The sequence below is a fragment of the Helicoverpa zea genome, chromosome 15, assembly GCF_022581195.2.
Source record: "Helicoverpa zea isolate HzStark_Cry1AcR chromosome 15, ilHelZeax1.1, whole genome shotgun sequence".
NCBI lineage: Eukaryota > Metazoa > Arthropoda > Insecta > Lepidoptera > Noctuidae > Helicoverpa > Helicoverpa zea.
The window spans coordinates 1311810-1381750 of NC_061466.1; the positions used below are offsets into that span (position 1 = coordinate 1311810).

General features: G+C 38.0%; 2 protein-coding genes across 5 annotated transcripts; one reads left to right on the plus strand and one right to left on the minus strand.

Moving 5' to 3' along the window:
* Positions 1-240: 240 nt before the first annotated feature.
* Positions 241-22127, minus strand: LOC124636773 (myotubularin-related protein 10-B). Its single transcript, XM_047172909.1, has 12 exons — positions 21717-22127; positions 21345-21399; positions 12556-12692; positions 11220-11378; positions 5627-6082; positions 5251-5418; positions 3986-4115; positions 3069-3204; positions 2078-2318; positions 1761-1881; positions 1336-1511; positions 241-621 (listed from the first exon to the last, which is right to left on the minus strand). The coding sequence occupies exons 1-12, from the start codon at positions 21771-21773 to the stop codon at positions 397-399; spliced, it is 2061 nt and encodes a 686-aa protein (XP_047028865.1). The 5' UTR covers positions 21774-22127; the 3' UTR covers positions 241-396.
* Positions 22128-22154: 27 nt separating this feature from the next.
* LOC124636774 (E3 ubiquitin-protein ligase RNF126-like) lies at positions 22155-34519 on the plus strand. Of its 4 annotated transcripts, none has more exons than XR_006985152.1 (8): positions 22155-22803; positions 23454-23633; positions 26269-26324; positions 28607-28746; positions 29165-29326; positions 29673-29936; positions 31262-31554; positions 31689-34519. XR_006985152.1 is itself a non-coding variant. In XM_047172910.1 (7 exons), the coding sequence occupies exons 1-7, from the start codon at positions 22720-22722 to the stop codon at positions 31492-31494; spliced, it is 1119 nt and encodes a 372-aa protein (XP_047028866.1). In that variant the 5' UTR covers positions 22155-22719; the 3' UTR covers positions 31495-34519. The 4 variants fall into 4 exon arrangements, 2 of the variants coding, with proteins under 2 accessions (XP_047028866.1, XP_047028868.1); XR_006985153.1 differs by having other exon boundaries at positions 29673-29924; XM_047172910.1 differs by having other exon boundaries at positions 31262-34519.
* The last annotated feature ends 35422 nt before the right edge of the window (positions 34520-69941 follow it).

A 69941-nucleotide genomic window follows, 5' to 3' on the forward strand; every position in this document is an offset into this window, starting at 1 on the left:
TTCGAATCTTCCTGCTTTTATACTGCTAATTCCCGCTAATTATTAAAAGCCTTTATAAGTATCTTAAGGTCACAAACTGCGTAAGTTAAAACTTCAATACCAATCTGCGTTCAACAATCTTAGCAAATTCGGATTTGTCTCACATAGCTTAATCTCATAGTCACCCTATTAGAAAGGGACAGACAGCCTCCGTACTAACTGTTTCACTCGGCTCGTTTTTTGGATAAAGGTGCGCAGTCCTGTTTACTAATATTATGTCTATGCTTGCCACTCACTAAACACGTTTAATTCTAACACAATTTTCAACTGTCACTGTCAACTTTTACATGAAATGTCACTGTCAACTTCTTACATTCCATTTTTTTAAATATGTTTAGTGAATAGGTTGGTAGGTCCTTAGTCGGGGGCGTTAAGTAGTGACTGTGAGTCCAGGAGTTGACTAGCGTCTATAAGGCTGACTTGCATAGCGTCCAGGTTACCTGTGACTATGTCTGACCGGTTCACGCTGAACGGATAGAACCGGGACACCGGCTTTCGCTGGGATTCTGACGACTCCTCGCCGTTGGAGTGCCGACTTGATAAGATGGATAGGGATGTCAGCTTCTCGTTTAGTTGGTGAATCTGTTGAGCAATAGATTTTGATCAATAAATATTTTATAGCGTAACATTAAATTAATAAATTGTTTTAAAAGATTTCCTCATAAAAATAAAAGAATTACAATACGATATTATAATTCAACCATTTAGTGACATAACACGAGGATAATAATATTTATCAGCATAGCAGCTGATTTACCGCTTAATATTTTATAACAAACAGCATTGTGCTATTGACATGTGATACACCAAGACAACATAAGAATAGCAATGTTTATAGTAACAAAATCCAGCCTGTTTTCCTTTAAATCACAATTTATGGTTAGTTGCTTCCAATAATTCTGCTTCTATATATACATTGTTGTAAGTTTATATACTAAACTAGCTTCCGCCCGCGGCTTCGCCCGCGTAGAATTCGGTTATATCGCGTTTCCAAAAGAATTCTTCAAAAGTCCGGGATAAAAACTATCCTATGTTCTTTTTCAAGGTCAACTCTATATCTGTACCAAATTTTATTAAAATCAGTTCAGTGGTTTAGACGTGAAAGTGTAACAGATATACAGACATACAGACAGACAGAGTTACTTTCGCATTTATAATATTAGTAGAGATTCGTAGGGATACTAGGATAACATAACCTTCCTCTATTCATCACACAAACGGGAAAAACATAAATTTTCCCTAAAGTAATGACGTGTGAGATACTAGGCGCTCATAACTCGACCGTGGTGTACTGACCTGCTTCAGCGCGGTGTAGTTGTGCACGTGGTACTGTATGGTGCCCGACTGCGGCGAGTCGAGTGGGGCCAGCCAGCGCTCGTAGCACTGGGACCATAGTTCCATGCCCGCTACTGATGTGCAGGGCTCTAGTCGGTTCAGTTCAGTCGCCGATTTGTTTGGTAGCGAAGATTGTGCTGTGGATTGAATCATATGGAATAAGAATTTACAATCACAGACAAAAGACGGAACTTTTCGAAGCAATTGTTGGGAATAAAAAGGTGAATTCTGAAACAAAAAACTGTCCTTGAGCAAAATTGTATGTTTGTTTACCTAGAAATAAGTAAACATTCGATAAATTCATAAGATGGACAGTAAGCAAAAACCATCACTGAACACTAGGCTCGCATAAACCGCAAGAAATGTTCCCTGTTGAATGTACTCACATAGCCTCTGTGAGGGAGTAGTAGTCGGCTTGGCGCCCATGTACAGCGGGTTGTAGAACAACGCCTTGTCTTGTTCTGAAAACTGCTCGCCCCAGTCCCACACCGGCCGCTGAACGAAGTTCTGAAAAGAGACAAGTTGGCTGTAGTTGTGATAATTTTTTTACATTATCCTTGTTCATTTAAAAAGCTGTCAACGTTAATTTAGTGTGGATACAACTTTAGTAACAACAATGAGAGTTGTTACTAAAGTTGATATATTTGCATATACATATCGATATTTCTTATATGGCAATTTTCAGGTAAAAAATAAAACTTACCTTTGCAACAGCGAGCTCTCTATCCCTCGCACAATTAAACAGGAAGGTATCGAATATATGATTATGTGCACAGTCCCACAGGGTCGTCAGATAGGTCTCCGTGAACTGGAAGTGTGCCGGGAACTGCTGCAGGAGTTGCCACACGCAGTCCAGGTATAAAAGTAACACGGGGGCTGTCTGAGCTGACGTCACCTCTTTGGCTGTGGACTCTTTTGGGTTGCCAGGACGGGGTAGACCGAATCTGTGGAGACGACGAATTAACTGGTAGTTTAACATGGGCTAAGATATACTACATAATTTTCCAGGGTCCAAAACATACCGGGGCTGCTGGGAACAGAGGTGGTTTTAGTCAGTAGGAGGAACTAACGACCGTCAAGTTTTTCGTCTATAATCAAGCGTTTTGTCGTGATAGCATATTAAACACACATATTCGCATTACTTAATAAGGATACTCAATCTTAAAAGGTTAACTTTCTAGAAACTTAGTTTAAAAAATATAGAGTCAATCGTGACTTTATCAATTAGATTTCACAATAAAAATATGATTGGTATAGAAGGAAGGAAATGCCCATTAAATCAAGTTCTACGACAAAATTTCGTTTTGGATGGTTGGTCCCAAACATTTTATTTTCCTCATTTAGGTATCCCGTAATTTAAAAGGATGAGCTGAATAGATACATAAAGTACTAGGAAAACATAAATATAAGGATGCATTGTGCATGCAATACACACTCGACAAACATGTAAATAGAGCACGGTTGTCCTTGGATACCTAATATGAATAGCAACATTGTACAGCAAAAATAAATACGATAAATGGACTAGGAAAACAAAATCAAATAGTGTTGAAGGGACTTATATGGCATATTGTAGCCTACAACAGGCTACAAAATAAATCAATGACCTACTGATGTTTAAAAAAATATATAATTACGCAAGCATGACTTTGAAGGTACTAGGCGCGCATAAATGTAAAGCAGTAGTTACTCACCGATCGCAGAACGGGTGTCCTAACGCGATCCATTCCTTCTGTATGAGTGACTGGAAGCCCGATATTGTTCTGAAGTGTGGGTCGACTAGCAATTGTGTGAGGCATGACACCACTGACGAATAATCTACACCGTCACCTGGAAAAAAACATAAAAAAGTTAGCAAAGTTATGGCAATATTTTAGGATTTTATATTTATGAATATTAATGTGATTTCAAATAACAGATTCTTTGATTGGCTTTAACTACTATTTTTAAGATAAAAGAGTTTGTTTGCTAACCAACTACTAGTCCGACTTGTAACATTATTTCAGTGTAAGATAGCTCATTTATCGGGGCTATATTTAAAAAGAAGAAAGAAAGCTATAAATATTTTAAGGTTTTATGGTTCGCGAAGTTCCCACGAAATGCGTGCTTAATTTTTAGAATTCAGTAAAAAACTATATGACTAATCATACCAATAAATGAATTTGAAGCGTTGACAGAGGATTTCAAAAACCTACCTATAGATTTGTTTACTAGAGATTGCAATGTGACGTCACTTGTATGGAGCATTCCCTATTCTATCCTATTAAGCAAACCAACAGATATCAACCAAAGTTCAAGAAATCTATTTTTATAGATCTAACCTTTTTGTAAGACCAAACCTATCATTGATTTGTTTACTAGAAATTGCAATTTGACGTCACTTGTATACAGCATTCCCCAATTATAGTTATCGGCACGGATAATGAGCTCTCGGCGGAAGAGTGGGGATCGCTTTGCGCACTGGACACTTAAGGCAATAAACCAATAAATCACTTCTGCGCAGGTGAAGGTCAGGGCTCAATATCCTTGCTGATGATTATACTAGTGAGCAAATCAACAGACATGTATGTTACTGAAATCCCCCCATAACAGCACATTTGCGTGAACTAACCTTCTTGTAAGACAACAGTGACGTTGTTAGCGAGATGCGTGGCGGCGTCGTCTGCGAACGCGATGCAGTTGGCCACGTAGCGCAGCCACCGGCTCGCGTCCAGGATCGAGTAGTATTGAGAATCTTGCAACTGTTATACATAAATATAAACTATTTTTATATTGTCATATGAAAATATGTAATATGTATGTTGCATGTATACAATACTATTTATTTGTCTGTTTTTAAATAGAATAAAGAGGTACAAGTGAAACTTTTTGAATTATGGAGAACCGCAGCATACCGCAGTATATTAATTTATACTGTGACCGACATATAGGGTCCATATTGTTTCTAATTCATTGAATATACTAAGCTATGGAATGTTAATAAAGAATTGATTACTCCATTAACAAATACCTGAACATATTTCTAGAATGATGGGACTGTCAAGAATTTTCTTTTATCATAATCATTATCAATAGTTTATTAACTATTTTATAGGGAATTTCTTAACGTAGGAAAAACATCCAAGCTTATTCAGTTAATTTTGTTAATACTGACCCAGTACAGCTGTTAATAAAATGTTCTAATTTATATATAGGTACACTAAATAATCAAGCTGACCTCACTACAAAAAAAAACACTACATTTATGTTATTCAATTAAAATAATTAACAAGTAACTAACTAACCGCATTTATTTATTTTAGAACAACAGCCGTAACAAAGAACTGAATGAAAGATTTCATTCATAACAACAAATTAACAGGAAAACGGTTCTTATCTTGTAACGTGTAAAACCGCAAACTACTTGTGTACTTACTATTCTATTTAAGTAAATAATTTACTTTAGCGGTTTGTCTAGTTTTCAGAAATTAAATGTTTTTGGTATTTCTTAGAAACTTTTATGTTAGACACTTGTTTTATTTAGAAGAATGAAATGACGTGATTTTTTAATGAGCTTTTGGGGTGCTATTTTTGAATTTCTATGTGGTCAAAGAACCCTAATAACTATACAGCAGGGACACTAAACTGGGAGAAGATTGAGGCTAAGTAGGTAAAAGTCGTTGTAAGGTTTTCTCGATGCTTGGAAATGGTCAAGAACGTTAATCTCGGTAGCCTAATAAACGCCAAACGTGTTAAGATTTTGGTAGTTGTAACTGACAGTCAAAGTCTCAGATATACTGACGGGTTGTTACACAATAACTGAATTACAAAGGTTTAGATGCAATATAGACAATCTTTTCCTGACTACATTAATTTACACTGGTAGCCGAAACTTACCCAAAACTGTCCAAGCGTGGTCGGCGTGCATAATTCCACTAGTTTCTTATAAGATGTCTGTAGTGTAGACAGGGGCGGCAGTATGCCTGGTCCCCCGGCGTTCGTGAATGAGTTGCCGCAGAGATACAATACGTGTGGCGGTGTTAGCTTCGGGTGGGAGCGACGCACCTGAGAATTTGGGCACTATGTTAATGGTGTAAGGTTGAGTTTTGATTGGCAATGAGTGGGGTCCGAATTGTTTGCCGTAAAAGTGGAGAAGTGAGGTGGTGTCATCTTTGGATGCTGCTGCTAATTTGGACTTTATAGTTAATGACATAAGATTGAATTTTGATTGGTGCCATTTAAAAAATTAAGGAAAAATTAAATCTTTATGTACCTGTTCCAACAATACGCTTTCCGCCGTCGCCGACTGTTCAGTACTGAGTAACTCTCCACTTCTCAATAACGCCGCCCCTTCAGGCCTCCCCCAAACCCATATAGGCACTCTCCCCGACCTGAAGTGACGCGCCGACTCCATCAAATTATAATCTAACACCGAACTGGGTACTATGAGTGTCTCCCCAGCTGTCAGCATGAAGGCATCTGAGGTCCCATTTATGCAGGTTATCCTCCAATGAGGACATTCACATCGTTCGAGTTCCCTCTTCCAGTCCCCGGGGCGTTGGAACATGTTCATGTCTGAAGGGAGAGTGGGGTAGTACGGTTCTCTGTACTCGAATGCGAAGAGGAGGTCGTGTCGCTTCGGGAAGGCGTGGTGCATGAGCGCGAGGGCGATTTTCCTGCCGTTGTCGATCGGCGAGTTCGCGAAGCTGAATGTTAGCACCTTCATGTTCTGAAATTGAAATGGTTTTCACTTTTAATTGTCACTTGTCTGTCTATATGTCTTTAGGTGTGTAAAGTCTACTATTTAATTGGTCTTATAAGAACAACAAGGTTCAACCCATCGACATATTTTATACAAAGGCAGTACCTATATAGGTGCATAATTTATTTTCATCTTCAGATGAGCAAAATATTATTTCATTTGCAAGAGATTTAAGCCTAATTGTGAGATGAGATTATCAAACATTTATTATATGAAAGATGTTATGCTTCGCTTGTACCTAATTATTATCACGCCAAGATACTCTTAAATAAAGCAAATCAGTTTCATTTGACAGTTTCATTTGGAAGCCGACCCCAACATGATTGGGAAAAAGGCTCGGAGGATGATGAGTTTCATTTGACAGGAAATGATTTCGAACCTAATCTTCAGCTGTTTAAACGGTAAAACTGGGTAACTAACGTTAATCTAATTCAGTATTTATCGAGTAGAGCGAGACAGTGAGTCACGCGCTAATCTGATTAGATAAGTGACCCGAACAGATTGCTAGCATGAACGGAATGCCTCTATCATCTGTGTACACTCCACGTATCGTGTGTAAATACGTAATATTATCATAAATGGCTCTTTGATTCTTTTTTATATGTATTTATTTACCGTGGTTACCGTCTTTTTGGTACACATGCCCTAGATATAAATCGGTACAAACCTAAGTATTTTTATGTGTCTTTGCTTCCCATCAATTATTTTGGATGTAATTTTAATGAAATGCAAGGTGATATATCGAAATGTATTTATAGCACATAAATTAAACACCTTAAACCTTGATAAGCAAGTTAATTATTCAAAGTGGATATCAATGTAATTTACGAATCAATTTTATATACCAAAAGAGATCTCAATGGTTTATCTATGAATGTAATAGAGTGAGTCATTCAAAATACATGTAGGTATGCACCTATTAAAATTTGAAATATGACTCATTCTAATAACATGCAAACATTTGTGAATTATCATTCAAATATTTACAGAAAACTATAGTTTTATTTTATCTCTATAGTTTTATTTTCTTTGAATCGGATTTGAAATTATCTCAGCCAATTAAATATTGTATAAAAATATAATTATTTTCCTACAAATATTATGACTACCAGTTAAATACGCTGTAATGATTTCGCACACAGTTGATAAATACGAATAAACGATAGAATAATCCTTACAATGATAGCCTTGTTTGGTAATATTAATTAATATATCTACATATGGGCGATTCTCTGTAAGCTCGTTCAGCTCCATACAATTTCTGTCCTGGCAATTTTTTTTTAAATTTGACAAAAAACCTAGTCCTATGCCAAAGAAAATTAACTATTCATTTAGTTAGACAAGGAGGCCCACTGAATTTGTACCTATTTTCCGAGTTATTAGCGATTTTCCAAAAAATCATGACAGGGGACTGTTTGAGGCATCAGGGGACTGTTTTGAATGTGAACAGAAACCCACATTTTATGACTTTTCTATGATCAAAAGCCATATATTTTGGGGTTTTATTACCGCAAGCATGACACGACATAGATCTAGATACGTCGCAACATAGATATTCCAGCAACTCCTGGTGATTGTTGTAAGTTAATATGTTAGCAGTATGAAGAGCGCTGAGCTTCATGTCTATGTGGCTGTGAACTATACAAAGACGTGTTTCGCCATTTTGAGCGTTTGGTTTGATAACCCATTTCTTTCAACTGCTTACCAATGACGTCGCCGGCCAAAAAGTCGTGGTAGACCTCGTGGGTAAAGAACCAACTTGTCAATTATGAGGGCGCGGCTTCGATTCCAGGTCAGGCAAGTACCAATGCAACTTTTCTGTATGTACTTTCACCAGAGACTGTGTTTCGGATGGCACGTTAGACTGTAGGTCTCGGCTGTTATTTAACATCCTTGACAGTCGTTACGGGTAGTCAGACGCCAGTAAGTCTAACACCAGTCGAACTAAGGGGTACAGGGTTAGGGCACGCCACCATAGCGGGGACCTCTTTGAGGAGTGGCTCGGGAGGAGTCACGGCACCCTCATTTACCGCATGACGCAGGTCCTCACCGGACACGGTTGTTTTGGGAAGTATCGAATCGGTCGTGAGGTGGCGCCCGGGTGTCACCACTGTGCGGACAGTTTCGAGGACACGGTGGACCTCACAGTCCAGGAGTGCCCTGCATGGGAAGGACACCGCCGGATCCTCGTCGAGGGCGTCCGGCCCTGGTTCAGGCCATGGTCCGGGGCGAGAGGAATGGGATGCCGTCGCCTCCTTCTGCGAAGCAGTCATGCTCGAGAAGTAGGCGGCGGAACGACAGAGTTCGCATCTCTCATCCCGGCTGGACCAGGTAGTCACCACGGGCGCCGGGTTGCGCGAGACGACTCCCGGCCACCGTAGGCGTGGGTCTGTGGGCGATGAGTTCGGATGGTTCATCGTTCCTGCGTCTTTTTAGACAACAGACCCGTGTTGGTGGCGTGCGTAATTCCACGCGCTCCTCAAGTTGATGTCAGCAACCCTAGCTAGGCCCAGCAGGGCATAGGGCCGCTGGGGCTGCGGGGCTGTACGAAAGAGTTACCACGGCCCTGGTACATTAAAGGCCTACGACGGAACACGACGGATTTTTAGTCAGTAAAAGTCTGACACTCCCTCACCGCTTCTGACCCGCAGCGGGCAACGCTAAAAATCATCAAATGACCCCTCATTTGATGATTTTTAGCGTCGTTAAAAAAAGTCGGTTGCACGGGTAACTGAGTTGTGGAGGTCAGATAGGGCAGTCGCTCCTGCCGCGCTGCTTCTCTCTTTTTTTGTAGTAATTCCTCTCGGGATAGCTTCTTCTTTTTAGGGGCCATATCACGTGCGTTCGATCAGCCTGTGTAATATATTTCAAGTTCATAAAGGAAAAAAATAATGCGATGCAATGATAGTTTGATTCTTAAATTATTAAAAGAGACTAGCGAATACATTTACACAAACAATTCATGAAAACTATTAAACCAATACGCAGAATACACAGTCCCCTGTTTTGTTAAACAGTCCCCTGTTGCGTTTTTTGGCAAAGGACTGTTGCCAGAGGACTGTGTATTTCAGTTAGATTTCACAATATTTATGAAACCGATGTCTTATAGTTTTTTAAGAACCTACCGATCAATTAAGGCACAAATAATGTAACAATTAACTATAAATAGAGATAATTTAAGTAATTAAATTACATACAATTATTTACCAGAGGCCTGTGTGAGGTAGCGGCCCAAACGCTTGTTCACCTCACAAATGACGCTCTAACATTAAACAGAATGGCGTATCGTTACCGCATTTGATTAGTTTGCCAACTTCACAACAATTGCATTTCGTTGCACTATAGTTCGGCCATTCAGAGAATGCGTTCCTGACACGTCGCGATTGAACTGACGACGTAACTACATTCATTGATTATTGATATAATAATGTTGTTTTAATGCTCCTCAATAGGCATGATGACAGTAATCAAAAATCATTAAAATAATATATTTATTAAATTAAACTTGAAGCTTGGAATATAAAACGCGCATTGTTTTCTTTATTAATAATGTGATTAATATGTATTTTTACAAAATAAAATTACGAAATAAGGCAATCCGCCATGATATCTTGAACACCAATCAGAGCTCGTGACGTCATCTCTGAAAACAACTCGCGCGAAAGCGCGAGAAAGTCACATTTCGTTATTGTGAACTTCCACTGCGATCTTTGTTTTTAATTAATTAATTGTTTATAACACGAGTTATGGAGCCCGGATTTATCAAGGCAAACAGCGCTAATTTGCCTAGAATTGATATCATAATGCTGGGAAAGTTTTTGGCATCAAATAAAGATTTTTGTTCAGCTGAATTTGGAAATGTTAAAACTTCCATGTAAGTATACTTGTTTAATTAAAAAACAATGAGAGATGAAACCTAACCTCGAAATAGTTATTTACATTATAAACTATGCTAGAATCTAGAGAACTACGTAATAACTTACATCAAAGTGATCTTCACAAAAATAAAGTGGTACCCTGGGCAATATTGCTTTTGAATCTCGCTTTGCAAGTTTAAGCCACTTGTTTCGTATTTTTTTATTGTGAGGAACGTACACAAATAACTTATCAGGAGTTGTTTTAGATGTGTTCTTACACTGGGGGACCCCACAACACCTATGCCCTTTCGAATTCATATTTAATAACACAAAAAACTTAATTATTGCACGAGCGTTGTTTACTTGCGTCTTGTAATTTCAGTCGTGACGTCACAAGTGACGACATGACACTGACAAGCGTTTTCGCGCCGGATTCAAAGTGGACAGAGAAAAATGCAATTATTTGATAAAAAAACTTCGCATTTTCTTAAAATTAATAATTTTTCATATAAAGTAGACGTATACCTACATCATACAAAGGAATTTAAAAATTTGTCATCATGCCTATTGTTAAAACGGTAAACAACCAGCAAAAATATTTTTATCGTAACTGCAACGCAAGTAAATCGCTGTTAGTATCGTTCAATCGCGACGTGTCAGGAACGCATTCTCTGAATGGCCGAACTATAATAAAACGATTGTAAAATATTATAGTTTTTTTTAAATATTGATTTAAATTTTTGGCAGGGGACTGTATTAAAATTCTCAGGACAAAGTTTACAGGAGTTTATTAAAATGAATAAAGTTGTAATGAGTGCTTGTTTTACGAAAATAATATAATTTCATTATTTTTGTTTGTGATATTAACTGCCAAGTGAATGTAGTTTCATCAAGTTTTTCGGAAATCGCATTTCTAGGTGTAAATGCAGTGAAAGGGACAGCCAGGGGACTGTATTTTTCGAGCTTTTAAAACGTATAGAAAAAAAATTAAAGTAATTATGTTTATAAAAACAAAGGGCCCGTGAAGCTTCAGGGTTAAAGTTTCATAAAATGTGATTTTTTAAATAAGAATTAAACTATTTATTGAAAAAATCGGTCCGGACAGCCGATTACGAGCTTACAGAGAATCGCCCATATATTATGTTTATGGAAAGTCCTAACATCCACAATAATATAAACAATGCCTATACAAGCCGGTCAGAAAGTACCAGGCGCCCATGAACGGTAAGAGATGTCACACAACTCACCTTGCATATGACCTGAAGTCCTTTCACCTTGCCAGGCATGTCACCGTACGGCATCAGCCGTCGCCGTCGCTGCGGCCCGCCGTCCGTCAGCCATACGGCACCTACGCCCGTCAACGGCACGTCGAAGGCGCCAAGCAAGAAGTTCCGTTGGCAGTACTCCTGGATAAATGAAAAAGTTAAAATTAGCTCTTCTGTAAATTATAAAAAAAACTTCGGCTTAGACCAGTAGTTGCAGGGGTCCTAGACTGTTTAAGCATGTTGCCGCGACATTGACAAAAATTAACATCATCAGCCTTTTTATCGCCGACACGGCCAAAAAAGCATAGAATGAAATAAAATAAAAAATATGGCTAAAACAGATGCTCTTTCAAAAATAAAATTTCATAATTCTAATTTGGAATTGGTCTTCAATTCGTTTTGAATATGACTAGCTGGTTCTACTGTTATGGTATCTAGGTCATTCTACCCTAAATAATAAACAAACAAATCTGATTCATTTCCTTTCAGTAAGATGACATAACGTATCGGCTTTTGATTGCGCAGAATGCCTAAATTCAAATTTTATCAATTTTGACACCGTTATCAAAGAAATTACGTGTGTAGGATTAAATTGTAATTATCAAGTCAGATAGAAACTGGGAAGTTCAAATACCAAGGCATCATAAAAATTTAGATGTCCTATTAATCGAAGGTTAATTTTAGAAGCAGGTAATAGATTTATATGGTGACTCTGCCTAAAAATCTTCAAATTATATCCTGCCAGTAAAACTGTCGCAACTTTTGCATTTCTTGATATTTTACGGCCTTTAAATTCCCCTTTTTTATACATTCTGGGAAAACCTATTAATCCTTCACAATATAATATAATCTTTTACATAATTAATAATGTACAATATAGGCCTATTAAAGTTATTTCTTTATCCTATTTGCTTGGTTTACCACAAGAATGTTTATTTTTCCATGCAGGGGACGTTTCTTAGGGATTCCCTGGGCGAGTAAGATAAACGTCTTTCATGATGTTTATTTTTCATTCCTGAGACGTGAGTCACGGTTTCAGGGATTTTGTTGCATTTTAGTAAGTTTTCCTTAACCGCTATGAATAACTCAATCATCTAATCTAATTAATACGTTTTTGGCAGAAGGGTAAAACCGCTACCGTTTTATTTTAGGAAAAAATTACTCATCAGATTTCTGTCTTCATTGAGAATAGAACTTTGAATAGAAACAAAGAGATCTTGATTAGTCTTCAAACTTTTGGGGTTCCTGACCAAGTTCCCAAGTACCGAGGCTTATCCTAGGAGCCCCAAATCCCAAATTTCTAATTTGGTATACTCACATCATTGGTTGAGTTCTCCAAGGGCACGAAGGACAGCTTGTAGTTGGTGACGAAGAGCGAGCCGAAGCGGCCGCGGTCCCACTCGCTGAGCGGCGTCAGCAGAACCACGCTGTGTGCCGCGCCTGTCACCAGCTCGCCTGAGAACAAACGATATGGAATTGTTAGCAGAACTTAAGTATACAGTTACACCTCAACTTAGAGAACAGAGAAAACCGAAAGAAATATAATAAGTTCTATTAAATTCAGAAAGAAGGTTTCCTGTTTCTGAGTCTTAGGAGGGACTGAAAAGATCCTCTTTGATGCTAGAATTCTAAGTAATTGGCGGCTTCACTACATATTATATTATAAACATAAATCATATTAATAGCACCTATCGACTTCGTGGAATTTTGAGACATTGACGGTACGTTAATATTTAATCGGTTATATTATTAGTCAATTAGATCATGGACAGCGACCGGATACAAAACATATTCTTGACCCTACTCTGGAATTCGTAGTGACTAAACTGTAATGATGAATGCTGCTCAAGTGACCAAAGATGTAGAACCCATTGTCCAGAAAATTGCTTGCGCCATTTAGACGGACAAGCAGTTAACGAAAAATTGCAAGATGAGTCAAATTGACCTTCAACATTGCTAAGGATATTTGGGATCGTTTTTAGCATCATGTAAAGGTATAGGTATATTTTATTACGGCTGTGGTTAACCACGATTCATTCAAAAATGTATTAACAAGATAGCTTGTGTTTAGAATAGTGACTGTTTTCCTCTCTTGGGGTATGTTTCCCTAGTAAAAAGCCTGTCATTCGGTTGACTGGAACGATAGTTTGAAGGTCAAGGCAATTCAATATCGATAGAAAGGTCAAGCGTTAATTGCTACCCTACGTTATTAAAACATTAAGCTATTATACTAACAATAAACCGGCCAAGTGCGAGTCGGACTCGCGCACCGAGGGTTCCGTACAAATGCTGTATAGATAAAAAGTGAGTTTCGCGCCAACCGTTCAGTTTAGAACAATCGTTATGGTTTTTGGTTAATTTAAACATAGTTATGGTAATTTCGTGAGAGTCAAAATAGTTAATATTTTTTATTTTATAATATAACTAAAATAGTAGGCCAGTACCTTGTAAAAGTTATTTTATTGAAGTTATTTATATACAACATTTTATAGTCATCATTCAGAAATCTGATTGAAAATAACTAATTATGTCTTAAAGGTCATGGGGCATATCTGACCCGCTTTGTAAAAAGTGGCGGACATGAATCAAAGTCGTTTTAAATCGTGGAGAATGGTATGACGTTTCTTTGAATATAAATATTTTATTAAAATTCCATGGAGACGAATGTCCAGGATCGTTTGAAAAATATAAAAGACAAGCAGTTTCAGAGGATTGTACAGGTTGCAATGCTAGTTTTTATTGGTAAAGACATTTCATAAAGAAGGAAGGTGCCAATCCGGATGACCAGGATCTGATGAGGATCTGGAAACCCAGAGAAATCGAGGGCAACTCTTGAATATTGTAGGCACGCATCGAGTCATAACCAGACATGTGAGTGTATTTTTGAGGGTACTGGTAAACTGAAGGTTTGGAGCTGATTTGATTATGGAGACTACAGAGAGTCAAGGGAACTCCCGAACGGTATGTTGCAACTACCACGTGTTTGGGCTTATTTTATTCGTATTGGCGAAGACTTTCCACAAAGATAGGTTTGACTGCCATTGTGGGATCGACAGCTAAGATCAGATATAGTTATGGGAACTCCTTTACAATTTATAACGTAACCTTGTGTTGGAGCTTATTTTATTTTAGGTGATGAGAATTCACTACTAACTTGGGTTAAAGCAGCCATTGCAGGAATGGGATCTTTTATTTTTGAGGGATTAATCACCTAAAGAGCCCCAGTTTCAGGTTTTTTTCCGCCTGGTTTCTAGAGCCTTGACAAAAGTGTAATTCTGTCCCTTTCTTTGTTTTATAAAGTCGGCATTATTTTATTTTGTAGCATTTTACAAACAAATCCAACTTCAAACATATAAAAAAGCAACAAGAAAACAAAAGCAAGAAAGAAATTAAAAAGATGTTAGGTGCATCGGTCTAGAAGTCGGTGTCTAGAGGATGCATCTATATTTATTTGACCACCGAGATCTAGACCGATGCATATAAACAGTTTTCTTGTTGTTTTAGAAGTTGTTTTTTTTTTTGTAAAAAGTTTTTATTTTTATAACTTTTGTGAAAAGTTCTCGTCAATACGACTAATATAAGCCCAAACACGACGTAACTAAAACATACTGTTGAGGAGTTCTCTCGACTTTCTCACGTCTCCATCATCAGGTAAGCTCTAAACCTTCACTGTTTGACAGTATCACCAGACATACATCTGAGAATCAAGTTTTAATCCTATGCATGCCTACAATTTCTGATAGTTGCCCTCGATTTCTCAGGATTTCCATCATCAGATCCTGACCTGATGACAATGGAAATAAACGGCGAGTATACTCTTTCACTACAAAGAAATGATTTCTCAATTCCGTCAAACTTGGTCGTTTAAATTCCCCATTGAAATGAGGAAAATATTTAATGTTTACACCTGATTTTCTCTAGATTCCCATGGTTCACATTGATGCGACTAATGCCATAGTAAATCAGAGCCTTTATCATTATACTGTGCTATATTTCGTTCGTATCCGCCGTGGGTATGGTTTTCATACTAAGGTGCCCAATGACCATTGAATGATTTAAAATTTTTCACAGTTTAGAGGCCATTATATTTAAGAAGTGTTTGATATGAATTTCACTTTTTATTCAAAACGTTAATATCTCTACGCGTTCATGTGAAAAAGGGTAGGTAGTAAGTTTATAATTATTAAAAAAATATTTTATGTCATGTAAGCAAAAATAATATTTTAATATTTTATGTAACTTCAAATTTATCATTTTCGCAATTTTTCCTTTATCTGTACTATATAACGTTGCTTCGTGCCGAATTTTAAGATTCTGAGTTCACGGGAAGTACCTTGTAGGTTTTGATTCCCTAGCGTGTGACGGAAATTCGTCTAAGGTGTCGGTAAAACTGCTGTATCTTTTGATCGCGTTAACTTAGAAGTTTGATTTTTTCATTGCTTAAAGGGACAATAGACCTAGGTATTTGGTATAAATTTCAATTTGGTACCTTTATTCGTTCGTGAGAAATAAGGTATAAGTTTTATAGTAAGTTTCATTTTATAAAAATATTTTTTTTATATTATATAACAAAAAAAATGAGATTTTCGCAATTTTTCCTATATTTGCATTATATAACAATGCTTCATGCCAAATTTCAAGATTCTGAGTTTACGGGAAGTACCCTGTAGGTTTTGATTCCTTTGCGAGTGTCGAGAATTTGTTGAAAATATCGACATAATCGGTTGTATCTTTTGATTGGCTTGGCTTAGAAGCTTGATACTTTCACAGCCTAAAGGGACAATAGACCCGAGTATTTCATGTGAATTTCAGCTTGATACGTCCACGCGTTCTTAAGATAAAGGGTCTTGACAGACAGACAGACAGACAGACAGACAGACAGACAGACAGACAGACAGACGGACAACAAAGTGATCCTATAAGGGTTCCGTTTTTTCCTTTCGAGGTACGGAACCCTAAAAACGGACTTTATTTGGAGTTTTGTGGAATCGATGTTGACCAAAAATTGCATTTCAATAGGATGAAGCATCGAAGCCCAGTGACGTAGGGCCAATGCGGATAAATGCCTGTGACTGAAACAATAATGACGAGATTTCCTTATCACTCTCGCGTATACAGGGAAAAAATCAGATGGACAGTAATTAACAGATCTGTCAGTATAGTCATTAGCCATCTTCCTTCTTTCATCGTGATATACGTAATTGTAAACAGCTATTGAAAGTGAGTCAAAGGGGTTTTTTTCTAGCGTCGAGAGATACGGCTTTTTTGCCACACTGGTCAGCGTCATCGTGCGTATTCCAAGGTGACGCGCTTCGACGTCAGGCTTGCACAAGAATGACCTAATATCTATAGTTATTTTTCCCGATTGCTGTGATGAAGAAAATCTGTATAATAAGCTATTTGCCGGATTTTAGCGGAAGCTTTTGGAATGGACTGCAGTTAAAAAAATAGGTTTATACTTTTAACTAAAGAAATTCATTGACTATGATAATATATGATATGAATCTGCAAAAAGTATTTAATTATTGTCGCATTTTTTTTTTAATAAATGCTTTATCTTAACAAAACGGCAACGACCTAGTCACACAATTACATGAGTCATGCGCTAAATTAATTCATAATTTATAAATATTGTGTTACGTAAACCGTGCTCTGATTACTACTGTTAATTAATAACTCTTATGCACACATGAAATTGTTTTTTTTTTTTTACGAATAACTTGTTTTTCTCGCGGTTTCACTAGAATAGTTATTAGGGGACGGACTCTCGTGGTCCTTGGCAGGTCCTTATATTTTCTTCCGCGAGTTGAAATTGGTTAAATAGGTGCAGCATGCTAACGAGAACAGTATATCCAGTCAGACATTACTATTCATGCGTTACAAACATTATTAGGATTAAAAGCAGTTAAGTACCTATTTCTATTTGCAAGATTGAAGTTTGAAACTTCATGTAAAAAGATGCGAGACAACAAAAATTAAAAGACTGACGGAAACTACTTTCGCACCTCGTTAAAATTGTGCCAGTGCAAGATCTTTATGTATAATCCGTTACTGCAGTGTCATTGTACCCAGTATTCGGATCTGTTTAATCCGTAGCGGAACTAAATCTCCTTGAGAAATTGAATATCGAAACGACGGCAAGTTTCAGTTATACGAAGATGGATTTATCTTTCCTTCCTCCAGTCTAAAACTACACGTATAGCCGGGATGGCGTAATCGACAATGGAAAGAAAGAAAATAAGGAAAGAGACGACAGTAAACAAGCCGTGTTATCTGATAAATATAATTGCAAAAAGATGATTAGAAGAGATCATCTTATAAGCCTGTCGGAGATAAAACGAGTACTAGGCTGGCAAGGAATACAAGAGGTTGATTTAAACAACACGGAAAGTCCTCGCAATATGTACATCTTGACCGTCAAAATGATACAGGTACTAGGCTGTCATGGCAAGTGAAGAGTTCTAGTGTAACGCAAAAGAATTCGGCTATCGGAGCCGAACAAATCTGCGAAAAGTGGCCTTCGCGCTCAACGATCTGGACCATACTTTTTATCGCGATTCGTCGAAGAAAATAAAATAAGTACGGTTTGCGCAATACGCGGTGACCGTGAACGTTGTCTTTGACTCATACGGTACCGTGCAGCGAAAATATTTGCAGTATTGTATGTTTTGGCGGCTTACTTTTTGGTATTCCAAGGAAATTTTAAACGTATCATCGCCATTTTTAGATATTGGGGAGGAATCTTACGTCATAAATTGTTTGCTGGTTTGCGCATTGCCATGCTGGTAGAGACAGTAAAGTAAATACTTGACTTATCATGATGCATTCTAACAGTTTACGTTTGATTCGATTTCTAAAACTTTCGATGGCGTTACTGCACATTACTTTTTACGATTTATTAAGTCGTCAATCAATATGCGTGCATGTATATATAAAAATGAGATATAGAAATGTGCAAAGATAGGTACTGTGTGCCAAACCAACAACTAAGGACAATGGGCGATTCCGGTCCAAATGTCCACCACGAACGAGACCTATATGGCCAGATAGCCCGTTAAATATAGAACATTTTTTGTTATGAAAGTAAAAAAATATATAATGCCAGAAAAAAGTTATAGCAAAATCAAATAAAACATTTTATAGATTTTTTCAATTTCATTTTTTCAATTACTTTTCGTGATGTTCGATTTTCGTACTTTCTGTAACTTCTGATAAAATAGAATTGTTCATTATTAAAGAGAAGACACCACCAGTTACATCGAACTGTCTTAGATCCAGGCACCGCTGAGTATATTCAAGCACTTCTGGCGCCTCAATTGGTTAGTGATTCGTACATCCATCGGGTAAAAAAATATGGGTTGTTTATATGCAAATGTGTCTTACTCATCTTAGTTTTAGATAAAGTGCGGAAATGGAAGTGGAATAAAAAAAAAATAATAATGATAACATACAAAAACTACCGAAAATTAAGAATACATTTTTGGCTATAACTTTTTTTTGGCATTGTTTTTTTTTTACTTTCTTAGTAAAAGTTACTCTAAATTAAGTGGAGTATTTAATTAGATAGGTCTCGTTCGTGGTGGACATTTGGACCAAACTTCATACATTCTTGCCCAATCTCCTTTAGTAAAAGCTAGCTCAAGGTTTATTTAATAAGGATATCGGCCTATTTAGGGTTAAGGACATTGGAGTCGCAAGGACAACAACCACTGTACATGTCACATTGTTTACAAATAAAATGGAAAATGCGAACATTATTACTTATTTTTACACTGTCACAATGATAAATTATTACGATAAGCATACTCGACAAGGTCACATTTATATCGACACACATTTAACTAATTAAGTACTAGGATAGCATAGCAGCTCTATAGCTATTGAATCAAATAATGTATCAAAATGTACCTTTCCTCAGAACACCCATTGCGAATCACAATACACCATCAACTGGTGTATAGGACACCACTTCCTACCATTACCATGCACACTCAAGTTACCAGGCATTTATAAAAGGCGATACAGTTACGCGTACGCAACGCATACATAATGATTATAATTGTAATTTGCATCATGCCTCTACTTGAGTGAAATAAAATTTTAGTTTGTACACACGCTACATTGTTTTGCCCTTGAATAGATACATTATTACAACAACATTGTGTGAGTCACTGACCTCATCAACTTCGTAGATATTATAGCAATTAAATAGTAGGAAAAATATGTTCCAAATTGACCATTCTAAATTATTTGATTAGAGTTTATAAAGATATTTTGAATATTTCCTCCTTAGAATTTTACACAGGATTTTCCAAAACTAAATTATATCCTAGTACTGGTTGACAGTTGGAGCAATAAACACATAGTCGAACAGCACTATCACTTGTGACTAATCAAATTTTTTAAATACTTTGAAATATTTTTGCAGTAAAATACAGACACATCATTGTTTTGTTACAAGTTTAATTCCATAAATGGATGATTATCTGGTTTTCAGGATGCTTGGCTTTTTTCTGTATCAGATTTTTGTTGAGATGCATGTTATAATGAACTAACTACCGTCTGAGGTTTTACCCGTGTTCCAAGATAATAGCTTCCCGTAGCCAGATGGTAACAAAAATCTATGTCCTTTTGCCAGGTCTAAGCTACCTCCAATCAAATTTTCAGCTGAAACTGTTCGCCATTCTTGAGTTACGAGTAGTGTAACTAATATGACTTTCTTTTATAGATTAATGTAACATGATTCATAATAACCGGAATTCCAGAAATACTCATAATAGTAAATACTGCTATATGTAAATGTTTTTTTTTGCTCTTAATGTGACAGATCAAACAACATAAACTGTTGACTTAATTCCTGATCCAGTTTGGAACATTATTTTATACTTTCCTATTTGCAATTTGACTTTTATCAATTTCCAAAAGTTTTATTTCCAAAATTATGTTTATGTATGTATTATCTGACATACAAAAAGCAAAGACTAACTGTTTTAAATACAGTTTTCTCAAAAGTCACTGATGGTTCACATTTAACTTCAGGGGCCTGATTCTCCTAATTTTACTTAAGCGACATACGATTGACGTTCGACTCGATTCGACTGAGATCCGATTCCGACTCGATTACGATTGAAGCGTATGTGGCATTCCGATATTTTTCCTTTTAAATAAACGTTTTTATCCTTTTCTGTCATTCAATAATGAATCATTTTGTCTGCAAATGATTTACGATTGCAAAATGATTGTACAGCAAACTACCGTATTGACCAAAATTACCAAAATAGCAGACCAATCGCACACCAATCAAATGTCAATCGAATACGATTGGTCTTTTATTAGTAGCAGAATGCTCGATATGGTTAAAACTGCTACTGCGATTATATTGCGATTCGATTTCTATTCGATTTTGATATTATTAACTTAAGAGAATCGGGCCCCTGAAAAATGATTTTTATTTACAGTATGGGTGAAAGTTGAGCTTTACATTGATACATTTAAATAAAAATTTATACTTGTTAAGACTTTTAGTAATTAAAGTATGGTGAGATTCAACATGGTAACTCTTCCCAACTCTCTTAGGAGATTTAATCTACACTAATATTATAAAGAGGAAAAAATGTATTTTTATAAATAAATAAATAAATGCTTTATTGATGCAAATCCTTACAAAATGGCCCCTAAACTAGGAATGCCCGTGACTTAGGAGCTAGTGTTCTACTGTCACTTGGACACTATTAAATCCTTACTATGAAATGAGCTGGTTTTTGTTTAATTGTTATAGATAAAATAGAAACTACTGAACCAATTTTAAAAATTCTTTCGCTTTTAAAAAGCTACATTATCTGGCATTAACATGGGCTATATTTTCACAGTACAGGCAGTAGTTCCTACAGGACAGCAGTGAAACCGGCTAGTTCATAGATAAAAAAGATAGAGACAAAACAAATATGTATCTAGTTGTTCCTATTCATTTTGTTCTTATGTATACATCTGTACATGTATTTTAACTTTGAGTTCATATCAAGGCAATTTATATTCAAATGTTACTTACTGAGGTAAATTCTACCTCATTTCTAATTTTTTCTATAATAATAATTTCTGGTTACTTACCATTGAGAAGCTTTGGTTTCACTTCTTGCAGTGAACCATTTTTTTCTCCTTTACTCTGAAACAAAAAACATTAAACTTTGATAACAACATATTGTTGACAATAATTTATTGAACTATATTGTTTATTCAACATTATGTTGTCTGTATACACTTATCTCAGAGTATATGCTGTTGAGTGTGGGAATTAAATTATAGCAAATATCACAGCTTTTTAATCGTTGAAATAATTAAGTATTGTATCAACTGGCAATGCAGGGGACAACTTTCTAACCTCTTTCAAAATAAATAACAACAGCAAAAATATACTGTTACATTCGATACAATTACAAAGGTTAATAAAAGTTAGATAAAAGAAAATCCACCATATCTTACCAGAGGAGTTACATTGATGTAACTCTTGAAGTTTTGAACCAACTTTTTCTCATTCATTGTAATCAAATAATACCAACACTGCGTTGACCCACTTTGATCGATTTCAACTTTGTTTTTTACACAATGTATAAATAGATTTCTATATTAGGCTGAACGGAAGGTGATAATTGATTAAATTAACAGTTATCCACATGATTCTACTTATTTAAAATATTTTTGATAACAATTTATTCGCGCAAACACTGTACTATCTGGAAGCAAACTAAACACTAACACTTAGACGTACACTAGGCAAAACGGTCGGTAGATTTAAACTAAACATAATTAACATTAAAATTAGCACAAGGCGATGTAGAATCCATGATAAATGTTATATTTTTGTAATTTATGAATATGTGACCCACAGCAACACGCAAACGATCAACGACAGATAAACGTTGGTATTGCAAGTGTTAATATTTGTATCCATGTCTTATTTTTTATGCTTGCAGCTTGAAAATTCTACATACCATAGATCATTTATAGCTAAAAAATATTGCAAGATGTGTTGATAGCAACAAACAAACATGAAAACATTATTTTGGTGTTTATAATAGGTAGTTTTTATAATGAAAAAAAAAAAAAATTGGTGTGATTAAATTCGCTTATAGGTGTAAAAACAACGCGCTGAGGATTCAACTCACAAAAAGTTTTGGAATTAATTGAAAATACGTATTTAAAAATAGACACGATATTATATTATTAAAACCTATTATATAACAAATGATTGTTCTTCGCTGTAATTAAAACTATAACCATAGACTTCGACCTTTTGTTTTATAGTCTGTGTCGTTGAATCATCTGTGACTTTATAAAGAAAAAAAAATCCGGACCATAGACTCTGCATGTCTTATAAAAAAATGGCGATTGTTAAATTTTTGTTGAGAGTTTGAAAGCACAATCCTCAAGCACATATTTAAAGTTTAAATATCTGTTGGTGAAACTGTGAACATATATCCTAAAAATGGCTGACGCTTTGGTAGAGCGGAGACCTACCGCTCGGTTTTTCTGCCACAGGTGTAACATTGAATTCGAAGATGTTTTGCAGGTAAAAATCAATAGTTTTGGTTATATTTGACCTTAAATGGACATCCCTCTAGTGTTTTTCGTCTCAATATGATATGTACTTGGATGGTGAACCATTAGAATGCGTTTTAATGCAGTTGTTTAGAAAAGGGCGATATTTCCGTGGCTAATTTCCAATGAGGCTATTGGTGCAGCCGGTCGGTTCACAATACTGCGTGACATTTCTTTGGAAAATTGTTCAGGGGTCGGGATTGACGGAAATTGTCAATTTCACACAGTTACATCATTTGTTATGCATCGTTTTGCATTGTGGACCCTGCCCAGTACCTAAGTATATTTATGTACTCGCCTATGTAAATTTATACAACCCACAATAGCGTGAGGAATGTTATTGATGTCAAAAGGAACTGCTTTAATAAGTTCCAAAACAGAACCACCAAGGATAAGGTGTTACCATAATGCTGAACATAACAATGTATTACTCATCATCCATAATATTTGTGCAATGTTAAATGCAATTTGTTATCTCCACCAACTTTTTCTTTTAGAAACGACAACAGTATTGTATTTATAGTTCTAGTAATTGAGCCAACAAATATGCTTTCTATACAAGACATATCCCTGCAACTAAGAGTTGAACAAAAATAAAAAGTATTTACCATGATATTTCAGGATTACACATGCCCATACTGCGCAAGTGGTTTCATCGAACAGCTTGAGAATGAGACAGAGGGCCTGGCATTGTCCGGAGACGACTTCAGCGATGCAGACATGAGCAATATTGATGATATGAGCAATATCGATGACATGAGCAACCTGGACGACTCAGACGACATTCACCATTTGTCACAAGTATGTTCTTTGATATATAAACTGATACTATAGGTCAATAACCCTTTTATACACCCTTGGTAGATCTACTTAATACTACTAATAATCGTTTAATTAATTAGGCACTAGTACCTGATAAAAGTATATGTGACAGATTGTTTTCAAAATAACTGGCAAAACTGATATGCAAGTATCAGCAACAAGTTTTATCTTGTCTGACTTATAAGTATGAAGAACTAGTACCAAAGTTAACAATATAACAACAAGTTACAATACTACTGAAGAATTGTAACACAATACATACTTTGTAATATGCTATTGTTCTTCTACTATTATTTTTATATTAAATCAGTGAATGACTGATTACTTAAACAAATGTTGGACTGATATCACAGTCTTTAATGACCATTTCAGTACATTATAATAAAATTATAAACCTTTCACATTCTTCTGCATTTGTTATGAAGATCCCTTTACTGTCCTTCAAAGTTGAGTTTTAATTTGTCACGGAGGTTATACAGTATGTCCAATGAAATGTGAACAGCTAACTAGCCATCAGCATGACTCATTTGAAAATGTTTACAATTATTATCTGATACTACTATAATTTGCATGCTTGATAGTCACTTGGTTTCAATGATAATCTGATCAAACTGAAGATAAACTTTCAAAAAAGAAAATAACTTTTGTGATGTCATAACTGGATTTTGTAATAAGTTATTTTCAGAAAATGGCATCTATAATCTGTAATTAACCTGTTTTTTTATGATAATTTGGTGTGACAAATATAACACACTATTACTATGTTTGTTATAAGAGTCGTGGTGGCCTAGTGGGTAAAGGACCAACCTCAAGTACGAGGGCGCGGGTTCGATCCCAGGTCAGGCAAGTACCAATGCAACTTTTCTAAGTTTGTATGTACTTTCTAAGTATATCTTAGACACCATTGGCTGTGTTTCGGATGGCACGTTAAACTGTAGGTCCCGGCTGTCATTGAACATCCTTGGCAGTCGTTACGGGTAGTCAGAAGCCAGTAAGTCTGACACCAGTCTAACCAAGGGGTATCGGGTTGCCCGGGATACTGGGTTGAGGAGGTCAGATAGGCAGTCGCTTCTTGTAAAGCACTGGTACTCAGCTGAATCCGGTTAGACTGGAAGCCGACCCCAACATGATTGGGAAAAGGCTCGGAGGATGATGATTACTATGTTTGTTATACAGTGTTACAAACTGCTTTCTTATTTCTTCTGTACTTAATTTACTACATAATATAACACAAGACTTGCTAGAATTCAGCACGAAATTATCAAATAGCAAATCTGTGTATAAAAAATATAATTCAACATTATGAAATATTTAATTATGTGGACATACATAGATGTTACTAGAACAACAGTGGTATAATGGTACCACATGTGAAGTTGTTAATAAGTATGTCAGGATCCCCCGGGATGTGGTTGTTCTAATTCGCCAACGTTCGTTATCGCGGTCGCGTGAGGCACGGTCGCCACGTGACGTCGGCTCGACGTGTCACCCACCGTATCGTGATAACGTATGTTGTGAACTTTCCACCGTATGATCAACTACGGACCTACGGTACAGCTTCACAAACCCACGTGGCTAACACTGTATTAATAGATTAGATCGATTCGTTAGCCGATGTTTATCTCCGCCTTATTGCCCTCTCGGAAACGCTGATAAGAATTTTAATGTTGTTTTGCATGAAAGTTCTAGACGGTTGTTTACGTTCTGTTATCATTTTAGTTTATTTACATAAAAATATTTTTGCGCATAAGATTTGTTATTTTGACTGAAACTCATTTTTTCTGGAAGCCGACCCCAACATGATTGGGAAAAGGCTCGGAGGATGATGACTGAAACTCATTTTTTACAATGAATTACGGTCTTGTTTCTACGTTAATTGCAATTATTTTTGGTGGATTAGTTGTGGTACTATTGCACAATGATTAGACTAATATGCTGACTGTGGATTACATACTCATACGTAAATGTCACGTCATATGACGTCACTTATAAACTACCTACTCATGCCGAGGATCGCATCAATAGGACCAATTTGTTATTATATGAGAATAGCAGAGAAACAGGGAATTTAAACGGATGAAAAATATACAGGAGCTTAAAATTCTGCGCAGACAGAAAACTGCGCTCTTACTACTCGACATCATATACAGCCACCAGACTTTCACAACTTTATTTTTTACGACAATGTTATAAAATTAATTGAACACGTTGTTAGAATATACCTTCTATGGAACGTAGGCGTATTTTTCCAAAGTGCCCCGTCGTGACATAAGTACTCTCTACTTTATTGGTGTCCTTCAAAAGGTCAAGGTTATAGTGATTACTGGGCTGGCCATGTGTTTGCTTAACATTAGTAAAAGTATTATCTATGTAGGTAGCATTTGTATTTATGTGGTTATTTCCTCTACAATTTATATCAATTATTGTATGCTTTGCATCGAACCTGTACTCGCGTATATTTTACGTCAGCGATTTTTTTTCTGCTGACGTATCGACGAAACAAGTTCACTTTAAATTAATCTAATACGCTTCTTGCAAACTCACATAAATTAACAAAAAAATTATAACTTATGTTGATAACTCTGTCTAAAACCTTGAATTTTTCTGTTTTCAGGGCACCCCTCCAATGTTGAACGATCTAGCATTCCTAATGTCAGGCGGCCGGTTACGGTAAGTTTACTCAACTTGGCAGACAATAATAAATACGTCTCTATTTTTTTACATAGTAACAAATAAATAAAAAGACAGACACACATAGTAGGGCACAAATAGGGAATTACCTACAGAACACTCGCCCTAATTATATAATAGTAGTAGATGTTCGAGCGAGACGTCGGGCTGCGGGTTGTTCGAAAGAGATACCGCGGCCCTGGTACATAAAAGGCCTATGACGGAACAAAACGGTTTTTAGTCAAAAAGAGTCTGACACTCCCTCACCGCTGCTAACCCACAGCGGGAGGGGTCATTTGATGATTTTTGACGTCCTTAATAAAAGAAAAAAAAAAAAAGGCCACCAGTCCCAAGAGTCTAGCCAGCATTAAATAGTATTGAAAACAAATATACAATATTCAATATACAAATAAATAGCAATATCGCACGCAAATTCCATTGAATATCCCAAGGGGTGCATACATTTTGGATTGTGTGTCCAATGACCATAAAATACTAACAAACACGCATGGATACGCACTTTTTCAAAATAATGTTTTTCGACATAACAATGAACAGCAACTGTCCCGGGTCCTACTTTTCGATAAACTCGTTAGGTAGTTTTCGCATTATTTTGGAAGTTCAATGCCATGTGCTTATTCTGATTTTTACTAACGGTGAGTATGTTATAGTTCGGCCATTCAGAGAATGCGTTCCTGACACGTCGCGATTGAACTGACGACGTAACTTTGCAATGGCGTTGCAGTTACGATAAAAATATTTTTGCTGGTTGTTTACCGTTTTAACAATTGAGGAGCATTAAAACAACATTATTATATCAATAATCAATGAATGTTATAATTTTGTGCCAAACTGAGTGTCAAATAACTTGGTAAACAATATTTTTCTAAATCTATACTGCGCTATTACAAGGTTATGTCAGCGGTTTATATTTTGTAGTGCTGTGCTAAAAATAACAGGCAAGTATCGTAATCTGTTCTTATACAGTTATAATATAAAATAATACGTTTTGATTTTCTTTTTAAGAATTGGAAAATAATGGACTATAAGACTTAATTATAACGTTTATGAAATATAAAAATAAAACTATGACCAAACCGCATTTTTATACTTAGATTAAAAATGGTAACCCCAAATGGCGTTATGGGCCGCCATTTTGTGACGCTAAAACAGTCGTCCGTTGTCGTTTCGTGCGCATAGACCACGTTTTTCAAGTGTTTTCGATCTGTTTTTATTTGATTACCCGGCTTTTGTTAGACCGAGATATCAGGATTGATTCTGTTATTGATAATAATATAATTATACATGTAGGCGAAGATGATGATGAAGACACCACCTCCTCAAGCAAATCGGAGTCTGATTAATATTCTGTTCGCACATTCAATTCAATGTACTTGTAACAAAGAATAAATAAAACAATTTTATTATATGAATATTACCTTTTTTTGGTTTCCACTTAAATAACTAAAATATAAAACAAATGATTCCGCCAATTTAAAACGAAAATAATCTTAAAATAATGCGGCGGTTCATTTTGAAGGAACGGTAACGAACTCAGTGTTATGTTGTGCCCATCACTAGTCGTGACTAACTGATAGGTGTCAGGAACGCATTCTCTGAACGGCCGAAGTATAATTAAATTGTTGCAAGAACTCTTTTACTACGAGTCCTAGTTGCACACCAATATATGATGAAATTTTATATTGGTCATCGCCCTTTACATCCGAAAAAACAATGGTTGGCAATTGCAAGATATGTTACCGACAGGTGAACGTGTTTCGAAATCTACTTGAGGATACTATTTGCAATCAAGCGGAATTTAATAAAACAAAGTAAAAACTGTACTGATTAAGTAATTAATAATGTACTGTTTGTTTTTACTGTACGATGTCGAGTCATCGGTATCCATTCCAATTTAAGAAAAGACAAGAGCTTTTGAAAGCTGAACAGAGATTTTGATATACCACTACATATTATAGGAACTTTAACACGTGTTGCGTCAGAATGTCGGTAAAAACCTAGGGATTATTAAGCTTGATAATCCCTAGCTTTTTGTCAACTGTTCCTATTTTGGCGGGCCCACAAGCAAGGGAGCATGTAATGATCCTTGGATTGAGATTCGCTTAATTCCTTACCTGAAAATGATGTAGCCCTTTACTATGATTCTGCGAACGCCATCGCAATTTTGTTTCCAATACTTCTACTTACACAGCCATACAACTAACTTCATACGTGTGAAATGAGTTAGTGAATAACTTCCAATTGCTTTTTTTTACTTGCAGCGGCGCGGGTCGGCGCGAGACGCTGATGGAGCAGCTGGTGTGGATGATCGGCGGCGCGCGGGCGGGCGCGGGCGCCGTGACGGCCGGCGCGCCCTTCGTGCTGGTGGGCGCGCCCGGCGACTACGTGTTTGGCGGTGAAGGTTACAACCTCCTTGTTTTGCTTTTACCTCTTTGGTTGCGCCCTCGCTACGAAGGTTTTAGTTCGGTGGTGTTGCGTGTTCCATTTTCAATTTTATGCCTCTCGTTTTGAATTTTTGAGAAGTGTTGGTGCAGTGGTTTTCGAGACTTTCCCATAAAACTTAAAAAAGAATTTTCTTTATCCTTTGTATTCGTTTTTTTTTGTATCACGAAGGCAAGGTTTTAAAAACTCACCTAGACAAAAGTATTCTCTCTCTCTTGCCCCTGATATGTTCATGAAATTTTGCATTGGTACCTATGTTTTAAATAAGATTTAGTATTGTTTCTAAATTTTTATGTTTTTTTTTTTCATATTGCGTTTTTTTTTACCACACTAACAGTAGTAAGATGTCATAACCCAATGCTTATACCTTCTTCCAGGTCTCGACGCAGTAGTAACACAATTGCTAGGACAGCTAGAAAATGCAGGGCCTCCGCCCCTTCCCCGGGAACAGATAGCAGCCCTGCCTTCAGTTGTCGTCACTGAAGAACAAGTCGCCGCCAACACATCGTGTTCTGTCTGCTGGGAGAACTTTCAGTCTGGTGAGTTACCTCTTGCAGATTATGCTGTCCTGGTAATACAGAAGTGTAATAGGCGTCAGTAGTTCTATAGGATATCTAAAAAAGTGGTATAAATTATGTGTACAAGCACATGGCGAAAAGCAGGGCAAAGCATTTTAGTAGTCCATTAGCGACATTGTCTTCATTGAAATAGAATCCAAAATCGGTTATCACAACTTTCACATGCAGTCACTTTTGTGCTCGTCGTGAGACAGAGAAAAAACTCTTGACGCTCGCCACCAATCTTTATATCTTATGAATGACTAAAATAATATGTATTTTTTATGGATTTTAATTTGAGTTCTCATAATGTTGTTGATGATTCCAGGCGAGTCAGTATCTCGGTTAGAGTGCGACCATATCTTCCACGCGAACTGCATCACACCCTGGCTGCAGCTACACGCCACGTGTCCCATCTGCCGGCGTTCGCTGCTGCCCGAGGAGGCGGCGGACGCGGCCGAGCCCGCGCCCGCGCCGCCGCCCACTGCGGCCACCGACACCAGCGCCAGCACCACCACCACCGGCGCCACCACGCCCTCCACGCAGGCCCCGCCCACCGACACCTCCGCCAGCCAGTACCGTGAGTCCTTATGTAAGACTTACTGCACACTAACATGCTATCCTAGTACCTCTACTAATTACCTTATTGTCTCAATCATCACCCGAGCCTTTTTCCCAACTATGTTGGGGTCGGCTGCCAGTCTAACCGGCAAGCTGAGTACCATTGTTTTTGCCTAATTACCTTGCTTTCATTGAAACTCATTTTAAGCATGTACTTATACCACAATTATGGCTTTTTGTCAGATCAATCGATCTATAGACGATCGATTGATCAATAGTTTCAACCATACCGATGGCGCCAATCAAGCCTTTTCAGGGGCCCGATTCTCCTAATTTTACTTAAGCAACATACGATTCACATTCGACTGCGATCCTATCACGACTGAAATGAAATGAAATCGTTTATTTTGCAAGTTGGACATTACATCACTTTTACACGTCATTTTAAGAACGCTGAGGTCGGCATTTCCTAACTGACTGATCCCAGAGAAGAAACGCCGAAACAAACTCAAGGGTCATAGTCTCTTTTAAAGTCCAAACATGTTTTAAATCAAATAATATTATGTGTGAGTGTCACCATGTACGCGGTCTGGAATGGCCTTTTGAGGAAAGAGCCACATCAGGCTGGAGCTGACCAGTCCCAACAGACGGCACGCATGCATCAGTCGTCGTGTAGCTCAACCATATCTTAGGGAGCTCAACGACCTGTCACACGACGATACCAGATCTGCAGAACATTTGCGTAGGCCATTCAAAAATACTCAAACCCGCCAGACAGTATTTATGTTATAAGAATATATAATGTTGCTCGCATACACGATACTCACATTCACAACAATAATAATAAAAATTAATTTAAAAAAATACAATTATAATTTATAAATGTCAATAAACAATGTCATTAATAAAATTCGATTACGATGGAAGTGTATGTGTGGCATTCCGCTATTTTTTCTTTGAAATGAACGTTTTTATCCTTTTCTGTCATTCAATAATGAATTATTTTGTCTGCAAATGATTTATGATTGTAGAGCAAACTACTGTATAGACCAAAATCACCAAAATAGCAGACCAATCGCAAACCAATCGAATTTCGTTGGAATACGATTGGTCTTATAGTCTTATACTCTATATAATTGCGATCATATTGCGATTCAATTTTGACATTATTAACTTAGGAGAATCGGGCCCCTGGTCGTCAATCGAAGGTATCTGACTGACGATTCAGTTAGTTTTCTGTTAAAAATAATTGCCGCTTTCTCCATTTCGCTAACCTGAGGCTTGATAGAGTTTACCACTGGTTATTTGATTCGTAATAGTTGTATATGGTCGAGACTGACACGTGTTTTGTTGCAGCGTCGCTGACGCAGCTGCTGGTGCGGCGGCTGCCGCGGCGCGGGCTGGCGGGCTGGGCGGGGCTGGCGGAGTCCAGCAGCTCGTCGGGCAGCATGTCCACGGCGTCGTCGGTGACGGCGGGCGGGGTGTGGGCGCCGCCCTCCAACACCAACTCGTCGACGTCGAACTCGTCGTCGTCGCTGAACTCGGCGGAGCGCGAGCGGCAGTACAACATGGACATCGACTTCGACTAGCTCCGCGCCGCTCTGCGCGCCTGGTACTGTGATGTGATCGTGATACGACATTGTTCGATAGTAAGTTGAAGCGTTTATTTTTTTATTTATGTCGAAATTGATGATAATATTTTTCATAGTGTCACATAAATATGATTGTACGAGATCTATGTATAAAATATATAGTTATACCATTAAAAGTTCTTACATTCTAGATAATACATCAGCATATAAAGGATCAGTCGGAGTTGTGTGCCTTTGATTTGTATTGCAGTGTAGTGTAACATTTCCATACGAGAAGACACAGTGGATGTTTTTCGAATGTCACATGCTATCATAAAACAGTCGTATGACAGAGACAATGGGCGGTGTACATTTAAAAATACATATTATGTAACTAAAAGTAAATTATTTTGCTACTGTGAAGTTAATGGATAAGTTATTATTTACAAAATGTTTAGTTTTCATCTGTGTACAAAATTACCTGAGTGAATAATGATGTTGCATGTTTGTTAAACGCAATTTTCTTATTGCATTGATTTTATTCTTTTGTAAATTTTGTAAATAAGCATGTAAGTTTAAGAACTTTGCTATAAGCTGTAGTATATTTAATACTCAGACAAATAGCTGAATATATATTTCGCCAAATGATGTGATTTTAAATTGGGTTAATCGATATAAGGGGATCCTTTTACTACATGTTTCTATAATCATCTAGTAATCCAAATACATTAGACCTTAAAGGGATATTCCATCTATGTTGACAATGCAAGAATCTTTGAATTGATTAAGCACATATTTTTTTGTATATAGTGAATGAGTTCTAAAGAATAATACTTTTATTTTCTGCTTTTGGAAGAAGTGTTTTTTTTTTATAGTGCTGACCTTTTTATATGAGCCGCTTTTAACTGGGGAACATGCTCGCTACTGAGGACTTAGTGAGTGAGTGTGGCAGACGTTAGACGTAGTGTGTGTAGCGTAGCCTACAGTACGCGTGTGTGTGGCGGCCCTAGGCCCGCGTCACACCTAGCGGTTGTGAGAGAATGAGTACATTAAATTATTTTATTATTAAAACTTTATTTTGACTGAGTGCTGTATGTATTCTGTTCTGTTTGCGGTTTGCTCAAGTGTACAATGATAAACAATGGGATTGAAAATGTCATTAAACTACTAACACATAAGATTACGTCCAGTCTGTAAGTAGTGGAGTAGTTGCGAGTTGTAGATGAACACTACTTGTGCTAAGATAAGACGACTCTGCGGAGTGGAAATGTGTGACCTATTGAACATTGAGATGTCGTGTCGATCTTATTTTTGTAATACGCACTAGGCAGGGACAACCCTGGTAGAGATATCGGGGATTTTTATTAATTCTACAATGATACCAGAGTGAGAAGTTTTTATGAAGATATTTTTCAATAGGAATGGCATAGTGGATATACTAGTGTTACTTAATCGAGTTTGTTGAGTATATTTGTAAATAGGCGGGCGCGGGCTCGAGTGCAGCGGGCGAGGGGCCGACGGGCGGCGTGACGTCACACGAGCCCCGCCCGCCTGCTGATGTAAGGCAAACCGAGCAGCTCACAGCGAGACACCAACACTTCTCAAAGCTAACAATACTCGATGTTCCTATCCAACTTAGGTTACTTACTAGTGTCGATTGGACAGATGTGTCACCGGGCCGAGCCGACTGCATTACTGACCCTCTCATACAAATCGGAGACGCGATGAATTTCCCATAATATTAGAATGTATAAAATTATATCTTGCCTAATTACTGTAACACTGTGTAAGGTAGAAATCATTATCATACTTAGGCTCTTGGTGATCCATGTGTCTCAAAATATGCATTTCAAATTTTAGATCCGGGACTATCTGGGTCTTAAAACTGATCTCTTAAGTGTTAATGCTTAAGGTATATAAAATTTGAAATTGTATTTTTGTATAATCTTCACTTAGTCGTAGAATAGGCCTAAAATTCGGATAGGTTTGACACCGAATCTGTGTCCTAAGAACACGAAGTTATAGTTGAAAGGGGCAGTCGCATCGCTTATGAAGTATTTCCACCTGGTTCATATTTATTGGTAGGTAGGTCGGAACACACCAGTTGTAAGCAAATTACGGTTGAAAACAATTAATTTGATATGGAACTTTGTGGTGTGGGCGAGCGTTATCTAGGTCGATGTCAGCAGGTGTTTGTAGTGAAAACACATTAGGATTTCCGATCGTCGATACCGATAGCTGCATTTCTGTACTTCGGACTATCGATTCAAATAAATATTTCATGCAAACCTTTCGAACATAATCAAGGGTCGTATGATTAAAAACATAAATTGTTGCGTACCTTAGCGTCTTAAATAAGTAAATAGATTTTTTGTTAAATTAGTAATCTTATTTTGGGTTTACATACAACTTAACCAGGCTTTCTATTTGTTATGTCACTATTATTAAGTTATTTATCATTGTACACAATATGAATGCCAGAATACATATTTTCATATTTGAAAAATATGGATATAAGTATCTTGAAATATACCTAATATTGTAAATACAATAATTGTCTTTAAAATTCAATAAAAAACAGTATTCCACAGTCACCTGTCTTTTATTAAATATTGTTTATTGGCGTAGAAAACTCCGATGCTTTGTGGAATTTATCGCACGAACATTTTGTTATGAGCACAGAAATGTAAAAAAATCGTGTAGTAAAGTTTTTATTTCTTTGTTACGACTTAGATGCATGAAAAACCTGAAAGGTGTTAAAAAATTGAATGAAGCAAGAAGTTCGTGTGATAAAACCGTAATTTTAATAATTGAATTTTGGAATTTAAACTAATAACTTATTTTTATTCATTTATTAATTTCATAAAACTAAGTAGCGAGTTCGACAAAGTTCTATATCAAATTATCACCATGTTACATTACATTATGTATAAAGGAAGTCTTAGAGGTTTGTAAAACGTTAAATTACCAAGGATATGTAAATGTAAAAAAAAATAACATAAAAATTATATGTAAAGTTTGAAAATAAATGCAAGTATATTGATTTTGGTGTTGTCATTTCCTCATAATTTCGGTGTGTTAGTATATTTTCTGGAAATTCCTGATATGAGGACCGTGTATGAATCCCCCTTAAATTTTAAGTTTTTTTTACATAGAGGCATACACTGAGGCTTGTCTGCCCTAGCTTATAATTATTTAATTCTGATCAACTATCCCTAGATTTTTGCTATAAGAGAATGTAACAGAAAATCTTTGAAATTGAAAATAGTGGACCTTGCTAACTTTTCTTTACGAGTGCTTAACGCTTCCTTACAAAATTGAAAAAGGCTTTTAATAAAAGAAAGACTGCTTAACAGGTACAATAAATTAATTCCTTAATATGAATGATGTAAAAAACCTTTAATATCAAAAATTGATGTGTTTCACGTGTGACGTGGGAGGGGTTATAAGGGAACCGCAGGTAGATTAATTATGAAGTACCAGGCGAGCAGATGCGGCGACACGTGCGCGCGCGTCGGCCACTGGAGCGGATGATTTATTTCTACTGGTGTTCGAACACGGGCATTTTGAGATATGTGAATTTGATTAGGGTGAAGGAGTAAATAAGGCGCTACATTTTTAATGGTTTAGAAATTTTCTTCATTTTCTTTTATGTTTAAATACATTTTAAATTGAAATTAGAACCATACAAACTTCTATATAAAAAGCAGATATAGGTATCAAAGGCAGTTCTCTTTTGGATTGGCCTGCCTAAGTCCTCCCTAGACAATATAATCCAGTCCACTGTTAGACACATGCCCTCTTATAGCACGCCTTATAAATATGCATTAAAATTATTTTTATGACAACATAATATTACAGCTTGTGTTAGCGTGAGCCTAGACAGGTGCAAATGTTTACATGGAACCTTAAGCAACATGAATCTTCTATCTTTATTAGGCATATCAAATTAATGAATTCAAACCTAAACAGCTGGTAACAACCCTTTGGAATTACCGACTAGGTTTAAAAGTAAGTAATTATAACTAATAGGTATATGCACTACTTATTTTAGAAAATAACTTGCGAGTGTGTTTAGCCATATATGATATAGCGTCCTATTGCCGTTTCTAGATAATACCACAGACAACATATAGGTCCGATCTATCACGATGGCTGTCTAAAAATTAAATGTCTTTTCCTAATATTATAATTGATTAAATATTAGGTTCAACCTACATATATCTAGGTAGGTAAGTCGCTCTGGGGCCCGATTCTCCTAAGTTAATAATGTCAAAATCGAGTAGAAATCGAATCGCAATAGCAGTTTTAACCATATCGGGCATTCTGCTACTAATAAAAGACCAATCGCATTCGATTGACATTTGATTGGTGTGCGATTGGTCTGCTATTTTGGTGATTTTGGTCCATACGGTAGTTTGCTGTACAATCATTTTGCAATCGTAAATCATTTGCAGACAAAATGATTCATTATTGAATGACAGAAAAGGATAAAAACGTTTATTTCAAAGAAAAAATAGCGGAATGCCACATACCCTTCAATCGTAATCGAGTCGGGATCGGATCTCAGTCGAATCTAGTCGAACGTGAATCGTATGACGCTTAAGTAAAATTAGGAGAATCGCGGCCCTGGCAAAACGCCTGAACAAAATGTTTGAGCTACACTAGTTACATCAAGGCGCACCTTTTTATCAGAACACGCTATCTTATTATAATGTACAATTTAAAACAAAGCAACTTAAGTGCACTCTATTTCTTGAACAAAACAAACTCTCTCTGAGCTGCGTTTAAAAAAAGTTACGTTGTTAAACATGGCGCCTGCAAGATGTATCAGGTTGGCATTCTTCACTCAACGGGGAGCGCAATAATGGGATTTATTTGTGTAAACATCTTTATAATAGTCTACTGCCATATTTCGTTACAGGAACAAGAGTATTGTTAATAAAAGTAGTCGTAACTTTCATGCTAAGTTTATGTTTAGCTGTCAATGTTAGCAATTTCTAGCTATAGGTCCTACAACGGTACATGAATATGTATTTACGTATCAATTTTTTTAACGTAGGTACTTAAAAGAAAGGAGAAGGGTCTCAATTCTTTGTCTGTTTTTTTTTTCAATTAAAGCAATTGGGTATGGTGTGAATCTATATAATGACAGATATATTAATGACGACTCCTGTCGAACCCTTCAGCGATTAGAAGCGTAACGGTAGCGTAATGTAACAACTGTTATTACGGCTCATTTCACTCTGCTGACAAATGGCATACAGTGAAATGTTACATTTGGGGAAACCACTGAAGCATCAGATAGTATGCCCATACTTTCTAGTTTCAATTCTCTATTTTAATGTACCTGCCTAGTAAGTGTCAGATTGTTTATGTATGTACCTGATAATACTAGAATTATACTGTGCATTAGTCATAATCATCGCATGGTGTCATAAAATGAAACAGCTGTTTCTTATCTTCTAACGTAAAGGAACGTTTAACATGAGTATAAGTTATCACGGCCATAACTTATAACAGCATACACCTATATTTTATCGCTCCTTATTTAATTTAAATCGTCGATCACACGCAAACGCGGCCGACACAAAACGATACAAAACTGATGTGGCGCGGCGAGGTAAACAAAACGAACGCGGGCGCAATGCAATTATTACAAAGGTGCGTGCGCGCAGCTGACACCGCACCTGCCGCCATCTTTAACATTTCTTTAAGTTTTTTTTCGCCATCGGAGTTATTGGCCTATTTTTTATGGCGCAAGCTGTCCCGGCAGCTGACGGCCGCATATGTGTATGTATAAAGGCTTTGTTGCCGTTCACTGGCTCGACGAGGATTCCTTAAGGCGGTATCTAGGATAATAAGGTCGACGCCAGCTGCTCAGATTCAAAGGTTTGAATCTTCGCCAGCTGTGGGTGCCGTCTTCGCGTCACACGTGGATATCTGTTTATCTTTTTTTGGCGCCCTTTGTTATCGTTTATTTGGGTTAGGAAAAAACTTCATTGTTGTAGTGATGGGTTTTTTGGCTTCGACTATGGGAATATGTTATCAAAACGAGATGACATCTATGTGATTGAAATTAGTGCACTACACCATATTATTATTTGAATGATTTAGGTTTCTATTACTTTGTTACTTAGTTTTTGACTAAGATTAGACGTTTCTATTCTTCATGAACTGACATAAGGCGAATTTTGAGATCTGGAATTCTTATGACATCTTTTATGGAATGCCATAAGCTTTTGAGATGAGGCAAAATATGCATGGTGTGCCGTTTCCAGTTTACAGCAAAGAGCAAGACAATAAACAGTAAAAAGGTAGAAAGGCTTTTCTTCACCATAAACACCTTGCGAGTTTTTACCGGCCTTATCCTTAATGCCAACGGATTACTAATACAGAAATTCCTCGAGCTGTGGTCATGATAATTCTAGAAGCAATACGTTCGAATGTGACTCAGTAGGGTCTACGCCCTATGGTCCGCGCAATAAGTCTGACAAGAGTGTTATACATGTTTGCTGAAGTTGCCCAGCCACATTATTATGTGGCTGTTGCACTAACTTTTGTTCGACCACCTGCTGCACTTTGCTGTAATTATCCAAAGAATAAAAGACAATGGAAAGGGGAAAGGTTGCTTTGCACTCCAATTTACAGCGACCTATCATAATTACGTGTGTAGTGTTTAAGAATATGTTTTTTTTGGACTTTCTAATTTTATTTTTTTACTAGCCGTTTTCCCGCGGTTTCACCCGCGTCCCGTGGTAACTACTGCCCGTACCGGCATAAAATATAGCCTATGTTACTCGTAGATAATGTAGCTTTCGGATGGTGAAAGAATTTTCAAAAACTGTCCAGTAGTTTTTGAGCCTATTCATTACAACCAAACAAACAAACAAAGTTTTCCTCTTTATAATATTAGTATAGATTGTTGCGGTTTCTCCAGCAATAACACCGTGCTGATCTGGATGGTGCTGTGTTGAAGACGATAAATAAATTGAGAGTATTTTGTTGCGTTACACGCCTTTTAAATTAAAGTTTTATTAACATAAGTGACATTTATTTAAGTAAGGCACTATCCTAATAACAAAAATTCAGTGACTAAAAAAGTTACGTAGCTAAAAAAACAATGACACAAAAACATTAGAAACAGAATCACATAGAATCTTAATATTTTCCCATAGCTTGCCATATATGAACAGGTCCCCCATGGATCGATGGTGCACACCGTGAGAGGAGCACCCTCGTCGAAACTAGGTCAGGCTCCCCCATGGAAAGCTCCCTCGATACCAGGAGAGTAGTGCCACTGAGGAGATCGATGTTCAATCTGCTAGAAAATGTAAGAATGATATCAAGAACACAAGTTCAAATGCACTTTCGGAAGTAGGTACTTAAGTTGTACCTATGTTTTTGCGTTACAATTATTTTATAAAAAATCTGCTAAGTAGGCGCAATAATTATGTTAATTAAGGTCTATTTTAGGACTGGGCAGGTAGTTCGCACATTTTTTTTGCACACAACCTATATTTAGCAACCATTTTTAAAGCCATTCCAAGTTATTACATATCATTACTCACAATTTGTAAGCTTTATTTTGTGATGTTGAAACACAATAATTCCTGTGCTAAATGACAGTTGTTGAATTGGAAATATGTAGTAGCAATAACTGGTTCGCCTTGGTTTTGTTGCTCTAACTAATCAGTCTCAAGATTATCCTCCTACCCTCTTTTCAATGTTTAATGGATGTCTTCTTCTTGCATACTTCTGTAGGTGAAGTCATTTTTTCCAAAGATACCCACTGACTACTGAGAATCATTGTTGTCAGTCTAATCAAATTAATTCCAACAAAAACAAAAGTTTCCTGATTATCTGTCCGATGCTCTATGAAACCGTATTTGCCTGCAATTTGTTGATTATTTTCCGCAGTATTTGTTCCCCTTTTACATGTTTATTGGTTAGCGTCAGGACCGCCGTCACAATTCTCCGATCCTCTCGAAATACATATAGAGAGTTGCTACCTAATTGCTACCAGCTACCATTAGTTGCTACCAATTGCTACCCTCGTGGTTTTGAAGATATTCAGCATCCAAAGGTGACAGCCATTCTGATATCAGGATGGCTGTCACTTTTCCCAGTGTGAAGAAACGGCGCATAAGTATTGAGTTTTTTTTTCACCCAGAGTTGCTACCTAATTGCTACCCTCCAGAATTAAATTTTGGGCCACAACGATTCCCTGGATAAAAAGATATTTAAAAAATGAGTTTTTACGTCCTGCCAAATTAAATTAGCAAGCAGTCAGTTAATACAAATGAGTACTTTTGACGTAGGCGCTATCTATTACAATCCGACAGCTGATATAAATGCGGCCGAAAAGTGAACTAAAGCAAGCCGCCATCTTTGAACATCATTTTTGATTAGGTGTATTTATAAATGTTACCTGTTGACTGAAATTTCCCGAAATGCATGAAAAAAGTATTTATTATAATTACCTCAGCCTTCGATTGTTAACACGAAATAATTCAAAATTTATTAAATCATGTCAGGGTATGATATACACTCTTTTGCAAAAAAAGCGGGCACCTATGCGAAATCTTAGTTTTAAGGACTTTATGTGTGTTTCAAAGGGTTGTAATGATTGTAGTATGTTTCTAGCATCAAAAAGGTTAGCCAAGCATGCGTGAGAGTGTATTCTAAATTTGAATATTTTAAAATTGCTAAAAAATTTGTAAACCTTGTTTTGGACTAATCGCTTGCAGAATGTTCGTCGGTGTTTTGAATTTTTTTTAGTCCTTAAAACTAAGATTTCGTATGGGCGCTTTTTTTGCAAAAGAGTCTATTTTAAGTCAGTGACTGAAATAAAAATATTTTTTAATAAAATCAATATTGTTTTACTGTGACCAAATCAGTTCATGTTTTACGTAGACTTGGGTATGATTTTTACACGACTGGCCTTACTGGATGTTTTCGTGTTAACAATCGAAGGCTGAGGTAATTATAATAAATACTTTTTTCATGCATTTCGGGAAATTTCATTTAACAGGTAACATTTATAAATACACCTAATCAAAAATGATGTTCAAAGATGGCGGCTTGCTTTAGTTCACTTTTCGGCCGCATTTATATCAGCTGTCGGATTATAATAGATAGCGCCTACGTCAAAAGTACTCATTTGTATTAACTGACAGCTTGCTAATTTAATTTGGCAGGGCGTAAAAACTCATTTTTTAAATATCTTTTTATCCAGGAAATCTTTGTGGCCCAAAATTTAATTCTGGAGGGTAGCAATTAGGTAGCAACTCTGGGTGAAAAAAAACTCAATACTTTTGCGCCGTTTCTTCACACTGGGAAAAGTGACAGCCATCCTGATATCAGAATGGCTGTCACCTTTGGATGCTGAATATCTTCAAAACCACGAGGGTAGCAATTGGTAGCAACTAATGGTAGCTGGTAGCAATTAGGTAGCAACTCTCTATATGTATTTCGAGAGGATCGGAGAATTGTGACGGCGCTCCTGACGCTAACGTTTATTGTTTATCCTATTTAGGTTAATGTCCTCGTTAATATGCGTCAGTTTATCCCTATAATGTCGTAGTGTTGCAGACAATATTGTTTTCTGTTTTCGGCTTTTATCGATTAATAGCGTAATGGGTATTTTATTATACTGTTAATTTGTATATCATTTGATAAGGGAGGGGACGCTTTTACTTTGCTAAATAAGGTAGGGGTACATTTTAGGTTGTACCGTGGTAGCTTGCACGCAATGGCTCGCAATAAGAATGGCAATAAAAAGTACTAAAATACTTGAACAGGTAATTATTATTTATTTGATTTGTGAGGTGTGGATTCAGAAATACCTCGAGGTAATAACTACCTACTATACCCATAAGGCATAGCCATGGGCATAGTGGTCGGTTACGTCGGCTGCTGCTTTTCGCAGGTCCGATTCCGCCTTCCTGTATTCACAACTGAAATTGTTATTAAGGATCTTTAACGAAGAGGCGAACAAACAAATATTAAGTCTTTGTTACTCTTTCACGGTAACAGACATAAACCGATTTTGATGACATTTTGGAAATCTGATAGAACAGTTACCCATACGGTCCAGATATTTATCCGTGTGAAAAAAAATCGGGAAACAGCCTGTTTTAGTACAAAGAGCAGAGTCAGGTAGCAGCTTTCAGAGCATAGTTAGGTATACTATCGGAAGAGACAGGTAGTCCCTAAGTACTGTAGGTGTTTAATTGTATTACTCTCGTTTCATGGTGCCCTGGTCGTACGGGGTCACGGAGGGTTGTATCGGGGTCGAGGACTCCGGTCACACCCCTGCTTTCACCATGGTGTAACGATGGACGGATGTGTGTTATAATGATTTTAGTCCCTGCGGCTTTGGCAGTTTCATGTAGAACAATAGGTTAGCACAATTATGTCGTTGGCAGTGGTGAAGTGTTCGCAATTTTGGTAATTGATATGTGCATATACAAACTTATTACATAGGGTATGTACGGTGGTATACGTTTGTTTGATACTTAGGTAAAGTATTTGATGAACACTTACTAGTTGAACATCATTAGATAGCTTTAACTTCTGTATCAGTTAGTTTGATCTTTATAGGTGCAGAAATAAATGCATTTTATTTATACCAACGTATATTTAAAGATAAAAATACCAAGCAAGACCAAGCAAGCAGTTTCACACGAAGAACTTGCCAGCAAATATACCTGATTCCACACAAAAACTGGACAGAAACAATGCCAAATATTCGTCATGAATGGCGAAGGCTTGAATAAAGGCTTACCCAATTACGATAGAACAGGCCTAAATAACAGTAAACAGAGTATTAATAGTCGGAGAGCGAAGGACAATAATGGCGGCGTAATTAGCGGGGGGTTCAGTGGCCCGGTCGAAATCCTTGGCGGGGCAAACACCCGCCCGGTGCAACTGACGTGCGTCTGCGCCGATACCCAACATGCGAATACTTTTACTTGCCAATTTTATTTACTAGCAGTACTGTGTAGGCTTGTTTGTTGCCTTTTTGGCTGTAAACAATGACGAAAATAGTTTCATACAGACAAGTAGTTTTAGGAATGATTTGTGAGTGAGTAGAATGGCATTTCTTCTGTTTTTAGGTGCTATTCCTAAAAAGAAGAGAAAGAAAATATTTATTATATATATATATATTTTACCTTTTTATTATTTATTTATTTTCAAGCATATAATTTACATTTTTAAATATTAAATATAAAAATAAAAAACATTTAAAAATATAAAAAATAGGTTGCCACCGATATCGGGCACAGGGTCCAAGGTACCGGTGGTTAGGGTCCCAGAGACAGAAACCTCCTCACAATACGTGCCGTATCAAGGAGTACTGCCTTCTGAATCAGTCCCTTGATCCAGCCGCCCAACGAGAGCCTCCTGAGGTGTTCGTCGAGGCTCTTGGCTATTAAACCATTGGCCGTAACGACAATCGGCACAACAACAGCCGTGTCGACACTCCACATGGCGACAACCTCGTGCGCTAAGTCGAGATACTTTATTTGTTTCTCTTTCTCAGCTTTCACAAGGTTCTCGTCATGCGGAACGGCGACATCGACTATCATCGCGCAGCGCGCTGATCGATCTATCACCACAATATCAGGCTTATTGGCTACAATAGTCCTGTCAGTGATGATAGATCGATCCCAGTACAACGTGATATGGTCCTTTTCGAGAACTGGGTCGGGCGCATACTTGTAGTACGGTACCTCAAGGTCTACAAGGTTGTATTGCAGAGCAAGCTGCTGGTGGATAATCTTGGCCACTTGGTTATGTCTGTGCAAATATTCACCATTAGCCAAACGAGAACAACCAGATGTAATATGTCTGATAGACTCACCCGGATGGTGACATGCCCGACATATGTCAACCGTCCCGTCTTTCACGATATATCTCCGGTAGTTATTCGTAAGGATAACTTCGTCCATAATTGCACATACAAACCCTTCGGTTTCTCCAAACAAGTCACCGAAGCGTAGCCAAGATACGGACGCATTGAAGTCTACATCGGGACCATGAAGAGCCCCGAAGAAGCGTCCGTGTAGCTGTTTGCTCTGCCATACCTCCTTGCGATCATGGGTAGTTAGTACCACAGGTCTGCGCCAGTTCTCATTTGCCAACGATAGCGGGGTGAGTCCTTTGTCCACTGCTACCATATCACGATGCATACCCACGTCGCTTTTGAGAAGATATTCTCTGAGACTGCACACCTCACGGTTGTGGAGCGTCTTTGCATTTAAAAAGCCTCGGCCTCCACATTTCCGTGGGATGTACAGTCTCATCACCGACGATCGTGGGTGATGCATTCGTTCTGCGGTCAGCAGTGTGCGGACTCTCCTATCCAAGGTATCCAATTCAGTTTGAGTCCATTTGAGTATGCCGAAGGAGTACATCAGGACTGGCATGACCCAACCATTATAGGCGCGAACCTTGTTGCCGCCTGATAAGGAACTTTTTAGGACCTTATTCAGGCGGCCAAAGAAACGCTCCCGTAATGACTGTTTCATGACAGCCACATTGATGCCTAACCCCTCCGCCATACCCAAGTATTTATATGTATCGTTTGCGGAGAGTGATCTCAGGTTTATGGAATCTGAGAGTTGTACTCCCTCAGATTCCACAATTCCCCCTCGCTTTACATGCATGACTGCACATTTGTCCACACCGAACTCCATCCTGATGCAACTACTGAAATTTTCAGTGATCTTCAGTAGCTTCATCAGCTGCAGTTCTGTAGTGGCAAACAGTTTCAGATCATCCATATAAAGCAAATGGGATATAACCTGACCCCCTCTCCGCAAAGGATAGCCCAGCCCCGAACCCTCTAGCAATGTGCTCAAAGGGTTCAAGGCCAGGCAAAACCAAAGTGGACTCAAACTGTCACCCTGGAATATTCCCCGCTCGATCTTAATAGGATCGCCGGTCCCTTCAATTTGTCTACATCCTGGATAGTGAAGAACCGTTCTCCATTGCTCCATACATGACGCAAGAAAGGCGCGTAGAGTTGTATTTATTTTATACAACTCCAGTACCCTCCTAAGCCATGCATGGGGGACCGAGTCGTAGGCCTTCTTATAGTCTATCCAACATGTCGACAAATTCTTTCGGGATCGTCGAACCTGTTGGCTGATGACCATATCAGTGAGGAGCAGCTCCTTAGTAGCACGGGACCCCTTCTTACATCCATTTTGAGAAACTGACATAATTGAATATTTTTCAATATGTTGGTTTATTTTTAATCTCAAAATAGATGTAAGAAGTTTATAGACCGTCGGTAAACAAGTGATCGGTCTATAATTTTTGGGTTCCGCGGTACTGCCTGATTTGTGGAGCAGATGGGTAACTCCTGTTGTTAGAAACTGTGAGAGCGACCCGGCTTCTAAGGATGACTGAAACTGTGATGCTAAACAGGGGTGTGAACTTTGCAGCCACTTTAACCAGAAATTGTGCAGTCCATCCGGCCCTGGTGATTTCCAGTTTTGCATCGGACGAACTGCACAGGCTACGTCGGAGGAGGTAATATTGACCTCCTCCATTTCTGGTATTTGTTCACACTTCCGTTCAACATCACGTGTCCAGTCACCCTCCTCGTGAAATACGGGCGTCGACCAGAGGTTGCGCCAAAACGTGTTTGTGGCACCATCATCCGGCCGGCTCCCGTCCATCACGTATTGCTCAGGTCGCTCCCAAGTTCTATATACCCATCTTTGATCACTCTGGAACATACGATTCTGGGTGTAACGTTCTACCCGTCGTTTATACCTTCGAATACGGCTAGCCCATGCACAGACTTTTTGCTTCAGGAAGTCGATGCGCTCCGCGATACGCGGCATATATTCATGAGGACTGAGTCCAGTCCCCATGAATGCACGTCTCACAAAGCGCATCACCCGTGGTCGGGTATTACCCTCCCTGAAGCAATATAGTTTGCCGATGAGTACTCTGGCCCCCTCGATACGACGCTCAATCCTGCACTGCCAAGCTGGTACCGCTGATTTTGGTCGTGTAGCTCTGTTACTGTCAGGGAATTTGACATTAGCTACACGACATGCAGCAACAGCCGCGCAATACATAATTGAGTGTGTATCAAGGAGGTCTTCGCTGTTTTCAAAATATTTTCCCAACAGCGAATCCAGAGCACACACCAACGCCCTATTCTGTCTGTGCATAGGCAAGCGAGGTAGTCGCGGTCGGTTTTCGACGGGTGAGTACCTAAATTCCTGAATCGCATCCTCCAGAGCACTCCTCACACGTTCGTTGCACTGAGTACTTACCGTTACAACCCTATTGTCCTCATCCCGTTCAACGAGATTGGACCGCGGCGTGACTCCGCCTGAAGGTGGCGGTGGCACCGCGGCCTGTGACGAGGTGGTGACCATAGGGCTGCTCAGCATCTCTAAGCGCAGCCGATCAAGTGCGGCGTCGTCCAGTCTGTGATTGCGCTGGATAACCCGCACCTGATCCGACAGTCGTTGGGCCGATACGTTGACGGCTGGCTCAAGCACCTGGAACAGAGACAGCATCCTATCACGGTACGCAGTGAGGTTAGTTCCTCCCTCTGTGGACCCGTAGTATGCGCGCATGACGTTCTCATTCATTTTCTGAGTCCATCTCATGCGCTGCACACAACCACCGGTAGCGGGGACCCTGCTAGGGACCTGATGGTCCCCCGATCCCAAGCCCGTCGGTGGCCGGCGTCTCCCCTGCCGACGTACAGGTGGTGGCGACGTCGGCGGAGAGAAGTACTCGTCGCTCGAGCTCGACGCAGCTGCAGCCGCCGGTATCACTGGTGGTCCGGGGTCCGGCGGCGGCGAGGCGGAGCTGAGCGACGATCCCGGAGGTGGTAGTCGTGCGCGTAGGCGGGCCGCTCTCGTCAACATTATTAGTTTTCTCTCACATAGCCGATGCACATTGCTGATTTTTTAAAGAGTTTCTTGTCGTCTTTCTCGTTTCTCATTTTAGTCGTGTTACTATTTTCCTTTTTTTTTTGGGTATTTCAATACATTATGTATAAAATAATAATAATAATAATAAGCCCCGCAGGGCATCTGAGGCGGATGACGGGGAGTAGCGACCCCGCGGGGCTATATATCCGAGTGCTCCAGGGAGAGTATACTGTCCCCCACCTCCGGCTTGCCGGAGTGAAGCATGACGGGGGATAGGTCTCCCGCCTCTTGGCTTGCCTTCATCGGCCGGTCAGAGTGGAGTCGCTAGAGCAAGGTTAGTCCTGCTCGGAGGGTAGGTGCCTCGTGGTAAGTGGCGAGTGGGCCGGTGATGCTGGACCCACAGGGAGCGCGTGATCTGCGTTTAAAGTCCGCCGAGGTATCCTCACCCTTCTCAGCCGCTCATGTCCCTGTTGCCCTCTTGTTGCTTTTCAGTGACTGATTCCCGGGGGCCCAGTAAGTGAGTTGGCGAGTCTCCACCTGCCATTTTAACATGTATTTAATACATTGTCATCGGCAGGTGCCATAGTTCCCGTAGTTTCCCCATTCCTAGTCCACTAGCATCCCATCACAATAGCCCAAGTAGTTTTCATCCATAGTTAGCAATAGTTTAGCACAGAACCGGGGATTGTCCTTGGGTACATTTCTATAGTGTATACAGGGATAATCGTCGGTTTTGTGTCACCATTTCATTAAAGTTGTCTCAAAAGGGCTTCAGCGTGTTGGCTTCGGCCCCACGTTCGCCTCCCAAAAATCCGGGACTCTATAGTCCCGAGGTCTGGTAGAGACATACAAGATAATAATAATATATATATTTATTATTATAGTAATTTTTTTATTGCGCAGTAAAAGTCAAAAGAGAAAGTCGATACTCACTTCTAAGTGGACATAATGCCTTAGTATTTATTACTTGTCGCATGCATGCAACCAGTTAACTAATAATGCATTATTTGTGCCCTTTAGGCTTAAAGCGTAATTATTGTAAATGGTATTTAGTCAATACAGGTCCAACACTCCATTTATAAGACTGGTACAAAATTAGCAGGACTTACAAGTTTTTGAACTAGGTACTTAATTGGTTAAAAGGAAAGAAACGATTCATGTTGACTTCCAGTGTGGCAGTGCTGTATATATAGGCATTCTTGTGAAAAAGTTGGTACGTATATTTTACTAGTTTACTACTTATCTGGCCCTAACAGTCCCTTTTTTTTCGCAAATACCCCTAACACCTTAAAATTGTAACAGCAATTGCTACCGTGGTAACAGCTGAAAACGACATCTTAACATCCTTTCCCTAACTAATTAAAAATACTACTTACCTATGTATCGATAATCATGGTCAGGAAAAAATATTTTTAGCATTGCCATAGTCACATAGTTCTTATATAAGAGTTCAGTGTTAAACAAAGGTAATCTTAGTACTTTCGGCGCAAAATGAAAGATTTTTACACTGAATTAAACATTTTGTGTTATGTGTGTAATTGTCTACTTCTTGATACAATTTTGTTCTACAATCCCTTAACAACATATTTCTCTAGGCGAACGTAGAAATGAATAAGCTATAATAGTTCACCCCTCGAACAAATAGAATGCGCCGCGTAAGATAAGCGAAGAATCTAGTCGGTTTGTTTGTACACTTTATGATATACTGTCGTATTAGGATGGGCGCCCCTTGTACTAATAGAACACCATGTTTATTATCCTCAGTAAGGAAAATATTAATGGGAAGGATATTTTGAGTTATTTCAATTGAGTTGGGCTGAAAAACCTTGAAAAAACGGGACCCTGTTCACAGTTCGACTGTCACCAGGCTGTATCTCATCTCATAGTTTGACAGTTGAAATTTTGACCATTTTCAAGGTAAATGATAAAAAATCGCAGTTGGCCGGATTTTGTAGCTTTCTGCTCTTCTTCGCATATTAACTTCAATATTACGCTATACTTATTTATGAGTATAATCATGTTATTTTAAACTCGTTTTTGGAATCAGCTGACTGTAAAACTGAACTGACCAGTTGAACAAGTTTGGGGACTGATTAATGATCTTATTTTAACCAAAATATTTTTTCCTGTTATGTGAGAATGGCAGGCTTTTAGATTATATCCTAAATAGAAATAATCTCAATAGCCGTGGTTACAGATATAACTTCTGCGGAAGAGAGTGGTTTCTTAATAGCATGCCAGATTTACGAATCGTTGATAACGGAAGGCTGGGAATTAGAAAACGACAAATCAGCCAAGTGCGAGACGGACTCGAAATTCGCACTTACTCTAAAACCTCAAAATTATACCTAAAGCTGAGGCCTAGCCTAAACAGAGGGCTATTGACATATTTTATTAATAGATACGTAAATATATGCAGGTGATCAAAATTCACGTAAACTGGAACCTAAAGCGTAATGTTATTTTCGTATGATTTATTCAAAGTCAAAGTCAAAGTCAAAGCTCTTTATTCTGTGAACATAGGTAGGTTACAAGGTGTTGGTATATAATGTTTAGTTTCACTATGCCCTGCTCGTAGAGCGTACAGATATAATACTAGTTACTTAAAATTACCTAATACTAGTTAAATTACCTAATACTAGTTATATCAGTTCCTTAATAGTATGGTATGCAAAAAGGTTTGAATAGACACCAGGTGCATTGCCCATTGCAGCCTGTGTCCCTAGACGGACGGACAGATTATATATTTGTATAATGATTGGAGACAGGTGGCTAGCGACGGGTAGTAGCCATGTATGTTAATGATAAATTCGTAGATAAAAACTAAATGTATGATGGTATCACGGTGACTGCCTCGTTGGTCTAGTGGTCGCAAGCGCGGCTGCTGTGCTCGAGGGACCTCGAGCACAGGAGCCGAGCTTGGGTTCGATTCCCGGGTCGGGCTGAAATCGCTTTGTGGGTTTTCTTAAACTTTCACAAAGCAGCCCGTAGTCTGGAAGTTGGTGATTGATTCACCCGTGCATCGGAGAGCACGCAAATGTCGGTCGTGCGCCTGATCTCTTCCCGGTCTTGTCGGATTGCCGTCCCATCGGGCTATGAGAGTGAAGGAATAGGGAGTGCACCTGTGTCTGCGCAAATACTCGTGCACTATAATATGTCCTGCGCAGCTGGCTGATCTCCTGAAATGAGAACAGCCGCCGTGGCCGAAATCGGCCGTGGACGCCATTTATTTTATCACGATGTAAAGACTTGTCACGTATCATAATAGCTCCCGCCCGTGGTTCCACCCGCGTCCTTAAAAGTAGCCTCTGTCTTATGTTAACCTGATGCTGGTTCTTTGTCAGCCAGAGACGGTTAAAACTAGGAGCCTTCTTTGGTGAAACTTACATAATACTTTTACGTGGATTTTTTAACAAGGAATGCTTTTTACACACCTCCGAATTCTTATTTCCATTTTATCATCTAATAAATTATAATCGGTTCCTTGTGATATAGTAGACTAACATAGATATTGTTGTAAGTGGATGTATATGACGGTGATCAAAGGTCAACATAAATATAATTAAAAGGCTCGACACAAAAGATAGTTTCCTTTTTCCTAACTGTAACCTTTGCGTTTTATTGCGAATGGTTTTAGCGGCTATAAAACTCATTATTTCATTCTTTATGATCTACACTATACGTCTAGAATGATATAATGGTAAAGGCAATTGTTAATTAATCAGAGTTGGGTTTAATTGTCCCTTTGACGTAAGCTTATTCACATCACACTGAAGAGTAAAGTTGTAGACACAAATTTTGCTCGATGGTTGACAGACAGTAATCTTGTATGATGATGATGATGAATCTTGTATGCAACCAAATTTTTAGTTGGTCTGATACAGACTAAATACCTGATCGTTTTAATGTGCGCTCTTAGCCAGTTATCATTCATCTACATGTTAATTTATGAAACCGATCTATCGGCCGACTAAAAGTTGGCAGTATGCGGGGCCTTAAGTTCGTATGTACCTAATGAATGTTTGAATGGGTGGAACTTACCAGCTTATATTTGGTGGCTTATATTTAGATGGTCAGGTTCGGCACGTGTTAGATATTGTGGTCACAGATAATACACGTGTGCCTGAAACTTCCTCCGAATTCAATGGAAGTTGTTGTTACTGCGTATGTGACAAAATGACAGAGAAAATTAGTGTTTCAATGTCGAGTAATACATAGTAACTGTACGTTTAAAGCAGGTGACTCGGAATTGCTGAGCTAGGTCTTCATTTCTGTTCAAGTCATTCTGAATAAATTTAAAATTGACCTACCAATTGCTCTGAGTTTGTGAATGTGTGATTGGTGGTTGATTAGCAAGACCCTTCATAAGATACAACTAGCAAACCTCTTCAAAGGTGCCATAAGTAGATATATCTCTCTATTAACCTCCCCAACCCCAAATACACACTTCACTTAACAAGTTTGTTTTATCTAGCAGTAATCGTACTTAGATCTAAATGGGACGAACAAATACATACCTATATTATAACTATAGATACAGATATTCGTCAACCCGCCTAAAGCCTGCATTGATAAAACAAATGCTGACTTGCAATGCGAATTCAGGCCATAAAAGTCAGGTTTCTTTGAGATTTTTTTCCTTCATGCCATTGATGATGATGATGTCCTCCTAGCCGATTATCGGCTACGGCGGCTGTTCTCATGTAAGGAGATTAGCCAACTGCGCAGGACATATTATAGTGCACAAGCATTTGCGCAGACACAGGTGCACTCCCTATTCCTTCACTCTCATAGCCCGATGGGACGGCAATCCGACACGACCGGAAAGAGATCAGGCGCAGGACCGACATTTACGTGCTCTCCGATGCACGGGTGAATCAATCACCAACTTCCAGGCTTCGGGCTGCTTTGTGAGTCTTCTAAAACCCACAAAGCGATTTCGGCCCGACTCGGGAATCGAACCCGAGACCTCGTGCTCAGCAGCCACACTTGCGACAACTAGACCAACGGGGCAGTTCATGCCATTAATAAAATAGACACATATAAATATGCTTGTGTGTGTGTTTGTCTGCAAGGCCACAGTTTATATGCATTCTCCTGTAAACAGTTGTGAAGCTACGTACTAACGTTCGTAACAATGTCAATCACACATGTATGGGTTCGATGCACGACACTCAGTACTGACAGCACAGGGTAGAGCCGGTGAAGGCTTGAAAAACGAACTTTAGTACCTTCACGCACCGCCTTGCCACAGAATAAAAATATACAGTTTATTTTTATTCTGTGGCAAGGCGGTGCGTGTGTCGTCATTTTGTTATTGGCTATTGATCAATCAGACCCTTCGTACATAAATTAAAGGAGGAGCGGTACTGTCGGGAAGAAAAGTGCTTGTGGGTTTGATTTATTTGTTTATCCACACTCGCCCCCTTTTAGTATATGATTAGGGAAAATTTTGGGGGAAAAGGACATTTTGCGTGACATATATTTGGAGTACGATGTTTCTTTGTGGCTCCAAAAGAATGATAAACAAAAATACAACTATGATAAGTGAAAAGCGGAGCAACAATATGTTATATTTTTAAAACAGTTATCATATGAATCTTATAATATAACAAAGTAAAACGAAGACTACTTCCAGTTGCAGCGAGCTATTATTTTAAAAACGAATTAATTAACTTGTTAGTAAAAGCATTCCGGTATTCTGTTCTGCGCTGTTCTCAGTACATATCAACGCTGAAATGAAAACGCGGAGTAATAAGTCTCGCGGAAACTCTTAAGAAAGGACTTACTATTACTATGTTAAAAACTTTTGTAAGAATAAAATAAACTTTAATAATATACCTAAAAGTTACTCCTAAGTCCGACAAATGCTGTGCTGAAAACAGCATCAAAATAAGTTCAGCCAAACATGCATACTTACATACAAGAAAAAAGGCCTTTATACATAGTATCTCATCCCGATTGTTTAAAAATATGTGTACAAATCGCGAAAGTTTAAAAACAAGTCAAACTGAAAACCACCTTTTTTGAAGTCGGTAAAAAACTGTGCTTGATAGTACAGTGTATATTCGAATTAATTGTCGGCAAACCGCTATTTATCTTCTTCCTGTCTCCTAGGTAGCTAGGCACCTTCAGATGAGACCTAGGCTGTCTAAGTCAGACAGATATTGAGTGAAATTGATGATTGTTTGTAGTACAATACTATTTCGTAATAACCGTTACAGGTATTGCAACTTCTTACTATAGAGATCCATTGTTTTCTTGGAATTTTTGAACAGATAATCTGATTCGATTCGATCTTTTTGGAATTTGAAGTGTTTTTTTTTGTTTGCCTATCGTAGGCCTAAAAATCTACAAAACTGATATGAAAACTTATTTTACTGCCAAGAAGCTACCCTGGTGGCTAGGGTTATATTCTATCCAGGTATGGGGATGGTGTCCATGGGTTGCCGGTGACAACGCAGGTAACAAGCTAGTTTTTATACTTAAACACGATACCGACAAAACATTCTGTTTATTCCAAACTTAAAGGAAGTAAGTTAAGTTTAAAAGAAAACTTTATTTTATTTCGATTAAGTTACTAGGATAAACGAATACCTGTTACATCATACAGCAAAAGTACCAGCGCCCCAGACGGGGCAAGAGGTATCGCTATTCACAAGGGAACAGCCTAGAGGCGCATCTGGCAAAGTTTGCACAGCAAACGTTCACTTGGCGGTCCTTTGGTAGCCGAACATATAGATTGCAACTTGCCTGCCAAACTACTATACTTGCACTCCTGTAGAAGCTATAAAATATACGAGACTTTAACTTAATTTTCAAAAAAGTTACTGAAAAATCTCGAAAAAGTGGCACAGTATGTCGATTACAACCAGTCTGAATTTGTTACATATTTCTATTTAGGTACTAGGTTTGACGAAAAAGACAGTAGCACCTAAGCGTAATTCATTGTAACTGCAAATACATTGGAGGTAAAATTATTTTTTTATTTTAACATTTTTCGGAAAACTTACAGCTAGAAGAAACAATAGAGTTAAATAATAATCATGACATTTGAAGACCATTTGTAAGTTTTCACTTTTTTTTAGCAGAGATATGACATGAAACATATTTCTTCATCAATAAGTAAGTGCACAGCATTATGTTCAAAAAAATCGCATCTCTTTATACGTGACAAGCCTGTATCGGTGCAATACAAATATTGTGTGAGCGTCTGCGAGCCCCGGCCTGAGTCACCGCGGGTAATGGGAAAACTAAACTAAAGCGATGTAGGTTTATACTGTTAAATTCTTTGTAAAAAACTGATTAAAATAATGATTAAAATAATGGTATATTTAACAGTACAAACAGTAGGCATTTTAAAAACAGTATTTATAGGTTCAGAAAGAAAAGTGGTGTTATGTAGTCAAAACAAAGTGTAATAATTGATTATGTAATTCAAAATTATTTTTAAGTACCTTCGTTGAATGAAAGCCCTTCCATAAAAGTATGCTCAGTAGAACAGGCCCATTACTCCAACCCTTTTTAGTACATTCATTTTTGACAAGCCCGAGATATATCTACATGTTATCTAGATTTGTGGACAGACAGACAGACTGATCCATTTGCAGGGCTAGCGATGGCGGCAGACTAGTGAAAAAGCGAATTAAATATTTAATAGTCGCAGTGAGGGAGTGTCGGGACGCGAGACGAGTATTTTTTCAACTCGCTTCTCGTTTGTTTTTTATGAACCCTCAATAGGCAGCCTACGTGGTGAATTTGTAATTGCGATTGAACAGACCGATCAAAATTTGAAGCCCTATTTGCGATGTTCCTTTGTTCGATATGCTGCCCTAGTACTTTCATGCAAAAATAAAAGTATTGACAGTTAAACTACTATTTTAGGGTGTTTACATAAAGAGACAGGTTTCCGGTACAGACAAACCTGTACGGGTAGGTACCGATCAGTGCAAGTATAATATTTCAATACAATCCTATTCACTCACTTACATAGAAACAGAGTGCTTAGTGCGAGTTTTCGTGAATTTTTTTACGGACTCACATGAGAGCGCGTATACTAAGATTTGTATGGAACAAAAACAGCTCCACCTAGTGTCAAAAATTGGAACCTGTTTTTGTTCCATACAAACAGTGTTGCCAACAGTTGTAGAAGCTTACCACCAGAGTCAACTTTTAAAACCACCAGAAAACCACTAACAAAAATTTATCCCACACTTAAAATCACCAAATTCACCACTAAAAAAATATTGTTTATATTTTATTGTAACCTAAAACAATTTAATCATCCAAAGATGTAACTCGGCAACGATAGAAAATTAAAACAGACAAAGCATTACATCTGTTTAGCAATTCATCCGACCCGATCCGAATCCTTCACAAATTATAATCGGCGTAGTAGTTTCACAAATTGTTTAGTTACGCATTTGACCAATGAATGAGTACTTAATATAATTATATAGTAGTCGTTCACCTTTTTGTTTTGTAGATGCTTTTTTGACATTCCGTGAGACTTCAAATCTCCATAGTAACTCCTTAAAGTTGTACCACAAAACTTACATTTCGCTACTTGACCCGCAGTACTTTCAACATTTCGCCACTAAATAGGGGACTTAAACCACCAGTATTAGTGGAAAATCCACTAAGTTGGCAACACTGCATACAAATCTTAGTATACGCGCTCTCATGTGAGTCCGTAAAAAAATTCACGAAAACTCGCACTAAGCACTCTGGTAAGTTGAAACAGGTAAACAACCTGTTTCTTTATAAGTGAGTGAATACGATTGTATTGAAATATTATACCTGCACTGATCGGTACCTACCCGTACAGGTTTGTCTGTACCGGAAACCTGTTTCTTTGTGTAAGCACCCTTATTCATCCTAGATTGTTTGACTAGCGATGGCAAACCAAATCCAATTACATTTTTGGATTTAATTGATGAAAAATATGTACCTACTAGATGGGGCCCATATTTTTTTAAAGGTCCGTTACCCCAATAAGTTCGCTAACATATTTTAATTTTTATGCAAATTACAGGTGAAACATTTAGCCCACAATTTCGCAAAGCCTTATTACTATGTGTTGTATGATTAAAATATTGACTGCGGCACACTCAACGGGGTTTTCATCTCACGCATGTTGTGAAACAGGGGGAAATTGGGTCGTTGTACTTATGAGCGATGAGCTTGCAATATGTCACTAATTACGCCCACATTTTAACATCGCATAAAGCTGCACTTATGATATTAAAAATTTACGTAAATATACCAATAGTAGTAAAAAATAAACTCTGACAACGTAGCCGGTTAACGTTATCAGAGTTTATTTTTTACCGCTTCTTGCAGTCTGGCGCCAAAAAATCTCTTGCACAGGCCTACTCTCTTAGTAACTAAGCCACCACGACCAATAAGAGTAAGTACACATACTAGGAAATCCAATTCCGGGATGATATTTTTCAGAGTTGTTTAAAAAAGAGTTGGCTAGGGGAACAAAGAGTAAACATAACAAAAGTTTGAAATACGCGAGTCAGGTGCGGTGCGGAATGATATTGCGAACCGAGGGAGGTCCCACTTTGTCGCAAATACAATCTACGTACCTGCTGCCGGGTCTGGGCGCCTAGTACATACTTTTCGTATACAGTTGTTGAGTTTGTCTATGAAATTTGAATTCTTTGGTACAATGGGGAGAGGAAATTATGATCAACTTTGCTCTGCATTTTGTATTTTCTTCTGAGCAATATTTTTCATGATTAGCCAATAGAAAAGTGCGCCGCGTCTACATGCGCTTCATAATACCCTATCAAGATATAATAATTTATATCTGCCGCTAGGAAAATATATAAGAAAATATTTCCGCGGCAAATCACAAGAGAAAACTAAATATTGTCAAGAAACGTTACGGTTCGAGTGGTTGCACTCGATAAACAAACATACAAACAACACTGATATATTTTCCTTTCAGCGACATTCTGTTTATACTAATGTTAGTTTTGGCTCTCGTACTTGAACTGAAGTTATTTGGTACATACATAACATAAAATTGGGATAGTTAAAAAATTTAAAAGTAGGCAGAAGTGGTCATCATCCCATGCTATTTATGGGGTAGTTTATGTACGGTAAAAGTCACAAAACTTTTAAATGCTGAACTATAACTCATAATTTCCTATTTCCTAGTTTAATTATCAATAGATCGAAAATTGCAATTTGCTGGAAATATTTATTACTATGGAGCAGTAGGTGAACAAAGAGATGTGTTTTCAGCAGCTTCGTTTAAATTTAAAAAGAAAACTTCATTTCGTTTGAAAACTACCCTTATTTAAATCCACGTACATTGCATTTAATTAAAAGCCCCGGTTCCCCAGTTGTCACAGAATTTCAAATGAAAACTAAAATTTACGGCGCGCTATAAAACGGGACCCACTTTCGTCCTGACGATTTTTTTTTGTTTTTATATTGATCAATCAAAGTAATATAAAGGTAAAATATTCGTAAGCAAATGAGCTGGAAACGTCACAATAACACGCAAACCTTCAAACGAACGAACATAAATCAGGGCTGGGGCCGTTGTACCCTAGCAGGAAGCAGAGTCGATGCACCCCACGCACACACGCGCGCCCCGCCGTCAATACGGTTAGCTCACCGTAATTACAGGCGTGTGCGTGACACGAATACACCAAAACGCGGAAGTACCACATTAACATATATTTTCCACCCTCACTGTGAAAACCCTGACATTGTCGCTACACGTCTCTGCCTCACACAGATACTGATTTTCCTTTGATATCTTGCGTGTGTGAGTGCCGCCCTGTAGCTACGACGTTCGGGGGTGTGGCGTTCACAGAGACGCTTTGAAGAGAACTGGGCGACTGTGCATGTGTGCGTCTGGGAGTGTGCTGGTGTGCGTGACTGAGCTGAGTAATGTCGATACAGCGTGTATTTATTTAGTTAATGATTTATAGCTGTGATTTCAGTGCGTTCCTGTCGTACATTTTTTATTGAAAGCCTGTAATTTTTTGCGGATATTGTTTGTTATGTATTCTGTTTATTTACCCTTTTATTTAATTTTCCTTCAGGTTTATTTTGGTTCTATTTACTGTCTCTATTTAATTATAAAACATATAGAATTGAGTTAGAAAACTATACAATACTTACCTTAATATTCACATATTATACATCGCTATAAAAATATATCTAGTCACAAAACCCAGCCAAACCATATAGCAGAAATGCAGCGCTGCACAAAACGTAACTATGTCCATTTATACAGCAGCCTGTGTATACAGGGTGCGGCGGACACGTGTCTACGGCGGCTGGCTGTAGCAGTGTGCGGGGTCGCAGGGGGTGGGGGCTCGGCGGCGCGGGGCGGGGGAGGGGAGGGGGAGGCAGTGCGGCTCTAGCCCGGCGCGCCCCCGTTCACGGCCAGGGGTCGCCGACCGCACCCCGGCTACGCCGTAACCCCGCTACGGAGCTACGGAGCTACGGGCCGTAGCTTCCTCTTTTGTTTAAATTGTAACTGTCTATGTAATTTGATTGTTTTTTATTTGGGTCACATCATTATTTCGTAATTGATGATTGTATTCCGATTATTGTAATCGATATCGTTTTGAGGACGTTGAAAAATTTGATTTATTTTTGTTTTTGGTTTAATTTGTTTTTAAATAGCTAACGTTTTTTGTAGCCATGTATTTTTGAATTAAATTAAATCCTAAACAATCAAATGGTCGATTTTATATTCTTCCGGAACTGTCGTATATCGATAAATGATGTATGTGCTACGCAAGCGATTTTCAATTTCATGGGATATCCGAGAAGAAACCCCGCCTGAGGCTATTTTCTGAACTTTGATTATCTCGGAGGATAATTCCGATACAATATTATTTAGGACAAACCTTATTGAGTGTACAAAAGTTATTATTAAATAAAGAACATAAACATAAAAGAAGAACAAAAATCGTGAAATCATTTCTTCCAAATTGTTTTTTGTTTATTCTTCTAAACAATCTTAACGTGACCAAAACAAACTTATTTGCAGAACCTATTTAAGGAAGGGTCGCTACCACAAACAAACGGCTACTATTTTTGCTGGGTAACAAAAAGCCGGGTATCTACGACCTCTTCCCGGTCATAAAGAACGGGGGTTTAAAATTGGCCCGGATTGCTGACCAGCCTTAATTAATGTCCACAGATACAAGGATATTTTGTCTCCAGTAAGTTGGAGGGAAGTTAGTGACTTCGTATGAACACAATATTGTCTGATAAAACTTGCGGAGGGATGTTTACGTATTGTCTCCTCTCCCTCCGAAGTTTGTTTCCCGCCATGTTCCGTTAGCGGGAAAAACCAGGCGCAGACGATGTATTGCACACCTGTCTACCGACTTCTACATATGTATAATCTGATGTACGAAGTATGTACAAAGGTTGTATCAAACAAATTCGCAGAGAACATGAGAGCTAATTAAAACATATTTCCGCAAACTGCATTTTGTTTTTTCGAACACATTTTTCCTGAAGTTCTTCCGCTGAAAGCAACGCATCATTATACCGCACCCCACATCCTTATTTATACGAGGACTGCATAATTACTGCAATCGGGATGCAGCACAAAAATCAGGAAGCGATAACGCAAACCGCGTCACTGTTACATAACGCGCCAGGGAGGGGGGGGGGGGAATTACGCAAGCGGCGCGGGCGGGGGTGGCGCGCGGGGGGAGGGGCGATCGATGCGCGGCCGTTCACCCGCCTGCAATGCGCCTCGCCGCCTGCACACATCCGCCTGTGTTTCATGCGGCCCTGGTACCCCGGCCAGCGCCCGGTCGTTCGCTTTTGGGGAAAAAACGGGGAAATGACGTTTGATATACGAGTTTCGGTTTAAAGTTTTCTTTGTAATGCCGTTTCTCTTATTAAATGTTTTTAACTTGATTTGGTATTTCATTCCTTTTCCTGAAAAATACTGAACTACATCTAATTCTACAGAGTGCTCTATGATTTTAATAGAATTAGGTGTTGAAAATTTTAGAAAAACTGTATTTTTCATGCCATCATGATGACAGTAACCAAAAAAAAACACATCCTAAAAAACCTACAATCCTGCTTTGTCATCAAAAACATAATCATCAATCAGGCAATTTAACGAACCACGACGTATCCATTATGTGGCGAAACCGTGGAGAAACTAAAGAATTTCCTTAGCGGTGTGAAATTCGTTCAAAGCAGGCCGTATCGGACGTAGACAGGGCTACGTGACGGGGTCCGCCGTAGCGCTACGCGCGTGCTACGAGTACTTATACACTTGCAGAGGATTGATTTTTCCTCATTCCTTATTTGAGTCAGGTTTTAGAACATTTCGGATAATGGCATACTCTATGGGGCACGGAAGTTTTGCTTGTGAAATTGAATCGTAGGCTTTGTTGACTTTGTTCTTAACTCGCTTATGAATTTATGATGGGTACTCAATTTTATGTGTTCCTGGTACTTTTATTTAAAAAATCTTGTCATTTATGAATCAAAATTCGAACTTTTATGGGATTGGAAAATAACTATTCCGTCTAAAGCAAAAATATTATAAGTGTGGTTTTTATTCACAAAATATTTACATTAATTGAAAAAAAAAAATAAACTTATATATTATATATGTCACCGTAAGATTACAAACATCGTTAGATTACAATCTATCTCGAGAGATTGTAAACTGTCGAATTATTGTAAACCGTAACACCTGATTGCAATTTAACGCATTATTTTTCGCTATATTATAATCTATCGATGAGAAATTGTCAAATTGTCAACTGTCCGAAAGCTCTCCCTGATTGGTCAGTCTTTTTGTAAGATCGAGAGCGATGTAGAGCGGTCAAATTGTCAACTGGCGTAGAACGGAATGCATCTTGCGCGCTGATTGGTAGAACGTCAAAAAAGACAATGTTCTTTGCAACTCCCGGTGTCACAGCTCTTTGACGTGCAAAAATAAGTGACGGTTTAATTTTTTATAAAATCAAAAATTGTACTTAATTTTTAAGACTCAAATTACACACAATTAAAAATTGTATTAAAAATTGAAGTTAGTGACGAAAACGAATCGCTGCAAAACCGACTCCACGTAGTCTTGTCTGCCCTACCCCTAGAGTGCAATTCAAAACCGCGTAGGCGCGGAGGGGCGAGGCGGCCTGCGAGCTGAGGCGCAGGTAGTTTCAGCGCTCGCCGCCGCGGCTGAGGCTGGCCGGCTCCGCCGGCCAGCAAGCCGAAGCTGCGGTGGTGAGCGTGAAAACCATCTGCGACGATAAGCTCGCATGGGACCGCCGGAGCCCCGCAGCGCCGGAGCCGTGACAGAAGTTATGCTTGCTGCACGTTGCATGCTTACTTCCATGCTGGGTCAATTAATATGGGATGTGTTATATTTTAAACAAAAAACTCAGTAGGTACGAGTTAAAAAATTAGAAGGTAAATAAATATTTTTATGATGTCATTTAATAGTATTTAAGAAGTTTACTGTTAGAATGCATGCTACAAATTTAGATGCAAAAAAATAACCATCATGCTGAGTTGTATTTAGAGTGGAAGATAACTCGTGGCTAAGATAGTATTATTTAGATGCTCGACGCTTTATTAATTGTGGCTGACTTAGTAATTTAGAAGGCAACATACATTTTTGGGGGCGAATAATGATATTAAAAAGAAGCCTGTTTAATTAGCACCCCTTTTATTTTATTTTTAAATATTAGTTTGTATTTGAAGACAAAATACCTAACTGTATTTTTATAAGAGTTATTTTTATATAAATTTAATACTTGAAGAATTTTTGAAGAGCATTTATTTTATTTAACTGACACCTCTATTTCATTCCTAACTCTACGGGAACTCCATGGGAACAGAACGGCTGGTCGTGATTGGTCGATCTTACAAAAAGACTGACCAATCAGAGAGAGCTTTCGGACAGTTGACAATTTGACAATTTCTCATCGATAGATTATAATATAGCGAAAAATAATGCGTTAAATTGCAATCAGATGTTACGGTTCACAATAATTCGACAGTTTACAATCTCTCGAGATAGATTGTAATCTAACGATGTTTGTAATCTTACGGTAACATATATACAACTTAAAACTAATACAGTGTAGAGGTATATTGCAGGATGCGGCGTATGTTCACAGAAAAATGCATATTTGGAGTGCAACAGAGCAACTCGGCAACTAAGAGGATTTGTGAAAGTATGCATGAATGAACACACAGTATGTTTTTTACGCGAGAAATAACGAGCTGTAAACTGAAGTAAGCTTTCGTGTTTCAGTTCCACTCCAGTTTAGAGGGAAACGTATGTTTAGATGCAGTAGGTGTGGCCTAAAATATGCCTATACACAATTACATTAGAATATTTTTTACCTATTTTCGTTAATAATGTTCATAGCAACATTGAGAGAAAAAAAATGTTACTATGTATGGTAAATACGAAGTGTAATTTTTAACCGTAATATTGACGGTTTTTTTTTGTCTAGCCGGAAAATGATTACCTATATGAAATGATCATTTTGTAACATTACTGACGGATAAAAAAACATACTACTAAAATCAGACAAAGCAACCATTGTAATACATACAAACTTACAACACTTATGGTTGGGTTATTATGGGTACAGTTGCACCATTTAACTTTAACAATAACCGAACCATTTTCAGTAGTCAAATCGCCGATTTGACCAACGGTTGGCCATTCACGGCTCGTAATAGTTAAGCATTGTTATAAGGCCGATCGCAATATTCTGTCTTTCTGTGGATTTTTTTACTAAGGGCACAATTTTGACATTAGCTTCATGCACGTATTGTCAAATTCCTATCTCAAGTAAACAAAGCAACGGAACAACGGAATAGCCGATAGTCCAATGGTACAACTCATCATTCAAGTGGAACTCTTTTCACCGCTAGTCAATTTCCTCCACTTGTGAGTAGTGAAAGACCTGTGGCTGTGCAGGTCTTGTAGGCTGTACTCTGACGACCGCACAGGAAATAGCCTAGACTGAGTTATTTACTGCAACGTAGGCTTTATTGAATGGAACTGCTTGGTTGTGAAGTCGTACGTATGTTTTATCTGTTTTGTAAAGTCAGTAAACGCAAAAAAGTAGACAATCTAAGTAAAAAATAAATCCGCCTACATATTACCTGCTATATTTGAAGACTTAATAGACCCTGCAAGGTGAACGAGCCATTTGCTACCCATCTGGATTTGGACATCGAACCTGGGAAACTAACTTAGATCAAACTTATCAAACAATGAAGAAAGACATTGACGAAATTTAAAAACTTCGACCAAAGACTTCAAGGTGCATACATACGCATGCAGATAGTCACAATCAACTGGATAGATAGATTAATAAAATAAAAATAGCACATAACGATATTTAGATTGAACAATAAGAACCTAAGCATAACCGGGTACTAAACTGCTGAAATAATGATGAAACCGTAACCGTTTAAGTCGCCATTAAGGGTAATAACTGAAGTTACTTCAGCACTAGATCGATATAAAATGAATCCAACAATCTAGTAACATCATGTCAGTTGCTGAAGGTTAAAATATACCTACCTATATTGCAGCATAATTATGTAATCTATATTGGATGCATTAACGATGTAGGAAAGCCATTTCACTCACTTTATAAATGCAGTTAAACAATTTTATTTGTGGTTTTGGTACATTCTTTACATACAATTGACATTTACATTGATTTGTCTAAATTAGTGTGGTCTTAAGTGTTCTTCCTACCTAATCGTCATATATTCAATCATCTCTCACTATCAAGATTTAAATTTAAATTCACCAGACATGTGAGTGAAACGTGGTACAACCATCAGTATGCGAGTGAAACAATAGAAACCAGCCAGTACCACGACAAAAAGACACAGAAATCCCCGTTAAAAAGTTAACAAAAAGTCATTAATACAGATACGATACATAACCAATCAAATACATTCCACCCTCCATGATAGTCATAACAAAACACCGTAGCCCACGTCGACCAAACAAACGCGAATCGCATGGAATTGCATCGGTGTACCTGACCTACCCCTACCGGCAGCGCACTGCGCCACACTAAGTATAGTCGCCCAGACTTACACCAGCACTAAATTATACACCACTAGGTTTATCGTGGGGGCAGACATCACTGATACAAGCGACTTGGCGCTTTATCGATAGAATTGTAATCGATTTGTTGTGAGTAATGATGGGTTTGAATGTTGGTCAACGTGATGGTTTGGTTTTGATAGGGTTGTGATATGTCGTCCAGCATGTTGACGTGAATGGGTTAGAAAGAGGTGTTCCATACGTGAATATAGGTACGGTACCATATGTTTTTGTGACCATTGTGATACAGGTTGAGATGTACCAAATCTTCAAATTGGGGTTGAAGAACACACTTTATTTACAACCAAGAACGAAACTGACAATAAAAATTTAGGTAGTTAGAGTCACATTCATGGATTTAGTAACTGGAAACATTCGTACATAGATCCAATCGCTATATTGTAGATGCATACGCTAGTGACCGGCTACTTAATAGCTCACCAAAGTTGTAGAATCAAATTGTAAGTTCCCACGATTCTCTTCAAATCGAAACAAGTTCTCTTCATAAAAAGCTTGCTTGTCGCCTTTTAGATCAGAATCTCGCTGGTTGTATCGTCCTTGATGAAAGTGGCGAAGTCTGCAGTCTTAGCGGTCAGACGGCAGACAGCCTTTAGTCTAGACGTGGGGTTCCAAGTGCATTTTTCTGTCTGGACCCCTCTTTCGACGTCAACCGAACCCCATCGTTTATGCGTGTGCGTTATTTAATTTTAAGCACAAAAGTTTTGACGAATTCATTCCTATTAGCATGCGCTACAGTCCATAATTGTTTGATCTGATTTTATTGGAATTCAATGTAGGTATATAGTGATTGCCTTTGATGTATTTTGCACGTTTGTGCTTTCAATTTTTGAGCGGTAATTATTTGTGCGGTCGATGCCGACTGATTTGTTCAAAGGGAACAAACCAATGACTTTTACTGAATTGTTTTCGATTCGCTAAGTGGGTTTATATGCTGAATTAAATTATTAGATTGATATTATATACTGATTTGAAACTGAAGTACTTTTTCAAAAGATTACGTTACTGCATGATGGTAGAGGAATATTAAATAAGCCACTTGATGAACATAGGAGTAATAGAAGACAAAATAAAATGGGTTGAGTCAAGTCTTAGAAATACCACTGTAATAATGGTATTCCTGTAGCAATAAAATTCCCCATAATGAAATTATCAACAGCAGGGCTTTGCAAAATACAACACCCATTCCAGCTCTATCACATGTCTTTAGAACTAAATACCCACTATACTGGATTGTTTAATTAAAAAATACATATTAAGAAACAAGGAAAGAGTCGAAAGCATTCACTATTAGACGATAGAATCATAGTTTTGAGACGCATACAGTCCACAACGGAAATGTAATAACGACAGCATTTACATGAAGGGGATGCTACACATTGGATTCAGTATAAGGGACTACACACACTTATTCAGCTCTATTCGCGTTTCGCTGAATGGTTTTGGTCACACTTATTCAGCTCTACTTCTATCAAGGGCGTACAGCGGCGTAAGAGTGCGTACGGCACTGAATATGCTGCGAAGACGGTCAGCTACTCAATTAGTATTGTGCCCTCAACATGGACAGTTCTATGTGCGATATTTTTGTCGTTTCGTTACTTGCAGAAGACATAGAAAAAAATAAGCGTAAAAAATTAAAACGCAAATGACTGGGTCGACCCACTTTGGGTAAATAAAAATTTGGTTGGAGAATACGCGACATTGGTACCCCAATTAAAACAAAATAATACTAAATTCAAAGAGAATGATACTCATAATGATTACGTAATAATAAATCAAATCTATCCAGGAGCTATGCAGGTTGCAACTTGTCGACAAGGAGTTGAGAACCATACGTGTGCAGCGCTGTTCCGCCCCATTCAGCGTCGAACGCGGCGAAACAGCGCTGAATGCGGCAGATCAGCGCTGATCTCCATCTAAAGCACTCGCATGATAAAAACACATTTGTTCTCATTTTATACTTGTTTGCCGCGAAAGCTGAATATACGCGGAAAGCTGAATGGATGCGTACGCGTCTCCTTACAAAATCGTTGTTTTCTATGGACATAACATATTTCTGAATAGAGCTGAATAAGTGTGAGTAGTCCCTAAATACGTTTCACTGTCTAGAGTCTAGACTAAATCTCGACTTAACAGACTGCGAATTTATAACCCCTTGCAAGTGAACGCGGGCCGACAGAAGTTAAGGGCAAACAAAGACAGAGTTAATATGGTGATAAATTAAATTGCTATGTGTGTTCATTTTAATAGTATGTATAGGTATGCTAAATAGAATTAACATTAAGTTAATCCAAGCTACAGCTTTTCAAAATGTTTAATGCTTCTGCTGATGTGGAAGTTGGTTGTACTCGTAGCCGACCACGTGGTGGTGTCAACTCAAAAGTTTTCAAATTCCTATACCTGCTATTTGAAATCATCTTAACTCTTAAATAGATACGTAGCGGAAAGTTACCCACCCCTGCTTATTGTAACGAAAATCTCATCTTTAGGTTCATAACTTAATTTTCCTGATCCTGTGAAAAGATTAGTATTATCGCGGATTAAATACTCAGATTGAGATTAAGAAGGGGTTAATTTTTCTAAACCTCATTCAAGTACAAAACAAAACCTCTCACGAGAAATGTTATTTTCCTCTTGTTTTGTGTGGTTACCCCGGAGGGCTGTCTGAGGGGGAAAGCTAAACAATTCAGCCGCGTTTCAAAATTGTATCCAATAATAATACTTCGATGATTAACATTACTTTGTAAAAGTTTTGCCCAGGAATCTTCCAACTAACGAAACTACTCGAAACGTATCGAGACTTTGCGAACTATGTATTTATTTACTCTTCAGTAGAGCAAGAAGTTATTAAACAGAAGCTGGTACCAGGCCAGCATTACTCTGGAAGATATAGGACGATAGTGTTGTCTATGATTATTGCACCACATGCTAACAATGATACCTAATCGTTTCGATACTGTACATAAGCGTTATAGGCGATAGCTATGTGCGATGCGTACATAGCTAGCTCGGAAGTGGCTGCAGGTCGTTGCACATCCCGGCCGACGTAACAGGGGTTTGAGGGCAGAAGCCTGCCCCCCCCTGCCCGGGCAATTGCCCCTCGGTTCATTATCAAAGTTCACTAGTACGGTGCACACATATACCTCTTTGTATCGCTGCATACATGCCTGGCTACTGCACCATATTACCGAGAGCTCCCTGACTCTAGCCGCGGAAAGCAACCAGAGCGCACCCAACAAATATTGCAGCTCCAGGTAAAATGGCCTCCCGTGACAGGGGTGTCGAACCGTGCCGACGTTTCACGGAAACAGTCGAAGCCCGGGCGGGAGTTCTGACAGCTCGCCCGGAAAATCTGCAGCGAGGAAATGCGCTTGCAAACTGGTTAGAACTTTAATTTGTTAATTTTAAACCTAATGGCTATAACAATAAGGATTAAAATATCTTTCCTTATTGTTTGATTCCAGAAATTCATGACTTCTGCTGTGTTAGAGGTATGTGGGGGGTAAAATATTAGTTATTTCTGTTACCCAGACACCTCATTCGGAATATTGAATATGTATATTGCACTATACAGAATAACTTTAAGCAATATAACCAGAAAAGTAAGCCTCTCACAATTTCGCGCAGTTGTATATCTAAGTATTTATTTTTGTAAAATACCCAAAACAAGTTTTAATGATTTCTAACGTTATTGGGTAACGAGTACCGATAATAATAAATAGGCGAGTGGAATAGTATAGGCACAAAAATAGTACAGTACAACCTGGTTGTCATGACGACCGCCGAGTACGCAGCCAATCGCGCGCGTCTATCACAACGGTATATACTAGGCGTACATAAGTCTTATGTAGGCGATTTAAATTAGCACAATTGAAGGTATTTATTAGAGCGCAAAATTATGGAGGAGTCTTCAAGTTGCGAATTTATTTTCATTCTAGAACAAAAATAAACAGATTTTTTTTGTTAATTTATAGTTATCATACAAAAATTAAACCCAGAGTAATTCATAGTAATAATTTTCGAGTAACGGTGACTACTTAACTAATGACTGGTGGTGACTGAATTTATATCGTCTTTAATAGTCGCAAAGTGATTTTAATGTCCCCTTGGGAGGTCGGAGTGAGAATACTAATGTTCAAACTATTAAGGGCTCGGACTTTGACGTCCGATTACAAGAGGGTTTAGTTTATGATCTATTAATTAATATGGTTCCATTTATTGGTTCTTCTGTAAGATTTTGGGCCGAAACGGAAAGGGGTGGATACCTACAGTGTATAGGAATAATACACAGTTACGTTATTCAATGCTTGTGTATTCCCTTTTGCGTCGTGTATTACTACTGCGTTTCAATTTTCCTCTAATGTCGACTCAACATTACGGGGCAATTGAACGTACATTAATATTATAATGTAAACAGGTATCTGAATAAATTCACTGGAACTCTTCGCAACTGATTCTGAAAACATATTGCAGGCTTTATGTAGACCTTATGTACTAACATTACTAATGGAAAACTAACTATATAGGTATGTCTATAACATATTCATGGAAAATAGCTGAGCGCTATACTCGTGATGGTGTAAGAGGGGAGGAAAAGCGGACAGTTTTAATAAGGTGCGCCCAGCAGTTTCAGTTTTAAGTGTGTGAAAATTACTAGAGTCATCAAAAAAATCGTTGTTACAAAAAATAACAAATACTCGTCGTACCAGGAGCGCATAACCCATAAGCGAGTCATACAGTCATACCATACCATGCCAGTTTGAAGGCTATTAATTAATTACAGTAATTGCAAGCGAGGATGTGATCCTATTCGCAGACAAGGGGTGGAACCAGACGCCTATTATGTCCATGTTTTGATATAGTGTGTGTATGCGCCAATATGCGATGCGCCCAGACGGATGTCGGAGCGAACCAAATTAAATCATACCTTTATTACTTTTTCAAAAGCTTTTGATGTTATATTGAAAGGGCTTTTGTGATGAACCGTGTTTTTCAGACAGGAAGGAATAAATAACAATGTCATGGAATTTACCTGTGTATTTGCTTAAAGTGTAAACTATAATAACTATAATAGAATCACACTTTTAAAAAATGCCACTTCAGAACTATACTATATAAAACTGTCTAGCGAGATCTGATGCATTTTCCAACAACAATTTCATTTTTTACATGTACATGGTGCAAGTTAGAATTTAAGCGAAGTATAAGAAAACTTCTGAGTAAGCAACGAAATACTAGTTTGCAATAGACCGATAAGGGCAGGAGGATGAATAGACCAATAACCGAAAAATATAAAACTTCTTCATAAGCGAGAAATACATATAATTATTACGAACTTACGCAACGATTCAGTACCTTAGTATATAAGAGAGGGAACGGTCTTAGCGAGGGGAGGCTTTTGCCCTGAAGTAGCACAACAAAAGGCAAATAAGAAAAAAACAACTTCACCACCATCTTACAACGTGCAAATCTTAAATCAACAATGCAAATCTTAAAATCTTTGTACAGTTCTTGCTTTCAAGCCCTTTTGTATTGTTTTCAATATTTGTAAGAAGCGTATTGTTTTGTTTTAAATTAAAGTTTTTCATCATATACCTACCGAAGATAGTGTCTCTCGATTTATAAACTTGGGCTTGCTTTCAAACACATTTTTGCATAGCTACATAATTAACATAGTTTCAGATATATTTAAAAAAATATGTAACCATGCATACACTAAAAAATAATTTTAAAGTGATTTGAATGAAAATCGTATTTTTTCCTCTTTAGGATAAACAGAAATGCATCATCATGTTTCATTCACCAGTTCAAAAAAACCCGGCCGGTAATACCGCCGCCATAGTCCCATAAATAATGAAGAGTTCCCAGCAAAGCGTTCGATGTTACCGTCACACAACTAAGTAAATATGATTACAGTACACATTGCATCAACACAGACGCAGCTTTACAAAAAGTAAATAGGTAGCGTTGGATCCTATCCTATCCACACAATCAGTTATATACCTACAGCCATATCTATGCGCGGTGCAGTAACCAAATCATTGGCGATAGAGATACTTCCTGCTTTTTATGAGACCCTTGTACCTAATTAAAATAATGGTAATGATTTTTTCCTTTAAGTTCAAGAATTTAAACAAATATAACATTTGTAGATTTGTGTGTATAAGTAAATATTGAAATCCTTTAACAATTAAAGTAGTTTTTGCGACGTCTGAAACAAAGGATTCTGAGAAAATTCAAACAATTAATTCCAGAAATGTTTTTCACAATTAAAGAAATTTTATGAAGTTTGTAGAATTAAAAAATGAAATAAAACCTCTTACGACTTATCTTCTTTGTTTAACGAATTTAAAATCGATGGATTTCATAATGTTACCGTAACAATTTTTAATCATATCAGTAAGAAAGATTCTGGAAGTCTT

Excerpts from the sequence above, each read along its gene's own strand:
- LOC124636773 (XM_047172909.1), bottom strand. The coding sequence starts at position 21,773 with ATGAATGAGAAAAAGTTGGTTCAAAACTTCAAGAGTTACATCAATGTA. Across the intron at positions 5,419-5,626 it reads AAAGCGTATTGTTGGAACAG|GTGCGTCGCTCCCACCCGAA; the intron begins GTACATAAAGAT and ends CCAAATTCTCAG. Across the intron at positions 4,116-5,250 it reads CCACGCTTGGACAGTTTTGG|TTGCAAGATTCTCAATACTA; the intron begins GTAAGTTTCGGC and ends TATGTATAACAG.
- LOC124636774 (XM_047172910.1), top strand. The coding sequence starts at position 22,720 with ATGGCTGACGCTTTGGTAGAGCGGAGACCTACCGCTCGGTTTTTCTGC. Across the intron at positions 23,634-26,268 it reads ACATTCACCATTTGTCACAA|GGCACCCCTCCAATGTTGAA; the intron begins GTATGTTCTTTG and ends TTCTGTTTTCAG. Across the intron at positions 29,327-29,672 it reads CTGGGAGAACTTTCAGTCTG|GCGAGTCAGTATCTCGGTTA; the intron begins GTGAGTTACCTC and ends TGATGATTCCAG.